General features: G+C 53.5%; 2 protein-coding genes across 5 annotated transcripts in view; both read left to right on the top strand.

Moving 5' to 3' along the window:
• The first annotated feature begins 1340 nt into the window (after positions 1 to 1340).
• Positions 1341 to 30564, top strand: VPS45 (vacuolar protein sorting 45 homolog). 2 transcript variants are annotated; one of them, XM_075445311.1, is made up of 15 exons: positions 1341 to 1475; positions 1625 to 1729; positions 1883 to 1943; positions 3783 to 3862; positions 4346 to 4414; positions 4729 to 4866; positions 5275 to 5385; positions 6687 to 6821; positions 7176 to 7289; positions 7991 to 8158; positions 11749 to 11907; positions 12688 to 12795; positions 13106 to 13227; positions 20446 to 20577; positions 29775 to 30564. In XM_075445311.1, exons 1-15 carry the CDS (start codon positions 1383 to 1385, stop codon positions 29860 to 29862), a joined length of 1683 nt encoding a protein of 560 aa, XP_075301426.1. In that variant the 5' UTR covers positions 1341 to 1382; the 3' UTR covers positions 29863 to 30564. The 2 variants fall into 2 exon arrangements, with proteins under 2 accessions (XP_075301426.1, XP_075301425.1); XM_075445310.1 differs by having other exon boundaries at positions 1595 to 1729; positions 29775 to 30563.
• A 9989-nt stretch (positions 30565 to 40553) lies between these two features.
• PLEKHO1 (pleckstrin homology domain containing O1) overlaps positions 40554 to 68918 on the top strand; it is a 29339-nt gene continuing 974 nt past the window's right edge. Inside the window, exons 1-7 of one of the 3 annotated variants that reach the window (XR_012766367.1) lie at positions 40554 to 40898; positions 41734 to 41880; positions 54914 to 55054; positions 56604 to 56708; positions 58930 to 59031; positions 59556 to 62087; positions 66115 to 68918. The exon at positions 66115 to 68918 is cut by the window's right edge and continues 974 nt beyond it. Coding sequence is in view for 1 of the 3 variants with exons in the window: in XM_075445313.1 (XP_075301428.1) it covers positions 40869 to 40898; positions 41734 to 41880; positions 54914 to 55054; positions 56604 to 56708; positions 58930 to 59031; positions 59556 to 60323 (1293 nt within the window). In the remaining 2 variants the exon portion in view is untranslated. The remainder of the gene's footprint in view (positions 40899 to 41733; positions 41881 to 54913; positions 55055 to 56603; positions 56709 to 58929; positions 59032 to 59555; positions 62088 to 66114) is intronic. The other 2 variants (XR_012766368.1, XM_075445313.1) reach the window with 2 other exon arrangements.

The raw sequence follows: 68918 nt of genomic DNA on the forward strand, positions 1-68918 counted from the left end.
TCTTCTATAAAACACAGAGAATTTAAGCTGTATCCCCATTTCCGTAATGTCTTTCGATGTATATTAAATGTAAATCAAGCAGAACACAAGATGAACTGCGAGCGCGGCAGAGTTCCTTTGTGTCAGCTTTTATGAAAGGCTCCTTACAAGATTTGCAAATAGCTTTCATTTTTCACCAGCACCTGCTCACCGGCCGCCGGATAAAACATGCCCGTTCGATTATTACATTTTTATGAACATAACAGCCCTTTTCCACAATTGTCACACTTGGGAATAATAACAGCAGCAGAACGAACAGCTCGCAGGCCCGCTCCTTGAAGGGTTAGCAAAACAGATACCGGCTCCAGTCACACCAGTTATCCCATGAAGGGGCACGGCTGCGCTCCCAGCCCGGCGACGAGAGATGCAGGGGGGGAGCGGCCTCCCCTCCCCGAAATCCTGGCACCGCCGCGGTTCTTTTTGCCATGGATTATCACAAATGTTATTTGTTTTTGGGAGCCTGGCCGGCATAGGGACTTCAAAAACCTGCCTAGATGAACGAACGCGCAGTGAAATACAGGGGTTTGTCCCCAGCTTCGCCTCGCCCAGCCCAGCCCTCCCCAGAGCTGGTTCCCAGCTTGCTCACTGGGTGCTACTGGTGAGAAATTCCCGGTTAGAAAGAGTTGCCCTGATTGCTTTGTTGTGCACAAGACTGAAATGCTATTTTAATGCGTCTTTTGTACATCCCGATTGCTGGAAAAGACGACTGGCAGCGAGGGTGCCGACGGGAGGGAGCCGCGGCCTGCCTCCAGCACCCACACTGCGGGAGGGTGCCCTGGAACTGGGGATGGAGGGGGGTTTGGTGCCTGGTACTGGGGACGGAAGGGGGTTTGGTGCCCGATAGCAGGGACGGAGGGGGGTGTGGTGCCCGATAGCGGGGACGGAGAGAGGTTTTGTGCCTGGTGATGGGAACAGAGGTGGGTTTGGTGCCCAGTGGTGGGGACGGAAGGGGGTTTGGTGCGCGGTGGTGCGGATGGAGAGGGGCTTGGTGCCCGGTGGCGGGGACAGAGGCGGGTTCAGTCTCAAACGGCTTTCCCCTCCCAGGCCATTTCCACCCCGTTCCCCAGGTCGGGTCCCCTCAGGCCCCTGGGGAGGGCTGGGCGCAGGGCCAGGCCCCGGGGGTCTGCAGGACGGGGTGGGTGGGGGGGGCCGTGCCCGGCTGCGGACAGAGCTCGGGGACAGCTCCACCGCTCCCCAGCGCAGGGCGGGGCCTGGCCGCGGGGCACGCTGGGAGTTGTAGTCCCCCGGCGGCGGGGTGGGGCGGGCGGGGCGCGGCGCGGGACTACAACTCCCAGGCGGGCGGCGGGGCCGGGCGAGCGGAGCCGAGCCGAGCCGGAGCCGAGATGAACGCGGTGCTGGCCGTCAAGCAGTACGTGTCCAAGATGATCGAGGACAGCGGGCCGGGCATGAAGGTCCTCCTCATGGACAGGGAGACGGTGAGCGGCGGGGCCGGGCCCCGCGCTGGGGCGGGGTTCGGGGCCGCGGCGGGCCGGAGCGCGGGGCGAGGCGCAGGCCCGAGGCCCGGCGCGGCGGTGACGGGCGCTGCCGCCCGCAGACCGGCGTGGTGAGCATGGTGTACACGCAGTCCGAGATCCTGCAGAAGGAGGTCTACCTCTTCGAGCGGCTCGACTCGGCCAACCGGGAGGCCATGAAGCACCTGAAGGCCATCTGCTTCCTGCGGCCCACCAAGGTAAGGCACTACTCCCCCCGCCGTCCCTGCCGTCGGGCACCAAACCCACCCGTGTCCCCGTTACTGGGCACCTCAGCGGGGCACGGCTCGCTCCCGGCCCTGCTCACGCGGCTTCTTTTCACGTTTGCTCTCCCCGGTGCCGTTCTGGTCCAGGAGAACGTGGAGTTGCTGATCCAGGAGCTGCGGAGGCCGAAGTACAGCATCTACTTCATCTGTGAGTACGTCCCGTCATGGCCGGTCGGTCAGGGCTGCCCGCCGGGGACCGGGCTGCTGCGCGGTGGGGAGCGCAGGTGGGAGGTGTGTTCGCAGCTCTGCGGAGAGGGACTGGGAGTGCTGGGGGATGACAGGGTGACCGTGAGCTGGCAGCATGGCCTGGGTGCCAAGAAGGCCAATGGGATCCTGGGGTGCGTTGAGTGTGGGCAGCAGGGCGAGGGGGGTTCTTCTCCCCTCTGCTCTGCCCTGGTGAGGCCCCATCTGCAGTGCTGGGTCCAGTGCTGGGCTCCCCAGTTCAAGAAAGACGAGGAGCTACTGGAGAGAGTCCAGCGGAGGGCTATGAGGATGAGGAGGGGACTGGAGCATCTCTGCGACGAGAAGAGGCTGAGGGAGCTGGGCTTGTTCAGCCTGGAGAAGAGAAGGCTGCGAGGAGACCTTAGAAATGCCGATCAATATCTGCAGGGGGGGGTCAGGAGGATGGGGCCAGGCTCTTTCCAGTGGTGCCCAGCGACAGGACAAGGGGCAACGGGCACAAACTGGAGCAGAGGAAGCTCCAGCTGAACCCGAGGAAGAACTTCTTCCCTCTGAGGGTGCCGGAGCCCTGGCCCAGGCTGCCCAGGGAGGCTGTGGAGTCTCCTTCTCTGGAGATATTCCAGCCCCCCTGGCCGCGGTGCTGTGCAGCCTGCTCTGGGTGACCCTGCTTGGGCAGGGGGTTGGGCTGAGGGATCTCCAGAGGTCCCTTCCAGCCCCCGCCATGCTGGGATTCTGTGTGATTCTGTGTATCGCACACCAGTAAACGATCCCACTTTTGGGACAGTGCTGCGACCGCTCCTGCTGACATGCCTTTACTAAAATGCTGAGTACGTGTGAATTCTAGTTTTTGTGCTATTTAGGTCACCAAATTCTGTCAGCAAAGGGCACGTACACATGAGATAAAGCAGTTAAACCAAAGCAACTCCTAAGAGATCTTCACAAAGCGAGACCGTAAATCTGCCTTCCTCCGATGTGGCTTATCCCTGAAGATGTCTGGGATTTTAAAGCTTCGTGTCGCTTCACAAACGTGAAAGAAGGCTGATGGTGGGGGTAAAGTGTCTTCAGTGTAAGGAAAGCTGAGATGCGCTGGATGAGTGAGGGGCTGGCCCAGATCCTGAAGGTAAATAATTCAGAGACAGGGTGAGGACAGGCTTCAGGTCCCAGCGCAGGACCGAACCAGCGACACGGCATCTTCGGGTGCCTGGCGCCTCGGGCTGGTGTTTCTCACGTGTCCTGCTCATCCCACCGAATCTGCTGTAGTTCTGGAAATTGGGTGGAACGACTGCAGCTGGTTCTGTGTTGGAGTGGTGGAACCGTTGGCGAGGTTCTGGAGCTGGAGTGGCCTCTAGATGTCATTGCCGCTCCGCAGCAACGCCGCGCCGAGGAGCTGGGCTGGGCAGAGATGCGCCCGGCGCTGTGCTCAGCCGTGTCGTGTTCCTTGGGTTTTGCACACACAAATCCCTGGACTGCAGCCGGCGTCCGCGGTGTCGCTTAACTGGGCGGCTGTCGGGCAGGGAGAGGACAGGAGGGAGCCAGCGCTGCTCCGATCCGTCGTTACCTGCTGATCCAGTGCTGCACTCACGCACTGGATATTGGCACCAGAGGCAGAAAGGTGGACAGGGAATCGGCTCCGGGTATCCCTGTGAGGTACCCTCTGGATTATAATGTCTGCTAATTATTGCAGGTGTAAGGCCACGGGATCTCTTGCAATCCGCTCCTGCTCTGGAGGGAAACCCGCTCAGACTGTGCCGTGTGTTCCCTGTCACTCGCAGAGCCCGACTGTTCTTTCCCTGTTGTTTTCTTCCAGATTTCAGTAACGTGATCAGCAAGAGTGACGTCAAGTCGTTGGCTGAGGCTGACGAGCAGGAAGTTGTGGCTGAAGTTCAGGTGAATTCGAATGTTTTAAGCAGATCTCCTAATCCAAAAGCATCAGCAAAGCAAATGTACGAGCCAAGCTCAGGCGTGGCAGTGAGAGGGCTGTAGCTCCTGAGCAGTCCGCAGCAGCACTGGGCAGCAGTCTCGGATGGAAAGTGAACGTACGTGTGGGATTAAAAAGTCAAAGAAAGAAAAACTACTGTCCCCCCTGTTTCTCCCTGCCCGCCAGTTGTCAGAGCCACTGCTGGTTCTGCTGTCATCTGTGTTTCACAAGGCTGCTGCGTGTTTGTGGTGTTGATGAAGAGCTACGTCCTCGAAAAGTGCACAAGTGTAGGGGTTGGAGAGGTTGGGCATGGAGGAAGGAGAAATAACCAGAGTCAGTGCGTTGCTGAGGATTTTTGTGGATTAATGTGGCTGGTGCTGGAACGCGTACTCTGGTAGGCTGGGTACGGGGTGGCAAGACACCTAACTCTGTTTGCTGTCACTTGTTGGCAGGAGTTCTACGGCGATTACATTGCAGTGAATCCACACGTTTTCTCTCTCAACCTCTTGGGCTGCTGCCAGGTAAGGAAAAGCTGATGTTCCTGTGGGGCCTTGGTTTATGGTTAAGAGAGGGAGCAGTAGCCACAGCGAGCTGGGTGCGGTGGTGGGCTGCCCAGCAGGCAGGGTGCTGCGGAGGGCCCGTCAGCGGGGAGCTGGTCCTGACGAGGAGTTGGCAAGGAGAGGAGCTCTGGGGAATCCGGACCGTGGCCTCTGGTGTACCTGCTCCTCCAGTCAAACTATAGTAACTACAAGACGTTAGGACTTGGAAAGAAGACTTTAGGTGAGAGGGAGCTTGGGGACGGTGCAGCCATCCTAGATGCAGCCTTTCCTTCCAGGGTCGCAGCTGGGATCCGGCTCAGTTGTCCAGGACGACTCAAGGGCTGACCGCTCTGCTGTTGTCGCTGAAGAAATGCCCCATGATTCGGTACCAGCTCTCCTCCGAGTCAGCAAAGAGGCTTGCTGAATGTGTGAAGGTATGGTGAGAACCTGCAGCGAAGTGAAAGAAGTCTGGCAGTGTACTCAGTTTTTGTTGCATTTTTTTCCATGTTGATCCATTTGAGAGAAATACCCTTTTGCAGTCGATCTGTGTCAATTCTGTCATTTGCTTCGTTGCGCGGCCTTGGGCAGGTCACATCCCTCCCCTCCGCCTGCTCCTGGCCAAAGAGCCGGTCGCGTTTCCTGCGAGTGTCACCAACCACCGTAGGTTACCTGCTGCCTTGCGAGGGCAGGAGTTATCTCTTCAGCAGCAGCGTGGACGAAGATAGCGGCACAAGTCATTTTTCCCCAGCTCTTCACTCTTTGTTCAGCTGTATCCAGACTAAGAGGAAGTGTTTTCCAGGTGTGCGTAGGACCAAGTGGCTTTTTTTCCCTTTTCTCGACAGCAAGTAATCACTAAAGAGTACGAGCTGTTTGACTTTCGGCGCACCGAGGTTCCTCCTTTACTCCTGATTCTGGACCGGTCTGACGATGCCATCACGCCGCTGCTGAACCAGGTGAATCATCTCGTGGTTGCCCCAGGGGCTGAGATAGGACTGGAGTTCTGGAAGTGCGCAGAGCCCCGTGGCGGTCGCAGCGAGTCCGAGCTCACACCCTGGCCGGGCATGGTTTATATTTGAAAGGTAAAAAGTATTGCCTCCCAGATTTTTCTGAAATCCCTCTTTTATCTCGTGGCCTGATTTTTCAGACAGTTGAGCAGGGGTTGTGTGTGCTGGCTTTGGTGGCAGATGTAGCCAGCACTGGGGCAAACCCGGCCGCTGGCGCTGCTGTGAGACAGGCCTTACATCTGGAGTCCTCGTGCCTTGGCAGTGTCCTCTCCGAGGGCAGCACGCATCTGTGAGCTGCTGAGCAACCTTGCGCCGGTGTTTCTCTCGCTCTGTGTTACCGATGGGTGGTAGCGTTTGCTAGGTAGCTGTTGGGATTTTCTTGTTCTTCGCTGTGCTGCAGAGCCTGGCGTCAAGCAGTGTTTGTCCCCTCCGTTTCCGTGGGGTTCGCTTCCACACGGCTCCGGCTGGAGCTGCCGCCGGGCTCCCTCCGCAGCAGCCAGCGCGTCTCTGACGCGGGTGGTGCAGGAGCTAGGGGCGACGCTTGTGTTGCTGGAGTGACCTGACAGCCAGAATCCCAGCTCGCGTGTGGTCTGTAGCGATCAGGACGGTGCTCGGCACAGGGCACCAAAGGCTCGTGGGGACTTTGGTATCCAGAAGAGAGATGCAAATGAATGGTAATGGCTGTCGGGCATGTCGGTGCTCTGATCAGCTTTCAGTTTTCTCTCTGGATTAATATTAGTCAGGATAAATATAGTAACTCCGTGATGTGCAGAAACACAGACTGCTACTGCTGCGTGAGAGACAAAGGAGCATGTAGGAGACTGTACAGCTTGTAGCTGTGGAACCTCTGCAGCCAAAGCTACGTGTCCCTTCCCAGCAGAGGCGGGGGATCGCGGTGCCCGACAGAACTGTCTGAAGAGGAACGTCAGTCCCCACTGCTCTCCTTTTAGAGTCGCGTCTTTTGGACGTGCCTGCAGTAAGTGCCCTGGAACGGGGCGCTTTTCCTTTGTGTTTGCGCCAGTGCCTCTCACCGTGGGATGCTCGTCTGAGTAGAACAGAAGTAATGTTGATTTCTTATCGTAAGATTGTGCCAAAAGTTTGAGAAGCGCACACTTTGGATCCACTGTGTGTTACTGGAGGGATATAAACTGGCTCTGTCTGAGCTCAGCCTGAAGTCCATTTATTCTCCAGTGCTGTTTGTTACCTTCCTAAGGTCATCATTTGCCTTTCTCTTTCCCCACCCTTGTTAGTGGACGTACCAGGCTATGGTTCACGAGTTGCTGGGGATTAACAACAACCGCATCGACCTCTCTCGGGTACCGGGGATAAGCAAGGATCTCCGAGAGGTCGTCCTGTCTGCCGAGAACGACGAGTTCTACGCCAACGTAGGTATCTCGGTGGGGATCTTCATGAGTACCTGAATTTGGGGATCGGGTTCCGCTCTTGGTTTTGTCGTGTGAAAGGAACTTTTCCAATGACTTTGAGCATCGGGGTGGTGGGGTACTGTGTAGCTTCTGCAAGTGGTGAAAATCAGCGTGTAACACAAGCAGCATCTGACAGGAAATAACGCATCCATTTTATAGTTTTATTTCAAACCCCGGCTGCCTGCAGAGCTGCTTGCTCAGGCTTGGGTCTCGGGGAGACGGTGTGCAATGACATTTCAGTGTTCTGGGCACAGAGTCGCATCAAGACTCCCGTTAGAACAGCTTTCTCTCAGATCCCTGTCCTGTTCCGTGCAGAACATGTACCTGAACTTTGCGGAGATTGGCAGCAACATCAAGAATCTTATGGAGGATTTCCAGAGGAGGAAACCAAAGGAGCAGCAGAAGCTGGAATCCATAGCGGATATGAAGGTACACTCTACACGTAACCGGACGTTTACAACCCCACCGGTTGCAGGACAGTGCAGATCACTGCTGTCTGTACACTGACAGTCCACGCTGCCAGTACCAACAGGTCAGACCTCTGTGCAGTGCTAGTTTTGGGGAGCGGGAACCTCCTTTTTGCACTGTGTTCCTTACAATGGTTCTTCGCTGACGGCTAGATGCTTCCATAGGCCATTCTGCACCACCGCAGCGTGGTCTGCAAGCCTGCTTGTGCTGACTGCTCCCCAAGCTGCTGCTTAGAGCTTGCTGGAATCCCAAAGCCCCGCAACTGAATCGGTAAGCTCTGGTTTAAGTACTTAGCTTACCCCGATACGGCTGCGTGGACTTTGTATCTGAGCTGGGTTGCTTGGCCACAGCTCAGAGCGCAGGCTGTTAATTCAGTCGCTGCTCAGATTTGAAGAATCCTGGTGACACTTTTGGAGATACTTTCCATATCCTTTTAAGAGTAAATAAAAAGTACGTCCCTTCCAAAATCCTGCTTGTAATTGGAGAAATCCCATGGGCTCCTGGGACTGAGGTGCCCGATCATCCATACACCCACCCTGGTCTTGTTTATATTGATGCAAAAGAGCTCAAGCAGTTTATCGCTGGGCTGCATGCACCCACTGTCTCTTGCTGTCTCCTGGTTTCCTTTCAAAGAACCGGTTGCTTTGGTTTCCCCACTGTAGGCATTTGTGGAGAATTACCCGCAGTTCAAGAAGATGTCGGGCACGGTATCGAAGCACGTGACAGTAGTGGGAGAGCTCTCTCGACTGGTTGGTGAGCGGAACCTGCTGGAGGTGTCTGAAGTGGAGCAGGAGCTGGCCTGCCAGAATGACCATTCCAGTGCTCTCCAGGTACCTCGGGCTCAAAACCAAACCTCGAGCCTTTGTCTGAATCCAGACGGTTTGATCCCGGAACTCCCCTGTTGATGGGCGTTTGATACTGAAAGTCGGTGGGAGTTCTGCCTGCAGATATCCTGCAGGGCTGGGACGTTAGATGTTAGAATTACTCTTCTCCTCCCCGTTCAGTTTAGATGGGGATGAATCATAGTTAATAACTGGCTTGAGAAGCATCTTTGCAAATTCTGTCTTTACATTTCACAATACAACATTCCTTCATTATATACAGTCAGTTGGCTTCTGGCAGGCTGCCTGTGCAGGCACCAGTGGAAAAAAAAGCCTCGGACCCCCAGGCAGGAGCTTGTTGTATTTGCTGGGGAGGAGGAGAAATGGAATCCATGGAATCATCTAAACCAGACTATTCATCGAGGTGCTGGCTTCTACCTTTTTTTTTTTTTTTAATGAAAAACAGTGGAAAGCCTCTTCGATAAAAGATTTCTTTGGCAAAGAGGACTGAAAAAGCCTAACAGAGACTTCTGTTATAGCTGAGGATAGACTGAAGTTTTGACCCTGCGCTGGCTTGCTGGGTTCTGTGACCTGACCTGGTGTCTGACAGTATGTCAATAGTGATGAATTGTGGCTGCTGCCTATTCAGAGAAAATAGCAGTATTGTTGAGCGTGACTGTATTACAGCAGAGTTCAACCAGCGATTCAGTATTAAAAACCGATTCCTTAATTTTTTATAGCTAAGGTAGAAGTTGCACCATGTGGTGGACTCCTTTACAGAACAGCGCAGAAGCAGTTTGACTAGAAAATAAAGACAAGCATCTTCAGCAGATCTGAAATACATGTCTTCTTTGCCTCTTACTCTGTGCTCCGAGTGGGGGGCTAGGGGATAATATTAGACTCTTGAAGTGCTGTAATCTCTTACCAGATCCTGAGCTGATGTGAATCAGGGTAGGCCTGTTGAAGCCATGGCAGCTCTATAGCTTGGCGAGCGTATGGATACGATTGGATAGCTTATAGCTGGTGGAGTTGAGATGACTAAGTATTGAGGTGGGAATGTCGCCATAAAATGCATTGGCTGAAAACAGCCTCTGAGGTTCTCTTCCTATATCATTGTTTCTAGATCAAGCTTTTGCAATTTAGAAGTCAAATATTTGAGTTCTAATCCGACAGCCCATCGTGTCTGTGCTGTGGTCTGTTATTTCTGGTATTAACACAGCACAGAGCATTAGTGTTGAACCTTGGGTGCTTGGCAGTGGAGACCGTTTTGGAAAATGCTGGTCTACTTTTTATTAAGTTATCTCAGATCTGTTGAAGAAAGGGATGACGTGAATTGCTGGTGACGATGCGGTTGCGTTATCAGCTCTACGGTAAAGAGAGTATGTGGCGGTGCTGGAAACTGGAGAGAGAGGCAGGCGGGTCAGCCCCTGCTGAGAGCCGTGCTGCCATGGCAGGGTGGTTACTGGAGTTCACCTTGCTGCTAATTCAGGTCTTAGTCTGCACGAACTGGGTATTTCTGCAGTTTTTAAAGCAGAAAAGCTGCCTGCAGTTTGCTTACAGCTGCATGGCTAAAGGGCTCCGCTGTATTTCTGACAACTGAGACCGACTGGAACACATATAGCAGCTAGGAAATAAATGCAGAACTATGGAACTGGTGTCTTTCTCCATGAGAGATCAGGATCTCTGTAGCTGCCCTGCCCCAGGCTGTCCCCTGTTGCAGTCTCCTGGTGGCAGTGAAGGGCCCAGGCCACCAAGACAATGAAGAATAAGCCAGTGCACGAAATAAAGGCAGTATTGTTCTCCCGCTGATGTAACTTCAGCAATTGTTAATTTCTCTGGCGGCCTAGGGCCCCTGAGTACAGTACATTTTGGTTGTTCTTCCCCTGGTCTCTTATTAATCCTGACATAGTACATGAGCCTTGAGAGATGAATGGGAGGTTTTGAATCCCATCTCCTTGGATGGACAATAGCTTTTCTGTTTTACCCGCTTCCCGCTCACGCAGGCATTGCCACTGCGCTGCCAGCACAGGATCAAAAAATCTTGCAAGCAAACTTCTCCGTGGGACTCTGTCCCTACCCTCACAGGTGAATTCCTGACCTTTCCGAGGTTAGCGGTAGACTCCTGTTGATCGTCCCCAAAGCCAGGATTTGATCTATATTTTTGTAGCTAGTCAGCATCAGTCACCCAAATTACAGCAAATGTAGCTGAATCAGGGTGGTAAGTAACAACAGTTTCCCCACATTGTTTCACGGCTGCTCACTGGGTGTTTCCATGTTGCCTACCTGTACTGGGAGGGTGGGGGAATCTTGCAAAGATCTGCTGGGATTTTTGGAGTGTTTGAAGGTCACGTACGCTCACAGAGCGGAAAAATCCTGACTGCTTCTCCCCCTTTCTTGGTACTGCCATTTCTGCAACGGTAGAACTGGCGGCTCCTCTGCTCCCAGGCATTTCAGCTCCTACAGGCTGATTGTTTGGCTTTGATGTTCAGCACGGGGAGAATGTCAGACTTTGCTGTCTCCTAAAGCATCTGTCCAGCCCTAACCAGATGTCTGCAAACGCATCTGGTCGTTGACGCCTGTTCTTCGAGATCCACCTCCAAGCTCGGCGTTCAGAAGCTGATTACTCCCACTGCTCCCCTAAGCTACCAGCTTGGCTCTGGTGTTTGTTCCGCTCACTCCGTCAGCTCGGCTCTCTGACGACACAACGACTCGGGGGTTGCAGAGAGGAAATAAGCGCTTTTTGTTGTAGTGAGAAGGAGTAGCGCTCAGATGGCCAGTTGTCAACTTACACAAGCAATTATGTCCTGCCTGCAATCCCTGGAGGGTAAATGGCGTGCGCTGGGGTTCTGAAACTTTTCTGGAAAGGGTCTGTGCTGTAACAGGCAGCCTCTTTGCAGCACCCACCCTCTGTATTTATTAAAATATTATTAAATACCCACCGTATTTATGATAGTAACATCACAAAAAATAACAATCTCCATATTAGAAGGAATAACTGTAGATTCTGTATTTACCTCCAGTGCCGTAATCTTTATTTTCCTTTCCATGCTTTAATTCCTTTCCTCCTTTGCTTCCGAGTGCTTGGCGTGCTCCTCCGCTTCTCGCATCCGAAGGTTATCTGAGTCTTCGATGCGTCTGCCCTGCACCTTCTAAAAGAAAACAGAGTCTGTGTAATTGTCTGAGCTCTTTCTTGACAGTCGATATTAGGAGGGAACCTGGGGGCCAGTTCCCAAGCTGGGAAGGGAGGGGCAGAGGTTAAAGGTTTCTGGAGGTGCCTGCTGATGCCTCGCTTCAGGGGAGGCATACGGTGACCTGAGCTCACCCTGCAGCGTGTGTGGAGAGCTAAGAACGGACACCAGAACTGGGTTACGAATCCCCAGCTTCATGAAAAGGCCCGAAAGCAACTTCCACTCTATTGTACCCCAGTAAACGTAACCACAGTGCACGTAAGAAGCTGGGCTCTGTTGCTCATGACACAATTAAATTCTCTTGCGTGCCTCCTGCTTGCAGTTGTGTTGCTAGGCAGTGGGCTTGATCTTGGTCTGATTTAACGTCCTTTGAAGGCCTCTCCACTAATACTGCTCTCTGTCTTGCTGCAGAACGTGCGTCGCCTCCTGCAGAACCCCAAGGTGACCGAGTTTGACGCTGCCCGGCTGGTGATGCTTTATGCCCTGCACTACGAGCGGCACAGCAGCAATAGCCTGCCGGGGCTGATGACGGACCTCAGGAACAGGGGTGTGCCGGAGAAGTACCGAAAGGTGATTGCAGCATTGCTCCTTCGGCTGGATGAACGAGTGGGGCAGGAGGGCACAGAGGTGGAAAATCATTGTTAATTGGTGTAAAGCTTGCCTGCTTTAGTTTAGCCCGATGCTTTTTTGTTGAATTGCACCTTGCGCAAAGAGCCCTGAGCTTGGCTGTGTTACTTGACTGTGTTACTTGCAGGTGTTACTTTAGAAGGCATAACTAATTACTTAATTTCCATTTCCAAAATGATATTATGAAGGATTGACTAAAGCAGGCATGCCAGGAGTCTGCTAGGGTGGGTGTGTGGCACGTAAATGGGGCCTGGAACTTGCTGCCTTTCTCCTTCGCCTCTCCCTCCCCACCCCTTTTCCCCAGCTCCTGCTGAACAGGGAAGAGTTGCAGCAGAGGGCTTCTGGGGACTGCAAAGGGAGCCTGGCTGGGCGGGAGAGGGGTGGCAGCGCTTGGCAAATGCGCTGAGCAGCTGGAGAGGAGGTGGAGAAGCAGGATGATGTCACATTGTATGGAGGATCTGCTGTCGCTGCAGCGGAGTGTGGAAATGAAAGCCTCTCTCCTTATGCAGGCGGTGTCACGGCAGCCTGGCTTGCTTGGTGGATATGGGGAGTACTTCGTCTCTTCCCCCTTGCCGCTCTTTATGCTGCATTATCTGCTTGGGATCAATCTCCCTGACTGCTTGGTCATCATTCCCATACCTCCACTGAGCCTACCTAGCAAAAACGGCCTGGAAGCTGGTTTCCCAGGTTAACAGGATTCTGGTTTTGCCTTTCTCTGTACAGCTCGTGTCTGCCGTTGTGGAGTACGGAGGGAAACGGGTGCGGGGCAGCGACCTGTTCAGTCCCAAGGATGCTGTAGCCATCACCAAACAGTTCCTCAAAGGACTGAAGGTATGGATCTGCCGCAGATGAAATAATGACAATTTTAGTCAAAATCGCAGTCATGGCGCAGGACTTGCATGTAGCACGATGCCATGTGTCGTGGCTTTCAGAGGTTTAATAATAAGCCCACTGGGCTTTTATGCCCTGATTCTCATTGAAGACAATGGGAGTGAGTTGCTGAAAAGCCCCTCTAAACCTGCACTTCAATGGTTAACGCTTGCTGTGTCCGTCAGGTGATGAAGCTCCTTTTCTGTCATCTTGCTCTCAGCTTGCTGCCTTGCTGTATTAATCCTTAACAAGAGCTTCTCTTGCACTGCAGGGTGTTGAGAATGTGTACACGCAACACCAGCCTCTCCTTCAAGAAACACTGGATCAGCTCATCAAAGGGAAACTCAAGGACAGCCAGTACCCTTACTTGGGTCCCAACACGCTCCGTGACAGGTACGTGGGGCCTTTTGGGCCAGGGCTGGGAACTGAAATATGTCTGCTCCTCCCAGTGCTGCCATTTGCTTTGTTGTTTGCCTGCAGCCCAACAAAACTTAGGCTTGGCAGAGAAACGTCCTGATTGTGTAGGTCTTCCGTGTGCTCTCACGGAAGTGCCCTGGAGAGGGCTGTTGAGACTGAAGTGTGGTTGTGTCTTCTTGCTGGCCAAGATGCGACGCCCCCATTTAAGAGCCCAGGTAAAGGATAAAGCCATTGCACCAAGTTGCCAGGATGTTCACGTGATGGATTTCATCATGCTCCCTAACTTCACTCCATGCCATCTGGCGTTTATTTGTAGAGCACCAAAAATAGTCCAACTGCAAGCTCTCCCTTCTGAGCCAGTTACTATTCCTGATGAGAATGGGATCTTGCTGAATATGGCTAATAACTGTCATTGAAAAGAACTCCGGCTGGCTGGTTCTCGCTGACTGTGCTGGAGCTAAGCTAATCTGTTGTCAAAGAAGTCATCGAAGGTAAATGTGGGCCTCAGAGTAGGGCACTGAGTCAGTGGAGAGAAGATGACAAGTCCTCCTCTAACGGCATTCTGCACAAATCACTCCTTTCTTTGGTGCCGCAGTTTCCTTTCGGTAAATTAAGCTTCTGCAGCGTGCTGGTCGGGTATTTCTTACTCCTGGTGGTTGTCTCCTTTGAGGAGAAGAGCCTGCTGGTGCTTTGCTTCCTTTGGGTGATCGGGGATGAGGTCATCACAGCAATTCTCGGAATCTCTTCCAGCGTCTGTTAAATGCCCCGGGGTTCTGTGGAAGATGTTCTGCTTGCAGCGTTAGAACAATCGTCATTCCCTTCACACGCTGCGTATCATTGGCTTTTTATCAGCAACCGCCACATTTTTAGTGAAGCAGAAAGTAAATTCAAGGTAGTATTTCTCAACAGACGAGGCGGCTGTTGCAGGGCAGTTTGGGTTAAAGGAAAATCGCTGGCTCATTTGGAGCGGGAGAGAAGCAGATTGGGGACCCAGGCTGAGCAGTGTCAAGCGGGTGGGAGGGGCGGGAGCGTGTCAAAGAGCGAGCATTCCTGTCTGGCTCTCTTCGAGATGCACACGCAGTGCTCTTCCTCCTTAGCCCTGCCTTGGGGCGTTTCGATCCCTTGGATGAAAGCAAAAATGTATTTTGTAGCAGGGAGGCATCCACATTCCATGCCAGACGACAGCAGGGGATATTAATAAGTTTATTTATGAATAAGAAAGAATTATAGTCATACAAGAAACAGTACGTCCGCAGTAGACCAAACAATACCTGCCTCACTCCAGTTTTTGCCTTTAAAATAAAATGGTGAATTTTGGATAGAGTGGATGGGTGGTTTTAGTAGGTGTGAAATATCCAGGCCCCTGGCAACAGGAGCGCTGTCCTCTCTGTCCTTGAAACCAGCTCTCGACTGGGATGGATTTCAGCCCAACAAAAAGAGGTTGAGGGATACAGTTTGTGGCAGACCTGAAATGAGACCTGCAGAACAGCGGTAACTGCATCCAGGCATCCCCGACCTGGGTTTGTTCTGAGCTAACTAGAAACAAGTGGTCCTCTGACCTTTATCTTCTCTTCTTCAGTTCCCACTGACATTTTCCTGAGCTGTGTTTCACTTAGATTCCTCTTTAAATGTTTCCTGAAAAGGGTAAAGCAGCCTGCCCCTGAGAATCCTGCTACAAACAACATGCAAAGCATTGATTTGGGGGAGTGTAAGAAGGGTTTAGTTCCTACCTTGAACTGCAGGAAGACAGAAGTTGGATGAAGGGCAATGGAGCTTGCAGCTCCCTGCCTTCTCCACAGCAGCTACAGCCTCGTCTCTTCACTAAAAGACATGAACCCTGTAGTTTTGTTAAAGTAAATCTCAAAATACAAAGGCAGAGCTTCCAAACTGTTCTTTCTCTTAAATTTCTCCTGGTCTTCCTTTGGTCTGGGCTTGTCCTTGGGACAGTGGCTGGGTCCAACAGTGCTGCTGCTGGCTCAGATGTCTGCAAAATGACCAAAAGCATAAGGGCACATGGTCATTAGCCTTGTTTCCTGAACAGAATGGTAGATCTTGTGGAGTTTCAGACACGGGAGCTGTAGGAATGAGGGTTTGTCACTGACAAAAAACAGGCACCTCAGTAGTTTTGTGTCTGGTCGTTACCTGCTACATAAAGTGGGGGCCACAGCACGGTGTTACCTCTAAAGTATGAATGTTCGATATCATGAAAATCGGGGCTCATCTAAAACCAGGTTTTAGTTACCAGATTTGGAAGAAAAAGGCCCACTTGATGGTTTTGCCCTAGTGCCAAGCCAACTGAGCGAGGAATTTACATTTAATAATTTCACAAAACTTCGTATACTAAATCACAGCCCAAGGCAAGCTGGGCTACGCTGTCTTCTTGCTCTCTGCTTTCAGAGGATGGTGTTACAGTGATTGGCAGGAGTTCAGCAGAGGGTCAGGGCGAAAGGCTTTGTATTTTGCTATCAAAGGGACGCAGTTGCTTGAACAGCAAAGAATTCAAAAGGATTCTTTTTAACTATTTCTTTCTGTATTAAACATTGTGCTGTTGCAAGGGAGGAAGAGCTCCTGGTCCAAATTCAGCTGTGGAAATTGGCAGCAGTGGAGGAAAGGGAATCTTTGCAAAGCACTGAGCAGGGTTCCTAGGAGAGAGCAATAAGCAATTCTGCTTTCTTTTGCTTCTCCTTTATTTCCTGCTGTGTTAAATATCGTCCTTTTCTCGTATGCCATCAGCCTGCAGACCCTTCCACCTTCCTGCTGGAAAGTACTAGCTAGAGGAGTTCCTAAAACCTGTCTCTGTCGCCACGGTCTGCGGGAGCCCCAGCCGTGTTTCGCGCCGTACGAAACGCCTCCAAGGCTTGCGACCTGTCGGCGTGCTCTGCTCGCCGGGCTCTGCCAAAGCCTCTCCTTTGGGTGCTGCTTCACCTTTGGTTGTGCCCTGACCTGGGCTGTCTCTAGCAGGGCGTTGGTCCCGACCAGCCCAGCTGGGCCTGCCGGGGCTTACCCAGGATGGCTAGAGCCCGCTTCGTACAAAATCCAGCTTGTAGTCAGACCGCGAGGCAGCTCTGTCACTGCTACGCTTCTTAAAAGCGAACACGGGTCGCCAGCATTTCGCATGAACCAGGCAACAGCCTCTGAACGAGCGGGAGGAAAAGGCACGCTGCTCCCTGGGCATCTGGGTGGGACTCGGCTCCTTCCCTGCCTCTCTCAGGTTATCACAGTTACTTCCCGGCTTCTTGAAAAATCTTGAAAAGTTCCCTTGTCTGAAAGCCTGTCAAAGTTCAGATTTAAACGTAGCACGTGAGAACTCACCGACGCCGTCTAGGTTACAGTATTCTGTGGCTGGACATGGTCTTCTCCCATGGGTTTTGTTGAAGGGACAGTTCTTGTAGACTGCTTGAGGAGAGGAAGAGTTTGGAACCATTTCGAAACGTCTATAGCTGACACACATCTAAAGGGAGGGGTGAGGTATCTCCTTAGGCGGCGAGTACAGAATCTCCTTTTTTGGAAGCCTCAGCTCGCAGCGTGTGATGTGGAACCGTTTGGCTCTATGCTTTTTCATCTGAGCTCACGCACGCTGCCCTACGGACTGGGGAAACGAGCGCTATTCCTAAATCATATATATTCTCTTGTGTTTAGTGTGGTTTACGTTCTGTGGATTTTTTTTCAGGCAGAACTCTGGTGGTGTCCTTGTTTGCTCAAGGAAGTTGCTTCTTCCTCCTGTCTGAGGTGTCTGAGCGTTTAGCTGTTAACTGGTAGTTAACCCGAGGTAGTTAACACAGCCGCATCCGCAAATTGGGTCTGAGGAGCGCAACAGCTGGGGCGAGCGGTGCTGCAGATTGCTTTCCCGCTAATCCTGTAACAGTCTTGGAGCTTCTTCCTATTCCAAAATTGCTTATTATTTGCCCTTGGTATAAGCAGTAATTCCCTGGGCGCTTCCTGAGAGCACCAAGATGCCTTTGTTCTTCGGTGGCAGCCTGCCTCTGCGTGACCGCTCACTTCTGGTCCGGGAGCAACCCGCAGGGTGAATGCCGGGGGCTTTGAGCACGGCGCCTGACGTGGGAGAGGCTGTAGTTCTGCCCCACTCCCCCACGCCAGGCTTAATCCTGTAAGAGAGGCAGCAGCAGTTTACAACCACAAATAAGCATGTTCCGTGCCATGCTCTTGATACCCAGCGATCACAGCGGCACGGAAGCAGAGGCAGAGCAGGACATGATGGCCAAGCAGGCGGTTTTCTTACCTGCGACCCAGCATCTCAGAGGCATTTCCAGTTTCGTTTGCAGCCCAACGTAGATATCAGCTCTCCCATGCTGGGTCTGTCTGGATTATTCTTCTTTCTGGATTTCTCTACCTGTTTGACATGTTTTTAGTTTGTTTTTTCTGAGTATCAGTTGATCTCTTCCTAGAGATTCTCCACCACAGCAACTCCTGTTAATGCACAGCGACAAAGCCGTGCACCAGATGCAGCCCGGAGTTTCTGGCTGAGGATGGCAGAGAGACGTTACTGCGGTTTGTGATGGGATCACCGGGCTGCTCAGTCTCCTGAGCTGGGTAGTGCCAGCTGCTTCGTGAACAGTACAGGAATGACTTAAAGGGCAAAGGAGCCCTGATTCTTGTTTTGTGCAGCACCTAGCACAGGGGATTTCCGTGCCATGAGAGGGCACCTGTTTAGAGGCTGAGGCATCGAAGTTCCTTAGGTCTCTGACAGTGCCAACCAAAAATGCACAAACGATGGTACCAGGAGACATCCTGTGGACTTCAGCCTGCACAAGACCTCGTGGTGAGACACTGCCTGGTTTGTTTCTTTGCTGCTCCAGTGACGCAGTCAGTAACAGTACCTGAACCCTGCAGGTCCCGACTGACTGACTGCACTCCGCGGAGGTGCGGCTTTCGGCCTTCTCCCTAAGACGCGAAGCATGGCATGGCCTGCTTGGCACATCTGTTACGTGCATCGCGACAGAAGTGGGCTCGTGGAGATTTTAGGTGTGCTTTTTCTGACAACCGACAGTGGCTTATCAGATGACTTCATTGCTGTGCGTTCCCTTTCCTTTGATTTCCCTCCCCAGAAGACTTGGGCACATTTGCATCCAGTTTCCAAAGCAGCGTGCCTGACTGTAGCTGAAAAGACGGAGGTGCCGCGCTCTTCTGTCCTCGGTGGCTTGTGTTGTCACCAGGGTGCAGAAACCTCCGCCGGCCTCGGTGAGCTGTTTGGACCTGCCCGGCCTGCGCGCGCGGTGCTGTATATAACCTGCTTATCTGAAGGCTGCGGCGCAGAAGATCTGACAGGCTGTTCCCGTGCCGGGGACGCAGCGTAGCTCTGCGGGGAGAGGCAAGCACAGCGAGTCCGGGGGCTCTGGGAGGGAAGCGAAGACGGCACAGACTGCGTTGCTGCGGGCAGCGCTGCCTGCCCCACTGCTCCTGGCTGGAAGGGGTGAATCACGCCCCGGGTAAAACTTGTCGCTCTTTCCAGAGGGCACAAGCATAAAGCATCTAATATAGCATGCTCCACTGTTGCTGACTTCTCTGCAAAGGATTCTGCTTTGAGCCTTGTCCTTTCCAAGGAAGCTGTGCAGAAAACTGCAGCTGGCGGTCCTGGCCATTATTAGAATTATTGTAGTCCCCAAGGACGACAGACGGTGTAGTACCTGCAGAAGAACTGCATCGAAGGCAGCAGCTTTGTTGTAGCTGAATTAGCAACGCTGTGTGTCCCCAGCGGGTGTGCCTGAAGCGGGGGGCTTCCCGCGCTGGAGGCCTCGAGGCTGCGGTGTTCCCTCTCCGCCCGCGAAGGCAGACTGCCGGCACCTTCTGCAGCATCGCCGAATCTCCTTTTGTCTGTCCACATCAGCTTGTGCAGCCCTGACCCAAACTTGCTGAAAAGACTTACGATTCAGAAGGTTATTGGTAACAAAGATCGCTTGGGGAAGGGGTGTGCGCTAATCTTTTCCCTTAATTTTTGGTACCTTTCTGCACCCTCTCCAGGGGTGGGGAGGCGGCTGCGTGGCTCTGGTGGCGACCACGCTCGTTCTGAGCCAGGGTCCCATTCTGACGGCAGGAGCAGTTTTGCTCTTGGTAGCGCTGTCTGTTCAGCGATGCCAAGAGAGAAGTCGCTGACGGTCGTCCTTCCGATGAACTCCTCGGGACAGGAGCAGGTGTCGAGGGCTTTGCAGGTTGGCTTCTCAGCGGGGAGTAACCAGAGACACGGAGCCCAGGTGCATTCCGGGGTCACCCCCGTCTCATGCTCCATTTGCTTTGTCACTGATCCAGAGCTTGCGCAGACGGAGCAGGCGAATGCCTGCTGCTTCCTCCGCTGCAGCACGCAGCTGCGTTCTCGCAGAAGTACCTGCCTGGAAAGCAGAGCTGAGTTTGAGACGGCAACAGGAAGTTAATTGTGTCGTGACTGGACTGCTCGGACTCAAGCGGATGACTGACAGGATGAGATCCACGCCTTTTCGCTGCACGTTCTGCAGAAATCGTTCTCTCCACTTGTGGATGGCAGCCGAGCTGATCTATGGGCTGCAAGCATGTTCTGCTGTCCTGGAGAGTGGAAAACTGAAGTGGTTGGGGAGGGTGGTGCAAGGGAGGTGCAGCCTTCCTGGGAAAGCAGAAAGTGCAGGGCACATGGCTGGGTTTGTGTTTTGTCAGGTGAAGGCGCTCCCCTCCTCCCCCTTTCCCCTCCCGCCACTTCTCCGTAACATCCCGTCTTTCTCGGCTGGCCAGGGAACGTCACCCCCGAGGTGACCGTGCGCCTGAATCCCAGCAGTTCTGTAATCAGCCAGCAAAATCGCCGCTGATCTGTGCCCTTCAAACCAAGCCCGAGAGGTCTGAAGCACCACGGTTGTCCTCGTTTGACTCCAGAATTGATCTTAATTTAACAGCCGCAGCGGCGTCTCGATCATGCATTAAACATTGGCGTGCGTGTCGTGGTGGAGCTCCGCAGGGAGACAGCGTGTGGGTGTTGCTGAGGAGGCTTTCAAGGACCGTTAGCACGTTGTGTAAATGTTTAGGAGAGGCAATGTTCTAAAAGCCATTTAATGGGCTACAGTTGTTGTCAGTCTCGAGCCCAGCGCATCACAGAAATGAGATGTGGTCTGGGGAGAGAAGTAACAGCATCGTTGCCTCAGCACCCGTCAGTGGTGCAGGATTTATCCTCGGGTTTTGTCTGATCCCGCCTCAACATTTGCATCTTTATTGCAGGCCCCAAGATATTATCGTGTTCATCATTGGGGGGGCAACTTACGAAGAGGCCCTGACTGTCTACAACCTCAACCGCACCAACCCGGGGGTCCGGATCGTCCTGGGTGGGACCACAATCCACAACACAAAAAGGTAATAACCGTATTTTTTAACTGTGGATTCTGTGTGTCTAAAACTGCTGACATGAGCATGAATGTGCGACGCCCAAGGGAGCTTCATCGCGCAGTAAAACACAGAAACGTGTGCAAACGGTCCGAGGCCAGCGCTGCTCGTTATGGCTGAGGGACACATTACTGAGCTGAAGGTTTAATGTGCGTTTTGCTGAATTCAGGTGCAGGGAAGTGGATGTGTACAGTTTTTCCTGCTTATAATTCACCACAGACTCTGATACGAATGAGAAGTTCCAAAACTGACTGTGGTCTTATTGCTCCTGTTGAAACCTGGAGCAACTGCACTGGACAGCAGTGAAGTGAACGTCCCTGTGATTAGAACTGAGTTCTGTGATGACACTGCTAGCAGGCGCTGCTGCCCACAAGCCTGCAGAGTATTGGCTGTGTCTTTTACATCTCTCCCTGGAGAACAGAGCTTTCCTCACTGGTTTGCTGCATGCTCCGAGTTGCCTTTCCTGGGAGGCCAGACGTTTGTAAGGGCTTAATCCCCCCAGGAACGGCGTGATGCCGGGCAGCACCGACCACGCTGAGCTTCATTGATTTCCCAGGCCGCTGTCTCTGGGGTGTTCCAGCAGCTGACTGTGGGAGCTGGGAGGGCTCGAGTCGGGCAGTGCTGATGGTGTTTCACGTCCCCTGCGCTGAGCCGAGTGAGCCGTTGCGAAGGGTCCCACTTGGGATCTGCAGTGTCAGACAGCTTGTACCGAAACCTGCAACTGCTTCGCTCTAGCTGGCCAAAAATTCTCGTCACTATGGAATGCCTGGTTTATTTCCTATGAAAAGTCTGGCTTATGAATACAAATAGTGTTTCCTGAACCCAAATTATTCATCTGAGTATCTGAGCACAGGTGAAAATTTAGAGCACATTGGGGCTTGTTTCCTGTCAGCATGACTTGTTGCTAGCCAAGCAAAGGAGCGTGAATCCTTCCCTGCGTGCCGTGTTCCTTTCCACCACGCCGTTCTGTCCCCATCCGTCGTGACGCTGTGGTGGCCGGGCGCCGATCGGTTATCGGAAGGAGGGTAGAGGCAGGAATGTGACAGGTGACCCACATCGCTCCCATGTGTTGCAGCAGGAAGCGGGGTGAAACCTAAGTCCTGGGAGATTCCCTGGCGTTGTCCGGCAGCTGCTCTGAGCTGAGGGGGAGCACCCTGCTCTGAGCTGGGACGGGAGGAGAGCTTCAACGTCACCACGCAGAAACGCAGACAAAACGCAGTCCTGCAACGGGAAGGAAAAGATACGCCTCTCAGCTTCAGGGATGAAGTTTTCAGAGCTGACCAACAGCTTTGGGTGCCTGAGCAGCCTCCTGGAGTTCAGGAACCACGCGCCGTTAACACCACGGGCGTTGTGTGTCAGAAGGACAGCTGTCAAGCACTTCATTGATCGCAGTTACTGACAGGTGGACTCATGTGTAGCGAGCAGGCTAAAAAATGGCTTGGTTTTCAGGCCATGTACGTGCCTTGCTGCTGCATCAGAGTCCAGTGCGATATTTATAAAGTCCCTGCACTTTTGCCCTTCCTTTTCATGCCTGTGAGGGATCTGCAGGCCCCGAAGCTGCCTGCACCGAAGCAGTAACAATTCTCTCACAAGGAAATCCAGTGGCTCCATCATCGCTTGCTCAGGAAAAATGCCCAAACCCTCCAAATTCAGAGTGCCTGCTCTGAAATTTGGCCCCTACTTTAGCTTGATGTCAGAGACTGGAAAGCTCCTGAACTGATGCTAGCCCAGAAGTAAATTGCTTTTATGAACTGGGTTACAAAGGCAAGTCTGTATTAGCCCACATATCGACCAGTTCCTGCCCAAATTACCCAGCTTGCTCAACCTTCTGCTTTACAAAGTAGCCTTTGAACTAAATCCTGTTCTAGCCAAGCCTAGAAACAGTAAGAAAAAGAGACCAACGGACATACTAGCCGCTCTTTGACCGATAAAAAGAAAGAAGTTAAGTAAATAGTCACCTGGCAAGGACACAAAAAAACCTGGTTCGTATTCAGCCGGGCGTCCACTGTAACCTCTCAGTCTGCCAGGGCATTCTGAGGCTGATTTTGACATCTGCCGACACGCCTGCATCAAACTTTTACCAGCATCTGTGCTGAGAACCTGGATGGTAGCGTCGTCGCGCCACACTAGCACAAGAACCAGAGTAAGCGATACGGAGATCTCTGGAATGGTATCATTTTTCACACCATATTGGAGGCTGAGACCTGCCCCGAAAGCGTATCGGTGTAGCAGGTTCAGCAAAAGCTGTCACTTAGGGAGGGGAGCAGAGAAAACTCACCCGCAGTGTTTTGAGCAGAAGGAGAGCAGCAGTGTGGCGAGCAGGAGGGGCGTGAGAAGATGGTTGGAGCTTTAGGTCGCGGTCCCGGCTCTGCTGTTGACCTGTTGGGTGATGCTGGGCAACCTTCTCCTTCGTCTGTGTGCACCAGAAGGTCTCTGAGCGGGGAACGTCTCTCACTCCCGCTTTATCAAGTTCAAGATTTGCAGCTACATCGTTGGGCGCCACTTCTTAGATTTGTGCTGTAACGAGTAACATTAGCTCGTTAGGGCTTCTACCGCGGCTACGTTTTGGCGCAGCCTCTGAATTATTTACAGAAAATCTAGGATACTGTATCAAAATTTGCATGTCAAAGAATGAAGTGAAAAAAAAATGTAAAATAAAAAAAAAAGGCTGTTGCTTTTTAAGGGCTGACTACTACAAGGTCCTGTCTGGGAACCCCGGCATGAGCCCTGCCCCAGATGGTTTGCTTCTCCCTGGTGGCTTGTCTAAGATTGCCTTAATGATGCGAGGCCACATTAACAGTAATAAAAAATTAGCACTTTTGTGTCAGTAGTCTCGAGCCCTTTCCAAGGGAAGACTGGCCTGCTCTGGCTCTTGCCTGCGGAGGAGGAGCAGCCGGTGCGGTGGAGCGAGCTGCCTCGCCCAGGACACCTGAGAAACGGAGAAGTTTCCTGCCCACCGAGCGCTAACCGCAATCCTAGCAAAGTGCACGAGGATCACAGATACTTCAGCAAATACACCGAGGTGTCTAATGGGAGGAAACCTAGATTTTATTGTGGCCTAACTCCTCCAGTAATCCACCAGCCTTCCTTTAATGAACTGTTCCTTATTTCTGCTGGATTAGGGTTGATATGTCACAATAAACAAGGAGATTTTTATATTAATGCGCTGAGCAGCCCATGTAAGCACACTAATCCTGTGCTTTCATTGTTCTTACCGGCCCAACTTAAATTGTGGTCAACATCTGTGTTTCTAGGGTGGGGGGTGGCTTAAGGGATATCCATTCTGCTTTTGGACAAAGCAGGAGACAAAGAAGCCTTTGGAGCTGGTTATGTTGTTAGAGCTGTGTATTTGCTGGAAGCTTATCTGTTTAAGACACCATCTGCGTTGCCCAGTGGATACACCGTAAGTAGAGGCTTTAAAGAGTGGGGGTGAAAAATGCTCGGTGTAGGGATGAGAAATACAACGTTCTGTGTGTGCGCAGAGGGTCCCAAAGCGGGCCTAGGAGCTCCCTGTTTAAAGCTTCTTGATGCTGCGCAGTCGCGTCAAGGAGAATCCGTCCCTGTTGATCTTTGTGGATTTATATCCGTACAGATGCCAGACAGGGGCAGGTATCTGATAACAACGCTCGTATCCTGAAACGAGGCGTGCAGTCCGAGGGCTTCCGTAGAAATCAGTCAGGCTGCAGAAGCAGGCAGGCTCTGCTGTTGGAGTTTATTCCCCTGTTTGAAAAGCTCCCAGTGGCTTTCCAAGGTGTGAGAAAATGGTTGTTTCTTGTCTTCCCTCCTCTGCCTCTAACAGATAAATCCATGTGGCGCCTGTTCCTGCCGCTGCCCATGGGCAGGTCGGCCGGTGGCAGGGCTGGGAATGCGGCTTGGGTCTGCTGGTCCTGGCTGCAACCAAGAGCTGCGAGACAAAAATGCATTAAAGCAGCGGGCTGCTGAAAACTCAGGTGATGACAGCCAGAGAACTGCAGAAATCCAAAGATCAGAAAACCTCTTTGATTGTGCACGCTTGCTGTTGCTGTAGATGAGGCCTTAAATCTGTTGCATCTCGGTTTACTGAGTCCTTCGGGTTTTTTCCTCCGTTCCCGGTAACGGGCAGCCCTCGCGCTGGGAAGTCTAGGAGGGCGTACAGCTACGCATTCATAAGGCTTGGAGATCCTTTGAGAAACGCCAGCAGGGTGGAAAAAAATCTGTCGTTGTCAAGGAATTTTCAGTGTTTTTCTAATCAAAGCAGCTTGGCGGCCTCTGTGACTTTTGAAATTTTGGCAGCCCTGCTAAAAATACTTCTATTATGACTTGATTGTCAGAAAGGTAAAGAAGCCTTCCCGGACGTGTTTTCCTGCGTGGCCAGCCTAGGCAGCGGCTCGCTGCAGAGCTGTGCCTGGCGTATGAGAACTGAAACGCCACCTCTGCCCACTTCATGCCGGTCTTCTGCAGCGGGCTCGGGCCGGGGCCTCGGTCTGCAGCTACGCCCTTGCATCTGGCCAGGGGTCGAACCTCTTGATAAATGGAGACCTCAGGGTAGAGCTCCTGTCTGTTTCTTCCCTGCAACATAACGAGCAGTCATGGAAGGCCTGAAATGCTGGGGATTATTAGTCAAAGGTTGTTTAAAAAATACATACGGAATATGTATTTCAGTCATATTTATGGTGAAAGTGGGAGTTCTTTCTTGACTTGGTGCCATTCCTTAACTGACCATAGCAACATCTGTAATTACCTGCTGGAACCAGATAAATTGGGGCAAAGCTGGAGTTAAATCTGTGGGTTTTCAGTTGCTCTCCGAAACACTCTTTACGTTAACATTTGTGGAGGGTCATGTGCTCATGCCAAAACGCAGGATGCAAGGAGATCTTAGGCATCAGGGCAGGGAGAGAAAAGCCAAGAATGGAATTCCTGGACTCTGAATTGAAGAGGTCAGCGAGGCTAAGGTGGCTGGCAGTGCCTCCCAGCTGCCCCCCATCTCTGGGCTGAAGGCTGGAAAGCAGTGGCCCTGGCTTCACCCGCCTCCTAAGGAACATTCAGAGAGAGGGAGCTGGCTCCTTGCTGTTGGCCAACAGTCTTAGCGCCAGTCCCACGGGCAGCAGCTCTGTTCTTTTCCTGCATGGGCAAATGGATTTCAAAGAAATTCTGCTGGGTTTGGAGGAGAAAGCATTAAAAAATGATCAATAATCGGCTAAAAGCGGGAGCCCAAGACCAGGAGGAACATCTGGCGCGTGGGGCTGACTCACCCAGAGCGCAGGTTAAGCACAAACCTGCTGTGACTGATCCGAGGGGATATCCAGCCTGACCCACTTACCCAGTTACAGCAGGAGCCTGGCTGTGCCCACGCGGCTGCGGTGTGCTTGGCCTGGGCGCCGGGTACCCGTGCCGGTGGGAGGAGTGCTTGGACCAGCCGCGGCTCCTGCTTCCCACGGGGAGAGGGAGGGCTGGGAGCAGGGCGCAGAGATCGGTTCAGGTTCTCGTGGTTTGGTATTCGCGCTCTGACCAGAGGCTTTCCCAGCCAGAGCCGGAGTAGCTGCGACCGGCGCGCGAGATGCTCGCTCTGTTTGTGGCAGCATCCTCAGGGTCCTGGGGAATAACAACAGACGCGGCACGGTGCGTTTTTACTGTGCCCCAGCACACCTCGCCGCTGCGGGTGGGAGTTTGGCTCCTCCAGCAGCTGCGCTCCGGACGGGGAGGCTTTCTGTGCGGGGGATGCTCAGGGGCGGTCGTGCTGCCTGCTTTTGAGAGCTCCCAGAAGTCTAAAGCGACAGTGTCTCCCTGCATCTCCCTCTCCACACACACAAACTTTCTCCCTAGATCACAAGTAAACAGGAGTCCCCTTTAAAAATAAAAGCAAGTCATTCTCTGTTAAGAACTCAGTCTGCCTGACTCTAATGCCTAAAAATAAAGCTGGAGGAGGGACAGCTCGCGAGCTGCAATCACCGAGCTGAATGACCACAGCGCAGGCAATGTTCCTGTACACCGCTGATAAATCAGGCTGCTGCCCTCCCAGAATGCCTCTTTCCACATGGTGCGGTGTTGAGATCTGGAAATTGGTGCAGGCATCTGCATGAGAGTTTATTTTTTAATTGTTTGGTTTTTTTTTTAAACCCTCATGATTCCGATCCTGGGCAGGTAGACCTATTTCAGACGTGGTTTCGGGGAATCACATTTTTGCAGGATTCGTGGTATATCCTGGTCTTTATTTCTGTCTCTTTTTTTTTTTTTTTTAAAAAGCATTAACGTTCAGATAACTTGATCAGCATACTGAAGGAATGAGTCAACCTAGAAACTGGTAGCACTGTACTGCATTGCCAGAGTAACCATCTTCCTGGTAACGTATCCTCATTAGATCTTCTGTGGGAGCGTTGCTGTGGTTTTGCAGAGCATTCAGCCGCTTCCCAGGCTGCACAGACCGGCCGGTGCGAGTGCCGGCGGCGAAGGAACGCCAGCGGGCCAGCGCCGCAGTCTGTGGGCAGGCGTCACAGCTCCTTTGGCTTCGCAGCCCTCTGGTACGGATGCACGGGGATGCCGTGGGAAGGGTCGCTCGCAGGTGTCGGCGCGGCTGCCCGGGAGCCGCAGCAGCACACCAGAGAAGACGGTCTGGTCGGCTGTGTGCTCCAGACAAGGCCAGTTGCCTGCATGATGGAGGTGGGGAGCAGCAGTGGAGGGCAGGAGGGAGCTGTCACTTGCTGGTGAAACTGGGACTGGCTCCAAGCTTTGGTCCTCGGCTAGCGCTCACCTCTGCAGGCCGTGCTCCCGTTCGGCTTTCACGGGCAGGAGTGCCGTGCGAAGGCATATAAAAGCCTATAATCAAACAAAAACAACGCAAGGACCTTTAAAGTGTTATTCTTTCAAAGGATTTTTTTCTCCTCTTGAGAGGATTGAATTAGTCTCAAACCTTAACCCACTTTTAGACCTATTTAAACAACCATCTTTCCCAGGTTTAGCCTTCCTTGCTCTGGCGTGCTTTGCTGGCTGAAGCTCTGCCGTGCTTTGTGAAGCCGGGCTGAGGCTGCCGGGGTGCAGGTGTGATGCAGCGGACCTCGGTGCAGCTCCAACAAATCCCACTCTGTACGTCTGCCTACTTCCCAGCTCGCTGCGCAGATCCGCCCGGATGAGAAACAAATCTGTGCTCATGACGGGTGTGAGCCGGGAGACTGAAACATCGCGGCATGTTTCAGGGGTAAACTTGGCCTTTGAAGGCTGCCTGGTGACAGAATGGGTGAAATTCATCCTGCAGACTCACCGAGGTAGAAATCATCTCTCTTGCCACCTCGCCCAGCACCATGCAGCCCCAGGCCTGCGTGCAGCAGACATTATTTGCTGAGAAATAAGAGTTGCCTCCGCAGTGATCACAGCTTCAGCCGTGTCCGTACGAGGCTTTGAAGACACACCACAAGCTCTCCAGTACAGGACCTTCTGAACTGTCAAATGCTTCGCCTAACTCTGCTCCTAACGACGTAACAGGGCGTCAGTGGAAACAGGTTTGGGCTAGGACTGAACGGTCTTGCAGATTCCCATTTCAGGATCTCAGAATCCAAACCAGAGCAAGTCACAGAGCCCAGCCCTCCTGACTCCCAGACGTCTTCGTTAACCTGCTGCAGGCTTGCTCCCTGCTTCAACCTGTTTTCCCTTTTTTCCCCGCCGCAGTTGGCCAACGCCAGCCCCCAGCAGCTGATCTCCACCTGACTTTTTTCTTTTTCACCTATTCAAATGTGTCTCGGAACGCGTTGTCTTTTGGGGTTTGTGCGGAGCCGTTGCATTGAGCCATTCACGTGACTTTATAGGACTTCATAGGGCAAACTTGTGCATAAGTCACAAACTGACAAGTTCCTGGGGGTCTAGCCCCCAAACTCCCTTCAGATTCCATGGAAAATCTTACAGAGGAGGGACTGGGATGAAGCTGAGTGTGTGCTTAAGTATTTTACGGGGTTAAAACTTCCCTGAGAGCTGACTGAATGAATGGTTAGTGCCCAGAGGTCTCCCTGTGGCTCATTATTTAGATTTGAGTGTGGTCTGAGCAGGCTGGAAATTGGAGGGGGGGTCTTGCTGCGGCTGTGAGCCCTGGGCAGAGGCTGGGAGCTGGGGCGGGAGGCACAAGCAGTGACCCAGGCTGCGCGCGGGGCTGCTTTCCAGAAGGCCCTGGCTGTGAAATGTCAAGGATGCCTCAGCAGGAGGTTTCCACCCTGCCTCTTCCTGCCTTATCGTCCGCACAGGAAGACTGAGAGCGAGCAGAAAAACAAGCCTGAAGGCCGGCCTTCCTGGCTTTGTCACCGAAAGGCGAGTGGGGCTGAGCTGAGCCCGCGCGGAGCGGCTGCCCTCCGTTTGGAAGCTTTGCCGTTCGTGGCGTGGGGAGAGGCGAGACCTCCCAGATGGGGTGGAGCATTGAAGGACAAATGGCCACGTTCAGAGAAGATGCTGGCCTGGTGATCCATGCTGGGAGCCACAGATTTCGGTGCTCCAGATGTTGGTGCCCAGGGCAGGTCAATGCAGTCCCACAGCTTTGCACTTTGTTCTCCCTCAGTGAATTCGTCCTGGCTGGGGGGAGGATTTGTCGCTGGGAGAGGGGAGCATTCTCCAAGGCTGCCGTTCACTTGTTTCCTCTTGGATTAGCGTCTCCTGACTGTTGCAGTCCCAGTCTGAGGTAGTGCCCCCCATTTTCCCTTGCAGGCAGCTGGAGGTGTAGCTCAGAGGGTGATCGTCCACCCCACCGCTGTCCCTCGGCTGCAGAGGGTGGCCCTGATGCCAGCTCTCAGGGTGCTGCGTGGACATCGGAGGAGACGAGTGTCTCTGTCACGTGCTCCTTCAGGGACCCGCAGTCCCTGACACTCCCTCGCTGCTGCCTCCTTGGGCAGGGAGCTGGTGGGTTTGACGTGAGGAGGGGAGGGAGCATCAGCGCAGGGACCGGGATCCTGCTCCTGGGTGGGTTTTGTTGCTGGATCGCAGGCTGTTGTGGCCAGGTCCTCTCCTCTTTGCCATCATCACCACATGTGAGGGAGCGACTCTGTCCCCCCATCCCGGTGACACCAGGGGAGAAAACAGATGTTTTCCTAGCTCTGAGGGTGTAGAGCACTTGTTGGGTTTGTTCAAAGGCTTGAGGCCAGGCCACGTGGGTACTTTCTGTCTGCGTCAGTGAAAAGCTGGCCCTTGCCTCTGCTAACCTTAACTTTGCTTGGCAGCTTCCTTGAGGAAGTCACAGCTTCGGGGTTCCGCGGCCGAAGTACCGAGAGCTCTCATGTTGCGCCAAGGTCAAGCAGCAGACGGTGAATCTTGGAGAAACCCTGTCTCGCCCATCCGGAGCTTCCACGACTGACCGTACAGCTTCGGAGCAGAACTGGACGATCCCGCGCTGCGCTGCTGCCGTAGCTTCCCCCATCCACGCCAGGACCCTTCACGGGCACGAGAAGCATCGGGGCAGCGACTGCTGGAGTTGGCGTCTGCCCCGATGAACCAGGACGTGCCCCGAACCGCAGCACCCTCGTTGTCTTCTCGCAAACACAGCTCTGAGCGGGACACGGCTGCGTAACTGGGATGGGGACCTGCAGGAGAGCCTGGGAGAGACGTCGCTGCAGGAGCACCGAGTCTCTGCAGCTCTGCCGGCCTGTGGGGAGGCTGTGCTCTGAGCTGAGCTGTCAGAACACGCGCTATGAGTCCCCTGATCAGCAGCTGACGGTCCTGGCCCCGACTTCTGTGTGCATCTCTGCAGGCTGGAGCTGACGGGCACTGGAAGCCCTTTGCTCTGCTCCATTGTCTGTATATTTTGAGTCCTATTAAATAACCCATTTTGACTGAACCTCTTGTCTGTTAAATGATTGCTAATATTCCTTTCGTAGTGCCACTGAGGTATAATTACATTCTTAATCTTCTTTATTAACTTCTGTTTACCCTAAGAAACAAACACAGCTCCATGCCCCTGGTTTTGCTCCCATGTGGTGAACTGGAAAAGTGTTGTGATTTCTTCTTAACAATAAAAATACTTCTGGCAGTGATAAAACATGTTGGTTTTGAAAAGAAACAAGGGAACTGTACTTGTGGAGCAGACCTGGGAGCAGAGGATCCTCCTAGGCATGGCAACTAGACCAGAAAGTGCTCGCTCTGCTTCCCGCACCCTGGCTTTGGGGAAGGTGGAGCCAGGCAGGGTGGGAGCCGTAACCCCAGCCCCCGCCTGCTGCGAGGGTGCAGGCATCCCGGAGAGAAATGCAGGCTCTCTGCCCCTTCAGGGGGGATTTTTTTCGAGTTCCTTTTTATTTTAGGTACAGGGACTGTGAAAAGCAGCACAGGTTGAGTCAAAACAGAGATCAGCAGACTGGATGCCTGACTTCTGTGAATGTCTGTTGCCAATGAAGGAGTCTTTCCCTTATCTCTTCCCATAATTAAATGAGACTGAACCTCTAGCTCCCCAGGAGCTCTGCAGAGCTGCTCTGGATGGAAAGTACTTGAATTCACACTCATTTCTCTGGCTTAATTCCCTGAAGCAAGGTCACTCCGAGCCTGGGTGCCTGTCCATCCAAAGGTCTCCCCACAGGGCTGAAGGATTGATGGCACATGCGCCGTGGAGCTGCTGCCGGGCTCTCGCGTGGGAACAGTGGGGTCAGGCCGTGGGGCAGAGCTCCCACGCCACATCGTTAGGGAGCGCTTCCTTCCTGACCGGGGAGCCTCAGGCATTGTTTTGGAAGGGATGGGTGCTGGCAGAGTTTCCAGTCCGTCGCCTTCATCCTCACCTCTAGGAAGCTGACACGTTTTACTCCTCGCCTCCCCGTAGGATTAACGCCCTGCAGTGCTGCTGTCGCATCAGGCACTGGAGCTCCACGGTGGGGCTGATGCTGCTGCTGGAGGCGGGAGGCAGAGGTGCCTCACGAAGCAAGGCGTCTGGTTTATTCAGCCAGCAGGCTCTCCCCTCATCGGGCAGCTCAGCTGCCTAACAGCGCATTGTGAATGTTGTGCTCCTGGTACTGGATTGAGTGGTGGACGAAGAGACTCCCACAACGGGAGGCTGCATCGACCTTTCCGAAGTGAAGCCCGTCTCCTGTGGGTTGCCTTTTGCAGCCTCCTTGGTACACGTTTTTGCTTCCTGGCAAATGCAAGCCCTGGAGGTCTGGACCAAGCCTGACAGACAGTCCTCAGGCACCATCCCTGCCCCTGCGTAGCCATTATCTCCCTTGCTTCCCTCGCACTTCCCACGCTTCACATCACGAAGGCTTGGAGGATCACACCTCCGAGCCACCCTTTGCAAAGGCGCAGACAGAGCTGCCTCCCTTCTGATCAGCCCTGTGGTAAAGAGCCAGAGCTTTGTACACCAGAGCAGACAACAAATTGGAGAGAAGAGGCACAATGTGGTGGTTTGGGGTCGCAGCTGGACCTTGTGTCGTGTGATGTCTCACCTCGGCCTCCTCCTCCTCCTTGGAATCACATTGCTTTCCTGCAGGCAAAGTGAATCCTTCCTCAGAAATGAGACAAAACTGGGCTCTCCAGGCGAAATCCCTGGCTTGCGGTTTCTGCCGGGCCGTCAGCAAAGAGGCCTCCAGGGCAGTGCTCTCAGCGCGGCGGGGAGTGAATCCCGGGCAGAGCAGGAGCATCAGCCCCACAGCTCTGAGCCACGCTCTGCCGGCACTCGCAGGAGCCCTCTGCTCTCCCCGGCGAGCTCGGTTGCGACCGGGGGTGCTGGGGAGGCACTGAGAGGGGTGAAGGAAAGAGGCTGGCCCCAGAGCATCCTTTCTCGGCCGAGCAGGCGCCGCTGAGGGGCTGCCTGGCGATGGGCATCCCTGCTGTTAGTGAGGGATTGTCCAGAACGATCCCCGGGCCGGCGTCTGAGTCCTGCTGGGGAGCCCGGCATCCCACGCACCCCACGCTCAGACACCCCGTCTGTTCTCTGCGCTGCAGAGCTTCGGCTCCCGGGTGCAACGCGGGCTCGCCGCTGCTGAGCCTGCAGCAATCCGCCTCCTGTTTCCAACACCTGTAAGGATTCTGCTTACAAACTGCCCCACTGGTGTAAAACGAGTGCGCTTTAGCAATGGGCAGGGAATTGGGGCGTTTGGTTCATGCAAAGCTCGAAACCCACCCTGGGCCGCATCAGACAAGCCAGAGAACTTTACTCAGTAGTTTCTACGTCTCATTTATAACTCTGCGTAAGCTAAAGTACATGGTAAAAATGGACCCAATCTTTGTTTAAAAACACATTATCCCCAGACTGCCTATCCTCGCTGGATTTCTTTTTCTTTCTTCTTAAGTACACACTGTAGCTAAAATTGGACTTCTTCAATTTTCAGCCGCTGGATTTTGGTCTCTTTCCTTTCAGAGCTTTCTGCCATGCCGGTGGGTGCACAGACCATACTCGAGGTAATTTTAGCCCATAGGATATGTGGGGTTATTCCTCTGCCTTCGGGGGGCCAGGTAACTTACTGGATGGGGCGCGGGAGAGAAGCAGCTCCCAGGGGCCTTCCTCTGACGTCTTAGGAAGATTCTGTTTTCCCGTCTGGAAGGAAAGGCGTATGATGGCTCTGGTTTTGGGCTGCGTGAACAGAAGTCCCCCCCCACACTGAAGAATCAGTTTCCCAGGGCATTTTCTCATGGAAAAATCACCGAGCTGAAAAGGAAACAGCAGGGCCCTTGGTAGGAGGTGGGAAGCCTCTCTGCGAGGCTGGGTCCTTTATCACTCTGCTGAGCCACGGCTTTTTGTGGCTCGGCTTGTATTGTTCCTGCGCTCGCAGAGGCAAAATGGGAGAGTCTCAGTCATTCAAACCCTTGCTTCTTTCCTTGGCACGAGTGACTAATACTTCTGCAGATGGAGATTTATTGGGCAATTGCTAGGCTCCTGGCAAAATGGGAAGAGCCTTGTAATTTCTTCTTTTGGCCACAGCTTCAATCTGTTGAAGGAGCAGGAATAACAGGAGAATACAGACGGAATAATGTCCCTTGCTGTTTTCCGTACCCCAGTGCTGGAATACGAAGTGCAAGTTGCTGCTGTGTGGAGGATGTGATGCTAACAGTTTACAGAGAGAGGGAGGTGACACCTCTGCATGGTGCTGAAACTGGATGAGGCTGGAGCGAAGTGAAGTTTTTGCACCAAAGCTGCTTTTTCAGAGAAAAATGCAAGTGTGGTAGCATTGAAACACTTTGCAAACGTGTTTTGCTAAATTCTTGGGGGAGGGTGTTGTTTTTTCAGTATCAAAACTCCAGAGAAACTTTTCATTTAGAAAATATCAAAACATTTTGAGAGGTGTGAAATAAAAAATCCTTTTTGTTTCCAGCTTTTCCTTTCTTTGTAACTGAAGGGGTTTAAGACAGCTCAGAAATGAAGGATTTTTGTTCTTGCTTTCTCTGCTACGTGCTGACCAAAGTGGGGGCTCTGCTGGTTGGTGGCCCTGGCTCTCACAAGTGTTACTGCTACTAAACGAGGGGCGACAGTCCCCTAAGCTCTCCCCTGTGCATTTGTCCCCGGGCAGCCCTGTGAGGGACAGCAGGGTGTTTGTGAGCATTGCAGGACCTGAGGACCCCCAACTGCCCCTGCCACTTGCCTCCTCGCCTGCTCTCTGCCACACGGCTGACGGCAGCTTTCTGCCCTCGGCGTAACCGTGTCGAGTGGCAGCAGCCACCGATCCCGGGACCCTGCAGACCCTGCAGTCCCCACGGGTACGCGAAGGGTCCTGCTGAGAAACCTGCAAGTGAGTTTCCAGCTCTCTGACACGTGGCCTTTAATCAGCGATTGACTTGGGAATTAACAAGCCAGATCAAATGAAATGAGCTCCTAAATCCCCGGGAATTATCTTAGCATCACAAATAAGTCCCGTTGATGTGGAGCAAAGCGGGAGAGAGCAAAGCCCTGTGGCGGCGAGGGGGCCAGCCCAGCCTGGCTAGCAGTCTCCCTCGGGACCCTGCCGCAGGTGTCCCGACAGCTCTTCTTTGGGCTGGTAAAAGCACGCAGGCATCGGCAGGCAAGGAGCAGACCCCTCCAGCCAGATCCGAGGGGTGTGGCGAGGATCCGCAGAGACGCGAATGCCCGTGCTGCGGACCTGTGTCCCGCTGGGAGTTGGGGTGAGGGCACCAAGGAGAGAACCCGGCTCGTGTCCTGCATCAGCATCGGTGTGGCCCGGGGGCTTCTTCACTCTGCCACAGAGGTGGGGCTGCTGGAGCAGTCCCAGAGGGGTAAATCAGGGCATGAAAACCCCGTCGAGGTGCATGTTTGTCAGGCCGTGTGCCGGCTGACTGGGCCAGGCAGATGCTGCTGGGCTGGTTTCTCTCCTCCCCGCTCTGCTCATGTTCCAGCTCCAGCGGACGCTGCTGCCTCGCCTGTCCCTGCACTGCGGCAAGAGCTGGCCCTGCACAAGCTGTGAAGCTCCCGGTGAACTCCAACCTTACCAGGCCTGTGTTGACAATCTTAGCACTGCCCACAGACCCTGCCTGCCCCGGGATCATCAGCCTGCAATTTCCCAGGCCAAGGCCCACCTTATGTCCCACTCTGGTTCCTGACCTCCCCCCCATGTCTTTTCAGTCTTGAGCTATGTTTGCAGAGCTGCCCAGTCTGTGAGCTCTCTGCAAATTCCATTGGCAAGCCAGTTTCCTCCCCCTTCCACATCATTCAATTAGAGATGTTAAATAAAACTGGACCTGTGGGAGGAAAGGTAAGGCAGAAAGAGAAAACACACTGCAGTAGGAACACACAGATGAGGCATTTCATTTAAAGAAGGAAAAAAAAAAAGAAAACTTCCAAACCTGTCTATAACTAAAATGAACTGCAAGGGAAATAAAGGCCTATTTCTCTGTTTCATGGAGGCTTCTTTACATCAGATCAGCAGCGCTGCAGGGGTAAGGGAGAGGAGTTGCTACATTTGCAACAGCTTTAAAGCACCAGTGAGAGGAGAGTCACTGGGAACGGCCATCAGGCAGGAATGCAGCAGGTCCAGTGGTTTAGCAGGAGGCTTATACTGGTTAGACCTATACTGGGGTAGTCTAGAATGCACTGTGAAGTTGGTCGGTATCAAAGTGCCTCGTCTCACGAGGGTTTACCTTCACGTGGGAAATGATAGGCCAGGCATGGGCAGAGCCCTGGGCTGCATCTCTGGAGATCCTGGGTCTGCTCCTGGCCCTCCCACTAACCGCCTGCCTGAGCTCTTCCTGCTGTCAGCTTACCTCCGCTTCAAACTTGCCCTTGGCCCCAAGTGCCCAATGGCCCAAATTTGCTTGCCTCCACCCGAGCTCACGCCTAGCCTAAGCCAACCTGATGTCCAGCTGAGCTCGGCTCCAACTCTGTGGCGGTCTGAGATCTCCTCCTGCAGGCCATGGGCCAGGAACAGGTTCCAGCTCCGGCTCCGATGCTGGTTCTGCGCTGCTGGAAGCCTCTGTAGGATTTAAGGTACTTCATCAGGACACAGATGCAGCCTGACCTGCTCAGGTTCACACCCCTGTCAAGCGCTTCTCTGGGCAGGAGCCTCCCTCTCTCCTGTCTTTCCCACCCTCTCCCTGCCCCACACAGTAAATTTGAAGTTGTTGGGAATGGGGCAGAGCCCTGAGTGAGTCACTCTACAGCAGCAGACTCTGGGTCGTGCTGCCAGCCGGAGCCACCAGACCCTGACAGAGCCTTGCAGAGACGAGAGGAGAGCTGAGTCACGGCCCTTAAAGGGAGCTTAGGTAGTCCCCTGGGCTGGTCCTTTCCAGAGGGGTCCATTCGCCCAGCAAGCAGACCCCTTTCCCAGACAACAGTGCTGTAAATTATCTTCAGAGACAAGAAAAAACACATGTCCTAATTAAACTCAATTCATCTGCTAAGCAGCAGTTTCAGACTTGATATCCAGAGGCAAAATTATGCGGGGGGGTGTTAAATACATAAATAAACTGAGAGTGTTTGTTGTTCTGCTTTTGCAGCACCAAGATATTTTGGTAACTGTTTATTATGAATCAACACATCACAGGGGAGCAAAACTGCAACATCAGGGCTGAACAAATGGGATGTTTGAGGACAGTAAGCAGGAGGACATAAACAGAACTTTAGTGAGAGGCTCTCTTTTCATTTTGCCTACATTTTCAAGGTCTTTCCCTCCTTCTTACACTCTCCCCCCACTTTTAAAAACAGCGATGAAATTTTTGTGCTCCATGTAACAAAATTCAAAGCCGTGATATTAGCAATTCCCCGCGAGTCCATTGTTCCCTGCTCCCTGAGAGAAAAGACAGTCAGCTGCGAGCCAGACGTGGCATGGGAACTCGGCCCCCGGGTCGCGTGGCCCCTGCGAAGGACGGGGCAGAGCCCCAGGGCTCCTGCTCCTCCGCAGCCCCCCTGCTCACAGCCCGTTACGCCTGCAGGTGCATCGAGCATCCCTGCACCCACCACAGAGCTCCACACTTCCATGGAGACCCTCCCGCGTTCCCCTGCCGCTGCAAGAGTCTCCTCGTGCCCAGAACCAAAGCCCTTTGCGCGGCCGAGTAGCACAGAGAGCCTTCGTGGAAGCAATTTTTCAGCCTTAGAAAGCAGATGGTGGAGCCTTTGGGCCAGTCTGCGTAGCACGGAGGGGTCCTGGAGCACGGCGGGGGGCTGCACCTCCAACGCACAGCCGCAGGACCGTGGTCGCCTGGCGATGCTCACCGCAGGAGAATCGCATCCCGACACGGACTCTTCAGAGCTACCGCAAGAAGGTACTGAAGAAGCGCTCGCCAGAGTTTGATAACGTTATAATCTAAACATTTCTGGTTCTGCGTTTCCTGCTCACGGCCAGGTGGTTGCTCCCAGCCCTGGGTCACAAGCTGCTTTTTCCTGCAGTGTTATTTATTAGATACTTCTGATATATCTTGCAACCACAATAAAAAATACATCGCTACTGAAAATGCAAACTGGGAAAACAAATCATCCCAGAATACAGTCTACACAAAGGTTGTTAAACTATGGACTGAGTTAATTAGCAGCTAATAAAAGACTAAATTCTTCCATTAGCTATTCCGGTATGCGAGATCCACTGATTTCATCGGGGCCGTTTGCGTCTGCGGGCACACGGCCATATTTACTGCGGTAACCACGAGTGCAAATCACAGGACAACCAGGGCTCGCCGCAGCTGGGATGGGGACAGGGACGGGGACGGCATGTGGGACCCGCAGAGCTGTGCAGACAACCTCACGTGCCACACCGGTGCCAGCGTGGCTCTCGGTGAGGCCACAACCCTCCCAGCCTCTTCCCCAGCCCAGTAAATCCAGTGTGAGCGGTGTCCGGGGATCAGTTCCACTGCTGGGAGTGTGACCGCCTGTTTCAAGCACGGAAATTGGAGCTGGACTCCCTCCTATCTCCCTTCCTTCCATAGAAATTGTTGATGTTTCCAGATCTGAATCACTGGTCACATCCTTTACGAACGTGAGTCACTGTCGCACTACTGCCGGCAGCTTGTTCAACCAGCTACGCCCCTGGTGTTTCCCGAAACAGCCCGAGCTGAGTTCCTCCTCCTCGGGACGCGTCTGCAGGTGCTTTAGCTGGGGTGCTTGCACAGCACCTTCCCCGGCACTGGGATGTTCGTTTGCACGGCATGGGTGAGTGGTGCCAAGGGCCATCAGCGCCCGGGAAGTCCAGGCCGTCGCCTGTCGGGCTCCCGGGAGGCTGAAGACCCTCCTTGGCTGCCCCAGGGCTGCTCGGCCGTTGCATTTCCTCATCTTCGTGGTTCATGTGAGGAAGTGATGGCCCCTTCCAGCACAGAGCCCTGCACGCTCCCCCCAGGATAAGAACGGAAGCACCACAGAGATTTATGATGTCAAACGCTTGTTATATATTTTGCAAAGCCCGTTTTACAGTGCCTGGATAAATTGATGACCTGCTGATGGGGGAGTGGGAAGGGCTGGTTACTGGGAACCACCAAACAAGAGTTGGCTAGATCAGAAGAAACCAGTAGGAGTGACCCACAGCCCCTTCCTTTGATCTCTGCGCGATGTGCCCGGAGAAGGCACGCCAGAGCCGGAACAATACTGCAAAGCGGCGCGGCAGCACCGTTCCTCCGACGGCAGCGTCTCCGCTGCCGGCACCCCGAGCACGCTCCACCACCCAGGGCTCCCGGCCGGCCCCGTGGCACAGCGCCTGAAGATGTCCCTGGCTGAAAACGAGTTTTATGTCGCCAGACCACACTGTCGCGACGATGGCAGGTGGCTGCTTTGGTAACGGCAACTGAGGTGACAGCCAAAACCCCGTCTGTGGCAAACCCTCGGGTGCTGCCTATTGGTTTAAAAATTTGTAGGTGACAACGGGGAATCTTGCACCAGTGACTTGGCATACGGCTGCGGGAAGTGCATAGCTAAGAGATGGTACAGACTCTGAAAAGGGATTTCCGTGGGTGTGAGGCATCTTCTCCATCCACTTTTAAAAGTCCCATGGCACCTAACAATATGTCTTTTGGCACATAAATCCCTTGATAAAACCCCAGACACAATCCCAAGACAAACTGTACTCAGAGCATCAGAGATCCGAGCTAGACCGGTGAAACCAGCACGTAACGGTGGGTGCCGGGCCGTCCTGGCAGCCCTGCGAGGAGGCCGTTTGGGAAGGGAGGGGGCCCTGAGTCCAAGGGCCTGACCACGCTCTCCTGCGGCTGCCAGCATCGGGCCATCTGGCCCTGGCCTGCAGCCACCCCTGGGGTGCTCCGTAGGACCTGGCCACTGAAAACAGGACGTGAAGAATAACAAGTCCGGTTGGGAGGCAAAATGTTATTAACGAAATTGGCACGCTCCATCGCGCAGCAAGAGAGCCTGCAACCTGCACCGGGGGCTTCAGACACCCACCTTCTGCTGCAGCGAGCGCGACCCATCTCGGCCCCTCTGCCACCGCACCGCACCCGCCTCGCCAGCTTTGCCCCCACGCCATAACCCGGCTCTCCGGGGTTGGTGTAAGAGGGGAAACAGCGGCACAAAGGCAGCAACTCCCAGTTCTGGGCCCCACGGAGTACGGGGCTGCGCAGGCACAGAAGGAAAAGGCAGTCCCTGCTCGGAGCATCTTAGAGGATGGATTTGGTTTAGACGGGAACTTGCTGCACTGTCCCGGGCATTCAGAGCATCCCACAGCTCACGACACAAACTCGAGAGCACTTCAGAAATGCCAGCACTCGAAAAAGAGACAAACCCGCCAGCCCCTCACTCACCAAAGCTCTGAACACGCTCCCTAACCCAAGCGCTCAGCCACTGCTTGCGCTTCCAGCGTGTGACGTCTGAAGAGATGGCAGCAGCACCAGGACATCACCCGTATTCTCGACGCATTAAATCCAAAGTCCTTGGGCTGAAACACAACTGGTAGTGTGGGGCTGTGCCGGACTACGGATCGGATGGAAGGTTTTCGCTGGAGCGCAAGCAACTGATCAGTTGATCAATGATTTATCAATCTCTATCGATATCGTTCTGAACAGAACTACTTCCTCCTCTCCCCGTTTTTCTCTCTTTTCTATGCATCTCTCCTATCGACCCAGTCTACGACCTCAGCCCCGTGCCCAGACAGCTCTGGACTTGCAGGACTCACAGGAAGGAGACCAAATATGCAGAAATAGGGTATTTTTGAAGCTAAGCATCTCCTCCCTTTTGGGAAGCCGTGCCCTGACTCTCACTTTCTTTTTGCAGTGTTAAGTCCCTGCTTGCAGACCCTCAGCGCTGGGAAGCGATCCCTTCTCCCCTGGCCCCCTCCCCAGGGAATCTGCCCCCGGCTCCTCTCTGCAGAGCGCTTTTGTTCAGATTTCTAACCGCTCAGCCACTTTCTTGGCAGAAAACCCTCCCAGTGCCACCTGCCCGCTTTTCCATCTCCCAGGAAGTTTCGCCGTGACCTGTGACAGCCAGGAATGTGGCTCGGGCACGGGGGGAACACGGGACAATGTGCTGCCTGCTCCGGTCCCCCCCGCTGACCCCTGCACCCGGCCACACACACCCATCCAGCCGCTCACATCAGCAGTGAGTCAGAAACAAAGAAGAAAAACCCTCGTGGGCTGCGATTCGCCCTTTATTGTGAACTCCAGACGTCATACGCGCACGGCTATAGATGGAGCTCGGGAGCCCAGGCCAGCCCAGTGCAAGCCCACGAGAGCTCAGTGATGGTGGTGGTGGTGCCGGCTGGCGGGGGGGGATGCTGTGTCTGTATGGCTAAGGATGTATTACAGAGGCGGGCTGCTCTTCATGTAACTAGAGAGCTTCTGTAATCTGCAAAGGGCGAAGACGGAGAGGGAGTCGGAGGAGGCAGCCTGTGTATTTCCCAGCCACGCTCTCCCCAAGAGGAGGCCGCCGGGAGCCCCTCTCTGCTCCCCCCCCCCCATCTCCCTTCAGTGCAGCACACCAAGGAATGATGAAAAAAAATAATTCTGCGAAAAGGGTGAGTCGAATCGGTTCTTCTTTGGGGCACGGTGGGGTGGGGGAGGCTCCCGGATGTTTTGGGGAGGGGGGCTTGTCCCTTGATTTCCAGTTGTTCGCTTTACCTCTGCTCCCCCCGCCTTTGCCTTGCGAAAAAAAACCCCAACCAGATCAAAACAAAACCAAACCCAGCACCCGTCTCTCCTTCCCTCCTGCTGCCCAGCGCCTCTCCTTCCTCCTGAATTCGCCAGGAGATACTATTCGCCGCTTAGCGCGGAGCGATGTAGGCAGGCAGTTTTCATTTCTGATCACAAGGAAACGACAAACCGTGGAGACACCATCTACCCGCCGCTCTGCCTGCGCTGTGCCGTGTGCGTGTGCCGGCTGTGCCCAGAGATCTCAGCGCTGCGACGAAGAAATCTTAAATACAAACCCACACATAGGTTTCGCCTCTAGGATTAATTGCTCATAAAAGGCTCAAAAATGCAATTTTCACTGCAGTAATCACCTAGTTTAAATTCTCCCCAACACCCTCCTGCTCCTCTTTCCACGACCAAATGCACGTTGTATGAGGCGAATATAATCTCGCAGCCTTTCTTGTATAATGCACAGAGCGAAACCCTGCCTGCGATTTCTGCATCGTCCCCTCGGTATTATTGTTGTTGCCCCATGTCTGCAGCAGAAAAATCTATGTAGAGTGAACCAAGCAAAGTAGCTCGGTCCCAGCTTCGGTGGAGAGAGGGGCCGGAGGGAGGGGGAGGCGAAAGTTGGGCAAAGAGGGAGGGGAGGAGGAGAGGAGTGCAAACCGGAGAATAATACCATTTTCCCCCATTTTCTTCCCTCTCTCTTTGTGTTAGGGGCACCAGGATGGAAACCAGCAATCTCTGCAGCCAGAGAAGGTCGGCTGGGTGCGGAAATTTTGCGGGAAAGGCATTTTTAGGGAAATCTGGAAAAACCGTTATGTGGTTTTGAAGGGAGATCAGCTTTACATCTCGGAGAAGGAGGTAGGATCGGTTTCATTTTCCTCTCCCATCCCCCCTTTCCTCCCCTTTGCATATGAAAAGCTCACACCGAGCAGCCCCAGCCCTTCCCCAGCCCCCTGCCCAGCCATCGCCCCTCCGTCGCCAGCCTGGGTTGAGGAGGTTGCTCGGAGGGCTTCTCTCCTCCCCGGGTCGGCACCGGAGAACCCTGCCCTGGGCTGGTGGGTCGGCTCCAACCCCGACTCTCGCAGGCGGCTCTGGCTGGGAGACATTTTCCCAGCACTGGACACATGAAAGGATTCACTTAGCGAGAGTTAAAACCCTCATCCTTCTTTCCGCCACCGTGAAATGGCAACGCCAGCTTCCTTCTGTGCCTGTCCTCTGCCATTAAGTTCGACAGTGGTCTTGTTCCCAGCTGCTGTTTGGAAATAACTGTGGTCTCCCAGCTGGAATGGAGCCACGTACGGGTCCCTTATCTCTTGTAGTTTTTGTCCCCCTGATCCACACCACACGAAGACAACGGGGAAATTTTAACCACAGGCTCAACACCTTGTTGAAAAACGTGCTCTCTCTCCTCCCCCTCACCCCCACTCAACGCCGGCTGGGGTTTGGGGTTTCATGTAGTGTTTACGTTAGACTTAATTGGATGTGACTATCAGGCTGAGCGTCGCGGGCTCTGGCAGGCTGGCATCCGGCTGACCTTGCACAGCCTCCCCCCCTTAGTTTTTGTCTTGATAAATTCATCAGGAAGAAATCCCCAGGCAACAGCACTCCTCCCTTTGGTCACCCTTTAAAAACTCATCGCTAGCACTAGCGAGGGTTGTGCCCCCAAGCAGAGGCGCGGGGGCTGTTCGGAGCCAGGCTGGCGTTAGGACGGGGCGTTTGGGGTAGAAATGCGGATCTGGCTCTCGGTGGGTTTCCTCCCGTGAGCGGAGGTTGCTCTCTGACGGGCACTGCAGGGCGGTCTGTCGTTCAGACACATGGCTGCCTGGCCCAGCTTTATCAGTTTAGGATCTGGAGAGATAATCAGGTCCAGAGCGCCAAGTATAATTTGATTTAGACGCTAATTGAATCACGGGGCATGGCAAAGTGCAGACGGATCAGGGGTTGTTAGAACACAAAAATAGCCCAAAAGCGAACTGCAAGCCCCGGTCGCGCTTAGCTATGTGTTGGCATTTCACAGCTCGCTCCCGTTGATCTCTTGGCTGCTCCAGAACTGGAGAGAGACGCGGGCTTGGGGAATAAATGCTGTCTGCAGGCGGGGGGTTCGCTGCCCTAGAAATGCCCGGGTAAAGAGACATAGTAAGAGAAAGATTAGAGACTGGAGACAACACGAATGGTAATGAGACACTCAACCTCTGATGAATCTCTAGACAGATTTCTGGATGGGGAGAGTCAGGTGGGAAGACGGATGCGAGTGGTACAGATCTCCTTCAGTCTGTGGCCCTTCCAAACTTTCCAGCAGTAACGCAGACCGTACAGCGTGCGTTTCTCAACAGCAGGCCTGCTTGTCCTGCGTGACCCTTACAAGCAGCTCACCCGCCTCTGGGGCCACCGGTCACAGTTTAGAAACTGCTAGACAGACAGATTACGTGGCTGGAAGGATTTCACCTGCTGCCTTGCGTTCTACCAGTCTGGCTCCACAGCTCTTCTGTACTGGGGCCCCGACTCAAGGCGGCACTGAAGAGCGTGCTCGAGCACAGGCCTATGCTTAAGCCCAGTTAACGGAGATGGAACTGGAGCTTGTACTTTTTGAGCCAGGACCTGGAAGAGAAGTAACCATCACCAAGTCCAAATGACAGGGGAGCTGCCTGCTCGGATCAGACTGCACTGGCCGTGCTGACACAGCTGGAACTGCTGGGAAGGGACTGGGAATAGGCTGGGCTAGGCGGCTCTGTAATGGTCAGTTCACTGCAGGCGGGGCAGATGCTCAACATTGCTAGCAGGACGCTGTGCGGTCCTTCAGGCGGGCGTGAAGGCGCAGCACCAGCGGTGGGGCTGAATAACACTGTAATTCACAGCTGCCTTCGCAGGGAGGTTGTGTGCGTGGTTTTGGGGACTCGGAGACAGACACGGCAACTTTCCTGGGTCTCTCTCACTACCGTGCAGCGGGGAAGGAGTCCTGAGGGTGGGCAGCGGGAGAACCTTGGCCCCGCTGAAGCAAAAGCAGGACGAGGCGGTGGGACTGCCACCGCAGCGTGTCTGCAGGCGGGGCGGGAGGCCCCACGGCCACCCAGGCTGTACCGCCTGCGCCCAGGAGATGCATTCTGCCCAGGCTTGGGACCTCCTCAGAGCACCCTCGCTAGGGAGCAGGAAAGGGCACTTCCAGAGAGCTACTCACTGCCCACAAACCCTGAGCAGCCTCCAAGTAGCTGCTCCAGATCCACCATGGTGCCTGTGCTGCGACGAGGCATGCTGACAGGGGAGGCCAGCCGAGCGGCAGGGCTCCAGGCTAGCAGCCTCCCGCACGGATCCTCCCAGAGCCTGTGTCCGCAGCCCGGACCTGCCCGGGACAGCAAAGCCGCGCTGTGTGTGCACTCCCTTCAGCAGTGCGCGAATCCGCCCTTTGATGGGAAGTACTCTGGATCTTGCCTGGGAAAACGAGAGTGTTTTCCAAAATCCTGGCCACCCTGAAGTCAGCAGCCGGACTGCTGCTGGCTGCAGTACCACTGGGATGTCCCGGACATCCCGCGCGGCCGGGCGGGTGGTTTTGTCTCTCTCTGGTACCCCGAGTGTTTGAACCCTGGAGAATAAGTAGACAGCAAAGGCTCTGCTTGGCTAAGGAGCAGGAAAGCCTGCACAATGTGTTCATGCAGGAATCGACACCAGTGAAGATGTGCAGGAAAAAGATGGCTGTCTGTCCATCCCTCCCTCACCAACACACCCAGCTAGCTACCGCCCAAATCTCCGTGTGCTCGGAGCCCAGCAGAGGACGGGGCTGTCTGAGGGGCCATGCGGGTGCTAGTGCTGAACAAGGAGGGCTTGTGTTTGTCTCGGGGAGCGTGCGCGGATTGCTTTACGGGGAAAAAACCAGTGCATGTGCAACTGAGGCAGCACCGTGGCTCTCCGTGTACGAGTGTGTGTGTGAAAGACCATAAATAACACGCAGCCGTGACTGCCTATGTCTTTATATGGAAGAATCTGTGGTTGTGCAGAGATGTGGTTACAGAGGTAACATCTGGCTGCGTGCACGTGCGCTGAAGTGACTCTGTGTGCCTGCAGGAACGAGGAACGCGCCTGTGTCCCCGGGCCGGCGTCTCCGGGGGTCTCGGTACAGGCGGGCACCGCTCTGCCTGGCGGGAGCACGCTGGCGTGTGCCGGTGGGGACGCAGGGCACGCGCTTGGTGTGGCTGCCTGTCGCCCGTGCGTTGCCAAGGCTTTCTGCTCAAAGACCAACGGGTCCTTTGACACACGGCGCAGGTTTTTGGTACCGTCTGGACCTTTACTCCTTAGCAAAGCCAGGCCTTCTCACACCAACCAGAGCTGAGATCCGCCCTGGGGGGGCCCGTAGCCAGGACTCCCTGCTGTCCACAGGTCTGAACGCGTGTTCCAGAGCTCTGCTCCAGGAGCACGAGGCTCCCTTTGCACGCTTGCCTTCCTGGCAGCAGGTGCCTGCAGCTCCTGCAAATAGCTTAATAAATTGGGATTTGTCAAGCAGAACAGGACGGAGCCTCTTCTGTTTTATCACACACCAGACTATGCCCAGTGGAGAAAACGGAGCCGCTGCTGGGCTGCGCTGATGAGTTGTGCGAGAGGCTCTGCACTGCTCCGGAGAAAGGCCTCTCCACTTCTGAACCCTGCCACTGCCGGGGCGGCTGCCGGGGCGGCACTGGATGCAGCCGAAGAGAGAATTAAACAGTGGAGACCCTGAGGAGACGTGAATAGAAAACTATAGCAGAAACGGTCACTAGGCAGGCTGAATCTCAGCCCGATTTCTGCGCTGATGGGAGAGGAGACTGAATTGTCTGTTTCTGCATAAGATCAAAGTCCTCCTCTGCTATAAATTATTTTTGCTCCATCAAAGCTACCGGAGCAACGTGGATCTGGTGCATGGAGCTTATGAGTTAACTCTCAGATTAACCTTGGTGTTTCTTGTCAGCTCCTCTTAAGCTCTGTGGCTGCTCTAGAACAGGAGGCAGGTTGTTAGCAGGCAAAGCAGCCTCTCCCTGCCAGCTCAGAGCACCGCAGAAGCAGGGGTTAAATACAAGGACTCCGGGATGCTATCCTCTGTTCTGCCACGCACTCACTAATTGAATTCAAACCAGACATTTATTTACTTTTGCCGGAATTTCTCCATCTGGAAAGCTGGGCTAATAATACTGATCTCCCTAAGGCACAAGGTGCCTAGGCAGGGGGAACTGCGTGTCGCACGCTGTGGGATCCCTTGGGAAAGGTCTCAGCTCAGGGCAGGTAATGATGTTGCACAAAGACAACGCGGAGCAGTAAAACTGCTGGGAGCTGAGCACCGGTCGGGTATCGGGAAGGGCTGAACGGACAGGGTTCCAAAAGCCTAACTCCCGCAGGCAGAGTCAGACTGCCCAGACCCCAGCGGCATCCACGCGGATACGTGCTGGGAATCTGCGTGCTTTTTCAGTTGCCTACCTAGGACTGGGCTTGCAGGTTAGAGACTAGCCCTGATTTATTTATTTTAGTCAGGAGAAGATGTGAGCGCCTGACAGAAGCCTGGGCTTTCTCCCTGGCATAAAGCAAGTCTCTAAGGAGAGGAAATATATTTTATCAGACCAGCTGATATGCCTTGAATATGTGAACAGGGCTTTTGAGTTATGTTCTTTTATTAGGGCATCGACCTTCGGAAGCTGTGAAACCTGCTCCAACACCTAGAACCTTTTGCTCTTCCAACTGAAAATGGCACCGAAATGGTAGCCGAGGCTTACAGACCGTGTTCAGCCGGGGGCTCTGAGCCTGCACAGAGATCTGTGCCCCTGCTGCAAGCCGAACTCTGTGAACTTATGCAAAAAACCCCTTCATTATTTAGCATTTGGTCATCAGCCAAAAAAAGCATTCAGGGCAGAAACATGCAAGACAAGATGTGCTAAGTGAGCTGAGCTCTGCTGAGCAAAAGAACACCTTCCTAGTATCATTGGAGCGTTCTTTCCCCTTGCTCTCCTCCACACCGGTTCCCTCCCCCCCTGCAAATTTCTGGTAATTGTTCTCTTGCTTCGAGCCCAGCTTTGTTGTTGCTCCGCGCTTGGGAATAGCGGTCAGACGCGCGCAGACACAGCTGGGCTCCTACCACTTCCTGTCAGGAAGCCCAGGGCTGTCCAGACAGCAGGAACGGACTCTGCGATGGCGGGATGGTAATGAGGAAACGCTTCTCGGGCCTTCCTTAAGCCTCTGCTTGTTTGCTGCCACAAGCATCGACTCAATTAGCACAAGAGCACTTGAAAAGCAGTCTGTTCTCGCTCCTCATTTGTTACGGCACCATCGAACGGCGCGCAGCTCGCTCTCTGCCTGGACAGGGCATGTGTGTGTGTGCACACTCCAAGTAGTGTCCAGGAATCACATACATGGCTCACGTGTGTGACGGAGCTGCAGAGTACTTGTGGTGTTTCTGTGCATGTGCTCTTCACGCAGTTGGCACGGTGACGTTTGCACTGGGTGAGTGCCTCCGGGTACGGGGTGGCCACGTGTGCGGTTGGTAGGTGCGGTAAGTATGTTGGTGTCCTTCGCGTCCAACGTGCACGAGGTGTTAATCAGTCAGAGCCGTGCGCTCAGAATCACAGAATCACAGAATAGTAGGGGTTGGCAGGGACCTCTGTGGGTCATCTAGTCCAACCCTCCTGCCGAAGCAGGGTCACCCACAGCAGGCTGCACAGCACCGTGTCCAGGCGGGTCTTGAATATCTCCAGAGAAGGAGACTCCACAACCTCCCTGGGCAGCCTGGGCCAGGGCTCCGTCACCCTCAGAGGGAAGAAGTTCTTCCTCATGTTCAGACGGAACTTCCTGTGCTTCAGTTTGTGCCCATTGCCCCTTGTCCTGTCACTGGGCACCACTGAAAAGAGCTTGGCCCCATCCTCCTGACACCCACCCTTCAGATATTTGTAAGCATTTCTAAGGTCCCCTCGCAGCCTTCTCTTCTTCAGGCTGAACAAGCCCAGCTCCCTCAGCCTCTCCTCGCAGGAGAGATGCTCCAGTCCCCTCACCATCCTTGTAGCCCTCCGCTGGACTCTCTCCAGTAGCTCCTCATCTTTCTTGAACTGGCGAGCCCAGCACTGGACAGAGTACTCCAGATGAGGCCTCACTAGGGCAGTGTAGAGGGGAAGGAGAACCTCCCTCGTCCTGCTGGCCACACTCTTCTTGATGCACCCCAGGATCCCATTGGCTTTCTTGGCAGCCAGGGCACACTGCTGGCTCATGGTTAACCTGTCGTCCACCAGGACACCCAGGTCCCTCTCCGCAGAGCTGCTCTCCAGCAGGTCCACCCCAAGCCTGTACTGGTGCATGAGGTTGTTCCTCCCCAGGTGCAGGACCCTGCATTTGGCTTTGTTGAACCTCATCAGGTTCCTCTCTGCCCAGCTTTCCAGCCTATCCAGCTCACACGCGTGCTCGTGGACAGCGGTAGTGCTAGGTGCCAGTCTGGTGCGCGAAGCCTTGGCTTGCACAAGAATAGTCTGTGACTGCATGGCTGGGACCGGCTGCTCCTCCCGTCCCTCTCCTGCTCTCGCTCTGGAAAGCCGTCCCTTCCCCTTCCACCTCCCTTCTCCTGCTCTGCCAAGCTCTGTCCTACACTTTGCCGAGCAAGGTGAAAAGTGTCAGCGCAGTGTCTTTTCTGTCTCAGCGGCACCGTCCAAAGAGAGGGGCAGAGAACACTTAGGCAGAAGTGACACGCAGCCCGACTCCCCTTCCCTGCGACGGAGGCAGCTTGGGAGATGAGGCAGCGCGGCTTTGGGACTCGACTGCAGCACTGGGACGCAGAAGAGCTGGTTCCAGTACAACGTGTCTTCAGGGGCCAGTCAGTTCTTGGGGACCTGTACTTCTGGTACCCTTGGCTGACGACTCTTTGGGGCAAGGGACTGGTGCAGATAGCAGCTTTCTGCCGCCGTCCCCTCACTAGCTCAGGGCAGCAATCTGGCAGTGAGAAGGCCTGGAAGGTTGTGCTCACGCCCTTGAGCTGCCGAGCCGATGGTGCGACTCCCGCTCGGGATGCAGGTGTGCAGATAGGAGCACCGCCATTTCCATTCCACCCAGGTCCGGAGGCTCTGGCTGAAGCCAGGGCCCTGCTGCGCCGGTGACTGCACAGACACACTATCTATATCCCTGTCTTCCCTCCACACGTGCACCTGAACTGATACTAAAGAAGGAAAAAGCAGACCACCGGCAGCGTCCCACTGCGCACGGGCCATTTCACCCTGTGTCCACAGCATTTTGCAGGTCTCTGTCACTGTAATACCTGAAACTCTCCCAACGCTCCGCGTATTTCTTCTCTCAGTTCCCCTGCAGACCAGAACCGCGCAGCTGCAGGCCTTGTGCAGTCAGGGGACTGAGAGGAACGCGGAGCCAGGGACAGGACAGGACATTAAACTCGGGTCTCCCTGTCACCTCCCAGTGCCCCTCTTCCCGGCCCCGCCAGAGCCGGTGCTGCACACAGGCATGGATTCCTGCCTTTAGTGACAGCCCGATTTCAACTCAGCTCTGCAGAAATTTCTGTCCCTTGCTAAACGGTAGAACTACTCAGCTTGAGGAAGCGAAACTTTCATCTCGACTTGAGAGGGGAACACGCCAGCTGATGCTGCCCCAAGACTGCCCATGTTTGGATATTCAGCTTTAATGAGAATCTGTAGGTTTCTCGTTACACCCTGAGCCACATTATGAGCTCTTCAGTGTCTTGTGGATACGTTACACTTGGTGTCTTGTGATTTTCTGTACCTTCCGCATTTGCTTTGAGCATGTCACATCTCAACAGGGAACTGCTCAGGCAAATCTCCAGCAAAAAAATCTGAGGAAAACCGCAAAGCTTTGCCTGGTGACTGAGCGACTGCTCTTCTGCTCCGCTCCTGATTTGGCCCCAGAACACGGCCCTGATCTGAAGCAAGAAGGTTTGGAGCTGTTGCAGGTGATGATGAGGGAGGAAATTATAACTCCCTGTCAGCAGGACACCCACGGGGCAGTTAATTTAAACCACGTTCGGGATCCTCCCGTGCCAGAACACTGCAAAGGACCTCTCGCACAGGAGAAGAGAGGCCTTGGGAAGCACGACTAGCCGCAAGCCTAGAAATAAGCCCTCCAGGCCTCTGTGAGAAGGGACTCTGGGCACCACGGCTGATGGTCTGAGCCCCTGCGTGTCCACGGGCTGGCCAGGTCGCACAGGCCTGGGGAATGCTGCCGGGGCCGGCGTCCCTCCGGGCTGACCCAGCCGGGGCTGCAGCTGCGGGGGCGAGGCGTGTGAGGAATGCAGCTCCCCTCCTTGCACTTCAGCAATGCCAGCCTCAGCACATCTCGCCGCTGACTGCAGACCCAGATTAGCCGGTGGCTGCGTGGCTGTCTGTAGCGTGGCTACACCCTGAGCAGTGGCAGCTGCCACTGGGAGTGCGGGGACTGCGTGCTCTGATGGCTCCAGGGTCTAACGTACCCCGCTTTCGGGACCTGGCTTTGGCTTGGGTGATGGGGGCACCTCGGGTTCCTTCTCTGTGCCTCGGTTTCTTTTCCCTCGCCTGGCCTACGTGGAATGTGGAAGCATTTCTGGGAGCATGGGGAGAAGCCAGGCTGAACCCCAGGACAAGAAATTGTTTTGTCTGCCTAGCGGAGGTACAACATGGATAGTAAAGCCAGCAGACAGCCACGGCAGCAGTTGCTAGGATTTATTTACCTTAATCCTTTCAATCCAGACCTTCCCTGCAGGGCAAGGAGTGCAGGACCTACCTGCCTGTGAGGCTCTGAGATCCGCCAGCTTGCTGCATGCCAGGCACTCAGCAGCTGGGAGGAAGGAAAGACCTGCTGGCCACCTCCCAGCTAGGAACGATTTTGCCAAAATCAACCATCCAGGCCTCTCCCTTCCTAGCACATTAAGCCAAGCGGTCCCTGATTCCTCTCGGCCTCAAACTACAGTGTGGGAGTCCTTAACAAAGGCTGGCAAAAGCGGCAGGATCCAAAAAATGCTTCACAGGCAGGTGTGCAAACCTGGGCAGTGGGCAGGAGACCACACGTCGCCCCAGACAGGGAAGATTTTTCTTGAGTCCCTAAACAGAGTTGTAGAAAAGAGGGGCTGGCGGGCCCTGGAGAGCTTCTTTAAGCAGTTGTCCCTGCAAGGGAGAGAGCAAGAGAGGAACTGGCTGGGGATGGGGAACCAGACTGAAGACTGTGTTCAGAATTGATGCTCAGCCCTTCCCAGAAGTCAGACCTTTTCTTAAAGTGTTTCAAGTTTGGCATCTGAGACTAAAAATCACCCCTTGCTTTCAAAAATTTGTGTTCTGTCCGTATGCAGTGAAGAAGAAACCAACCAAGCCAACGCAATGGCCATAGTAGATGTCCACCGCTGGGGGTAACTCCTCACTCCGAGCACCCTGGGTGCATGACGAGCTGTAGTAGGTCGCCCTGACACAATGAAGATCTGCGCTGCCCCTGCCATTCCCTTACAAGCCCCACGGGGTGACAGAGACATCACGCTTCGTTCCCTCTGCTGAGAACCTGCACAGGAGGCTACTGCCTCCCAAAGGTCTCCGAAACATGACCCAAAGACCTGTACGTTGTGTGCTGGGAACACATCGAGCCAAATCCTCTGCTGGTGAAGTCTGATGGGGTTTATTTGCATGGCTCCAATCTCACCAGAAATGTGGAGAAGAGTAGACACCCTGCATGTTTGTCACCCACCTCCTATCAACGTCGGTGACTGGGATTCAGGTTTCGCTGACCATGAGGTTCCAGCATTTTTGTGAGTCTTTAGGGGTGCTTTTTTCTTTTATTTACAGAGGGTGGGCTGTATGGCTGCCCTCAGCCTCTGAGCACTCCCCTCCTGCCTCTGAGGTTGCTCTGTTCTGTAATTCATGACCACCACCTCCCTCTTTTTGGCCTCAGTAGCCTCCCACAAAGGACAGAAGAGCTGGCTGGTACTTGTGAAGTTTGCCTTTCACCTTCCTTCTCTCTAGCTTCACTGTTTACACGCTGCATGCTCTGTTATTTTGCTCTGCTGCTTACCTCCCTGCTGCATGTCTCAGCGCGCGAGAGAGGGGGGACATCAGCTGGCAATGCCCCTTGTGAGACAAGGCTGCTGTCCTTCCCAGGCCCCAAGAAACCACCATAATGGACCCCATTTCAGGTCTCTGCTGAGACCTCTTCCCACCAGGAAGGCAGAACAAAGCCATGTTCAAATGACTAAGTTACAGCCCCATTCGCTTTACGGCCTCATTATACTACGAAGGCTGTAGGCCTTCCCCAGAGGGAATTGATTCGAAGTGAGCACAAACCTGCCTTTCCTCCGCGGGCCGCAGCTCTGGCTGAAGGGCAGACCTACCCTTAGGCACCCAGCTCGCTCTGCCCCACATCCTTAATGGTGGCCACGTGTGCATCCACCCCCACCAAACACCTGGGGGGGGCTGAACCTGCCCACTTTGTCTGAAACGTAGAAACGGGACCCCAACATCATCCTTTTAATGCAAATAGATGTTGCTTAGTCTCAGCTCTTAGGCATTTTATTGGCACTTTGGTGAAAGTGATACCGTCTGTGCGGCAGGGTCTCCTGCGTGTGTCGTGGGGAGACAAGCGCGTGTTGGAACCCTGGCACTTGCCCCTCCAAGTCTTTTACAGGGTTGGCTGCACCCGAAGGATGTTTATCTGAGCCAACTACACCCGTCCTTTCTGCAGCCTCCTGTAGATATTCCTAGAGGCAAGCTATCCGAGTCCCGGCTCGACGAGTTCACAGTGTCTCTGCGTGTCTGAGAAGGCAGGGGAGGGCTGGGGAAGTCCCAGTGACCTACATGAGCAAACATCTGGAGTAAGGACTTGTGCCTCAGCCGCTGTGTCACAGCTGGGGGCTCAGAGGGGCTCGGCTTTTCCTGCTGCAGATGAATAGGGCTGGATTCAGCCAAGATTCTTGGAAAGAGGTGGATTGTAGGATGGTACTGGGAAGAGATAAAAGCCGATTAGAAATGCACGGGGAGGGTATACAGACAGACATTACCTGCGAGAGGCATTTCCATATCTGTTCACAATAGCCCAGACACTGTGGCTGCTGTTATGAGCAGAAATAAGCAATAGCTTCTGCAGCTTCAAGAATAGCTGTGTGGCGTCTGCCTCCTCGTTCGTGAAGACAAACTCGGGGGATAGAAGGAAAAAGGACAGAGGGAGGAACTGCCGTCATTGTGCAAGGCCAGATGGTCAGCTTCTCTGTGTCTCTGGTTAGAAAGCTGGTTACAGCGCTTTAGTCAGCCTCTTTGTTTAAATTCTATTGCAAAAATCATGGGGAATTCCTTCAGTGCTTCCCAAAACTAGGGAGGAAACATATTAAATGGGGTGCAGTCCTTTCAAGAAACGAGGAGCTAAGACCTCATCACCGTCTGCCCTTCCGGCACCTGAGTTACTCAACCTGTAATGACCCCGGCGGCAGTCGGACTAAGCAGATTGACGGGGATTTGAGCCCGCCACTGGCCTGTCCTTAGTGGACATGCAAAACCGAGTTCTCTCCCATCCCAGTTACCTGCATGCCTCGTGTTCACTGTGGAAAGAGTAGGGCTGCCCTGCTGTAGGAGTGGGAGGTGAGGACAGTGCACTGACGATAGCATTGAAAAGAAAGGCCTTACAAAACTAAAGGGGGGCAGGCAGAAGACAGGCTGGGCATTCTCCAAGTGTCCCCCGAGCAATGGCACCTTCAGGTCAGGGGTCTGACCGTCACAGGACAGTATCACAAACCCTGGCTTCCTCCCCGGCTCAGCCACAGCCTTCACAGCCCTGCGCAAGTCACATCTTTAATTTAAGCCTCTGCGATATTTATCTATAGCTGTGTGCCTGTCACACCATGGCTAATACAGAAAGCATGCGGGAATAGACCTGGAAAAAGTGAGATTTTGCAAAAGCTGCAAAGTGGGCACTTGAGGACTCTCTAAAGGACAACGAAGAAGTGCTTCTGCCAGTGAAGGCCAAGCCCTAGCGCACTCTTCCTTCTCGAAACCTTCCACGAATCCCCTGGCTGCTGAAGGTCTCTGGCCAGCCACCCAGCAGTGAAAGCCTGGCAAGCAACTGCCAGACCAAAAGCCAGGACCTGGGCAGTCCCGGGTGCCTGGGTGAATTCTGCCCGCAGCCCCTTCACGAGGGATGAGGCTCAGCAGCGGGGGAGAGCAGCACACGCATCTTGTCAGTAATCTGGGACTGGATGTGCTTCATCCACCCCCCAAATCAGCTGTCAGCGCAGGCTTCAGTAATACCACCAGGGTAAAAATAGGAAGTGCTAATCTTTATCCCTCAAACTTTTGTTATGCTGTCTCCAGAAAAGCAACAAGCGCTAATATGATTGCCCCTTTTAATCAGCAGATGAAAGTCCACCTCCTCCCAGCAACTCCTGCCTCCGCATGAGCCTCCTCCTAGCAGACAGGGTCCTCTTCTTGCTGCTGGAGTAAATCCTATTCATTTTGAGGGTCCACAGGAATAAACACAGTGTCCGATCACACCTGCCTGTCAGTTGATCCAGCCCCAGTAACTCTGGGGCGGGAGAGGCAATGGAGTCCCGGAGGAATCCATTGCAAAGCAGGAATTCACCTAGGAGACTGTGATTTTCAAGTTGTCCTTCTAAATATGCCCCCCTCACGCCAGAAGAGACTTGAGTCAAAACTATCACATTGAAAACCTCTGCTTCGTCCCCCTAAACCCAAGTGTAGCCCTCCCCAGCTAACAGTGCTATCACTGCATTTGTGCCTGGAGGTGGAGGACTCTTGCTCGATGTGCCGGTGACCACACAACACGCCGGAGGGTCCAGCACACGTTCTGTACATTGAAACCCCCAGTGCAGGCAGCGGTACCAGACAGGCACCCCGCTGCCTCGGAGCTGCAGCCCTGTCACTGCCTCTCTGTCTGACATCTGCAAGGCTGGCATTTTATTTTTGTTTTGCAGGTAAAAGATGAAAAAAACATACAGGAAATGTTTGACCTGAGCGATTATGAGAAATGTGAAGAGCTCAGGAAGTCCAAAAGCAGAAGCAAAAAGAACCACAGCAAATTCACCCTCGCCCACTCCAGACAGCCGGGGAACACGGTACGCTTTGCTCGCAAGGACGCGGTCAAGCCCCAGCAAGCCGTTAGCTCATGGTGCAGGACCAGCTCCAGGCCTGAGGGCTGGACACAGTAACTGGGGGGTGAAACTGGACAGGAGTGTAGGAGTCCAGATCATGTCTTGTGGTTTAAAATACACAAACGTCCATTTACCACGTCAGGACCAACAGCAACCCGCCTGGACAAGGTCCTGTGCAGCCTGCTGTAGGTGACCCTGCTTCAGCAGGAGGGTTGGACTAGATGACCCACAGAGGTCCCTTCCAACCCCTACTATTCTGTGATTCTGTGATTCTGTTTCTGCTGGGAGCAGACTCGGGCCTCTGGTGTGCTAAGTAAATATGAGCAAGCACTTAGCTCTGGATCTGATCACCTGAGAGTATTCTGACTTTGGGAAAGGAAGGTATTAGAACATTTGCCAGGAGCAGTGACAAAGCCGTTTCACTGCCGCCGCTCCTGGCAGCTGTGGTTGAGCTGCCTGCGTTTGTTTATTCACAGGGGGAGGCAGGGAAGGGAGGGATGCTGGCAGTCCTATGGTTTGCTGCCCAGATTTGGGCAGCACCAAAAGAGCTGCACGGGAATCTGTCCCAGGAGTACTTTCTGCCCAGAGGAGAGCTGAAACGGGCCGGAACAGGGGCACCGCTACCTAGGAGCAGGAATTTCCGTGAGGTCTCCGTTGCCACCGCAGAAAGCGAGCCAGTCTCTGAACTGCAAGCTGTCTCTGGCACAGATGCACCCACCCACAGCCACGCACATGAGCTGGATTTACACTCTTCATTCTGACTTGTTTCAGCAGACCAAGCTTGCCCGCCCCACACTTTGATAAGGATTGTATAACGCCATGAAACGTGAAAAGTGAAGAGCAGGGGGAAATGGAAAGCGGCTGCACTGTCCCCAAGCACCCTGAGCAATGAGAGTTGAACAAAATGCTGTGGAGGCTAAAACTCATTTCTACTGAGTATCTAACTTAAAAAACCCCCTAAGGATCCTGGATCCCCTACGCAGGCCATATTGTCAGAACGGCTCTGCCTTCATTGTGCATCTGAGATATCAAAGTGCAGAAAATCTGGCTCCTTCTGCGGGTACCTGCTGTAGCTGCTTGTCTGACAGACTCTGTCAAAGCCTGAGGTGGCAACAGATAAATCGCATGTGAGCCGCAGATGCACATAAAGGCTGCATCATCGTTTGATGAGGGCAAAATCTAGGATGGTGTGTGGGAAGGCAAAGAGGGGGAAGGAGAAACTGCAGCCACGAGGGAAGTAAATATGGTACACAGCTTTTAGGTTGAAAAGCTGGGTACTGTGAGGAATCCTGGTCTGCTCTGCAAAGGGCTGCCAGGCAGCAGAGAGGCCAGGTGCAGTGTGTGGCAGACCAGTGCCGTTTTGCAGGACTGGAGGATCAGGTCTGCTTTGCATTTTCCCACTAAGGCAAGCCAGCTGTAAAGGCTGTGTAGCTTTTCTGTGGGCAGGGACAGTGTGAAAGCATCTCTGTATGAGTTTAGTCACTGGCACTGACCTGAATTCCCTCTTTTGTAGGCACCAAATCTGATCTTCCTGGCTGTGAGTCCAGAAGAGAAAGAGTCCTGGATTAATGCCCTCAACTCTGCAATCACACGGGCTAAAAACCGCATCTTAGATGAGGTGAGCAGGACTCTGAGGGCTGGACCCAGGCTCCGTTGTCTCAACTTGAATCTTGGGTGAAGTTTCGACTGCTGGGGACAGCAGCAGCCCCTTCTGCCCTCTCCACTTCCTATTTAAAAGGAGTGCAAAGCCACTGGGTTTTTGTGGACTGCACTCAAACACAGCCACCCACAACTACAGAGTGGGCTCTTCTGAAGGTCTGGGACGGTTTGATCCTCCCAGCCTCGGGACTGATACGCAGCGCTAATTGCAAGGCAACGGCAAAGGGCAGCTGCCAGGCTCTGTCCCCTCCCCGGCACACCCGGCCCCAGCGAGACACCTTCACTTTGGAGCCCAGCCTTGCCTCGCACAGGGGTGCTGGGACTGTGTTTGGAATGGTTTCCCAGGGCTTTGGGGAGTTTCTCCTCGCTGCTCCAGGGTAAACATGCAGTGTGTTCACCTTTGCAAAGGAGCTTTAAGTAGTGGAACTGAATCAAGGAATTAACTGAAAACCAGTACAGTCCCGTGCTATCTTCAGAGCACCCTAACAGCGCGGCACCATCTGCCAGCCCACCTCTGTCCATCATCCCCCCTCCCCTCCCAGTCGCCGTCTCTGACTGCCCATTTCCACTGGTTTGGCTGAGGGAAGGGGACTTACTGGGCATGTAAACTTTGCAGATCCCTTCCTACTGTTCAAGAGTCAAACCAGGCATGTTTCATCCTGCCTTCTCGGCACTGTGTGGCATATGTATTTCTCTCAAGGTAAGCCAGGCTCTCCATTTAGTGAAAACAGAAGGGACAACCAGAGTGATGAGGCACCGCTGCTCTGTGGGACAGCAATGGGAGGGCCCTGGAGCAGCGTAGCCTTGCCTACTTGAGAACACGTCCACACAAAGCGTAACCAGCATTGCTCCTAGCGCTTCCAAAGCGGCAGCATTACTGCTGCATGAAACTCGCAAAGTAACTACCACAACTACACAAAGCAGCTTCTATGGGAAAAAAGAACAAAGCAACATCAGTTCAACTTCCTCCTGGTGAGAAAACAGGTTAAAACCCCAGCTGAGCTGACAGGGCCCAGGTTTGGATCAGCAGGAGCATCCCCACATAGTTTATTCCAGCGTGAATGATAACTGCCTTGAGAAGGTTGTGTCCCTCGCCACCAGGGCTGCAGTTTGAAAGAGCATTTCAATGCTGCCTCACCGTGATGCTTCATGACAACTATTCTTCGGTTTAGATCTGTCTCAGATCTATCTCATCCACATTCAACTTACCGCAACGCAGACGGCCCACTGCTGTGGTGCTGTTTGTTCTCTTGGATGGCAACAGAAAACCCTGCAGTGAAGGAAAGCGAAGGTCAGACCACAGGAGAAGCTTTAGAGCAGAAAGCAGCATAGCAAACAATGGTATAGATTGCTTCAAGGAGCGTCTGTCACTGAAATCTTTACAAACAGATTCAACAGATAATTGGCAGGAACGACTTAAGTAGATCTGATCCCATCAAGGCACAGAGGGGAGAAACCAGGGAAATACACGAAGACTCTTCTAAGGCTGGATTCCCACACCCCATTCCCTGCTGGCTCTGCCCGCAAATCTCCTTCCTGGAGGAGGTCACCCTCTGTGCATCTTTGTACGCACACACATCCGCGAGTCCCACCTACAGGTCTTGGGCCAGGGATGGCCCTTGGGACCCAGAGGCTGCTGACACTGTGCAGGCAGGTTCTATGAACCCGCCAGTCTGCGCGTGTGCGGGCACACTCACGGGGCAGGCTGCTAGGGACCGTAGCCATGCAGTAACACCAGGCGGTCAGGCTGCGCTCCCGGGCACAGTCCTGGCACAGCTCGGCACTCAGAGGAGTCCTGCAAGTCAGCACGTTGGGAATGCATTGCGTTCCTCATTCCAGCTCAGCACTAGCTTTGGTTCAGGTGGCAATCACTGTTCTCCTCCTGTTCAGCAAACACTCGCACTACAGAATCGCAAACTCTGTATCTGAGGTCAGGGTTCACTGTTTGCAACCCAGCCCTCTGCCTGCTGAGGACGCCTGCCTGCCAGCCTTTAGCGAAGGATCCTGGCCCAGAGGCATGGGGGAGAAGTTCACCCCCAGCACGTGGCCAGGTCACAAGAGAAAGGGAATCCTGGAGGAATAAATGATCTGCCTCAGTGCAGCCAGCTGATCACAGAAACTAGGGACGGCTCGTACTTCCAGTGCTCCCAGACGTTCACTAGCCTTTGTCACCCCTTTAGGTTACTGTTGAAGAGGACAGCTACCTCGCCCACCCAACACGTGACAGAGCAAAAATACAGCACTCCCGACGCCCTCCAACACGGGGACACTTGATGGCTGTGGTGAGTATAACAAATTCCAGACACCTGCTTAGGTAAAATTCCCTTGTAACTATTTCATTTATAAGTAAATGCAAGAAGATCTGATGTTTGAGCTCTGGCCTCAATTGAAAATCATCAGAAGACACAGGGCTGTCGGGGGTCATCAGATCTAGTCCTCCGTTCTTGTAGACCGTTGCATTGTGCAAACCCTTTTGCAAAGCGGTGGCTTGCCATCACTGACACCGGTTTTCCTGATGCAGAAAACAAAATGCTCCGTCAGGTTCCTGATGGAGAATAGCCATGCAGCCAGGGAACTCGGGCAGGGGTTAGCACAGATGGCTTGTCCAAGCCCGGTCGGCTGATCTGCACCTCAGCTAGCACCCAGCATATCTGGGGCTCTGTCACTAGGTCACACTTGCTGGTATTCCTGGTCCCTCTTTGCATCCCGGCGCAGGTGTTGCGTATCTTCGGCACAGGAGATACTCAGAGGTGTTGTGCAGCCATCCCTGCTCCTGCAACCACACAGCTCTTCTTTGTTTCTCCAGGCATCTACCTCAACCTCTGATGGCATGCTGACACTCGACCTGATCCAGGAGGAAGACGCCTCTCCAGAGGATCACAGTACCTGCGAAGCGAGTTTCCGGGTGGATCTGGATAAGTCAGTGGCACATCTTACTGCTGGCCGGCGCCGGTCGGATTCGGAGAACGTCAAGTCATCAGAGAAAGGCCGGACAGGGAGCCTCCCGAGACGGGAGGTGACCTCATGGGACAGATCTGGGCAGCGCAATGAGTCCTTTGACAAAGGGACCATGTACACACCACAGGTCCCCAAAAAGCTATCGCACTCAGAAAAGAATAAATGTGCCTCCATGGAAGAAATTCTGTCTCGACGGGACTCTTCCACGCACCGGGCGGTGCTGAGGAGGGGACTGGAGGCTCAGTTTGCCTCAGCAGAACCAGAGCAGCTGTCGCGGATACAAGAACTGGTTGCACTGAAACTGGAAAAAACTCAGGAACTGCTGACGGAGGTGAAGGGCTACGGGGAAGGCAAGAGAAAGACCAAGGATTCCAACACCAGCACCACCACCACCACCACCTCTTCTTCCTCATCAACTTCCAAGTCAGACTCTGAAAGGATCCTGCAGGAATCTGAGAGGTTGCTGGGGGAGGCTTCCTCCACCTGGAGCCAGGCCAAGAGGGTGTTGCAGGAGATCAAAGAGTTGAGGGACCTGTACAAACAGTTTGAACTGCAGCAGTCGGACTCAAAGCCCAGACAGAGCTCACAGTCTCAGTACAGGAAGAGCATGATGTGAAGGCAAGCCTTGGGATTGGGAGGGAGGGACAGGGGAGGGCGGCCATTTGGTCTTTTTTTTTTAATTGTTATTATTTACAGTGTTTGAAAGAGTGAAAAGGTGCCTGTTCTCACCCAAATTTGCTTCTCAGAGGTTGAACCCTTCCTTTCCTCCATCACACCCCCTGATGAAACAGCCCTGTGTTCCAATAAATTCAGTTACAGTTTATACCTCCTTTTTTAAAGAGCACCCTTTGCACCGCAGGCCCCCAACTTCTGTTGTGCTTGGAGGACGGAAGAAAGCTCCAGTTTCTAGACAATGCCCCTGCATGCCTGGAGCAGCACGCGCATAACGATGGGGACAGATGCTCTTGCGCTGTACAAGCCCTGGCTTTGCTGCTCTAACGTCTGAGCTGTATCCTGCATTACAGCTCCTTGACCAAGAGTCTCGTCTTGTTCCCTCACTGTCCTCTCGGAAATAAATGACAAAAAAAGGTGTCCGTCCCAGCCAATGCTTGCAAGTCCCCATTACCCAGGAACTGTCTTGAAGCTGCTCGGAAGTCCAGGCTGACCTCAAGCTTTACGCGAGTCACCAGAGGCACTCGCTGGACTGCAGCGAGCGGGGCTCTGTCCTGGCACAGGTCCCTGTGGTGAACTCCGGGGGTCGGCAGCCGTTATTCTTGTGGTACATATAGAGCCCTCCAGCAGGAGGGCAACAGGTATGCAATCTGTGTTCAAACTAACCCTGTCTGTCCGTTGATGCTTTACAGAACCCCCTTGGCCCTGTGCAATGGGAGTTAGCAGCTCTATGTCTTCCTTTCTGTGCAAATAGAGGATCAAAGCCTTGAATCTAACAGACAGCCCGTAGGGGCTGTTTGGGGGGGGGGATGTTTTCTGGCTTTTTCCATTTTCATTTCATTTTTTTTTTCCTTCTCTTTGAGCTGAGGGGAAATGGAAAAATCAGGGCTGTGTACAGGCATCAGCCGGAAACCAAGAGCCAAAAGCAGTTTTGGTAGGTTTGATTCTGTTCTCTCATGCATGCACAGGCTCAGTTTCTGCCAGTCGGCTGCAACAGACAGTCCTTGTTGCTCCGCTAAGATCAGAATCAGACCTGCTGAAATGAAAGCTGAGCCTGTAAGAGAGCTCAAATACCCCCAACCTGGTGATGCCAAGTGCTTTGCTAAATAGGTGGCTCAGTTTTCACGCCTTTAAGCAGAGACAAGAAAGGAGGATGTTAAGATGTCTCGCAGGGCTTGAAGTACACCAATGTGGTAACATCCAACTGTTAATTTTTTTTAAAAAGGAAACCTAATTCCCTTACCTACATTGCAAATAATCCATGAAAATATTAAAACCAACAGAGTTATTTCCTGGTCGCGGTTGGTGTTGTCTATTTTCTTTTAACGGTTGACCTCCCTTGGAGAGGAGATTGGTTACTTCCACTCGTGTCTGGTCAGCTTTACTGTTCAGGCTCACGTTGCTGATGTATAGCTGCCAGCGCTGCGAAGAAAGCATTGCTCTTTTGTTTTAATTAGTCCTTCTCCCACTTCCCTGTTAGAATTACTGTAGAATTATTACTGCTGGCACTACATTCCTGAAGATCTTATTATTTACAAGCTTCAGACCTGGCCCTTGCAACAACGTTTTACTCGCTCCTGACTGTAGCAGAGCTCTTTGTCCGCTCCCAAAGGACAGTCTGGAAAAGGCACCGCTCCTTCACCTCAGCTCTTCTCACAGAGCTGCGTGCTGCCGCTGTCCAGGGGTATACATCTCACCCTTCCAGCAGGTTGGTTCTTTTCCATTTTTTTCTTACCTTTTCAATCACTTGAAGGATCTGTTCGGATGCATCAGAGGAAAAAACATAATCCCTAAAAGAGATTAAAAAAGAATGCACGTGAGACACTCCGATAAAACCCTTCCCACTCAGCTCTTTGATTGAGAGAACAAGAAAAATATGCAAATATTTTCCAGATGTGACACTCAGCATTAAAATTAGCCTTGTTTTCAAAATAAGAAAGCTAGTCTAAAAACCTGGAGGTTCGAATTGCACTAGATTGGGATGGATGTGTGTTGTGACTGGCCTACTGGACTGCTGTCAAAATGTAACCGTGAAAATACACCGGATCCTGACTGTGCAGGGGTCATTAAACGCTCTCAAATCTTCCTCAAGCAGCAAGGTAACAGAAAAATTGGCTGATTAACAGGGTCAGAACAGTGCTAGAGGCAGGGATGAAACATTGAGCGGTCACCAAAACAGGTGACTTTTTTTGTTAGACAGATAACCAAGGGCATCTTTATTTCACTGCTGCCTCCACAAGCTCATGGAACGGAATCACGCCTGGTGAGACCGAGAGGTCTGGACACAGCGTTGCCGTCCAGGTCTCTGCTGCCCCAAGCAAAGGGACGCGTTGCACACTTGTCAGAGCTGGGCAGAAACACAGGACCGCTTCTGCTCTCCAGACCCACCTGTGCAAGCCTTTCTGTTTTGTACCTACAACAAGATTTGGAGGAAAAGGTGGAGCTGCCTTAGGAAGTTTGGAAGAAACTGCCTCCAGCCTGGGAAGAGCTGCAGTTCTCAGGAGGCGATTGCCTACTTCTAGTCTGCAAACCGAAAGGGCCGAGGTGGGCGCAGCTCCAGGCGCAGCATTTCCATTTGGACAGCCGAGTGCTGCCTGGGTCCCCAGCCGCGGCGCAGCCGTCGAAGGGCAGCTTCTCTGCTCCCACTGCTAAGTTCTCGCCCTAGAAGACGTCCGGCTCTCCCACTGCTCGCGACTTAGCCCAGGCTCTCCTCCTCCTCTCTGCAGGGAATACAGTGCGTCTGGCTCACACAGGTACGACAGGATTTGGGACAATTTTTCAAACTGTGCAACACAAGATCGCAGATCAGATCCACACAAAAGCTTCTCGTTCCCTTCTCTCCACCTCAGCTCATCACTGCGGAGTAGGATCTTGTGAAGATTTACTACTTCCAAAATCAATCGGAAACTTTCTTTCAGAATACGTTCCCTGTTAGAAAGAACCATTTCTGACAGGGCCCAGGGAAAGAGAATAACTTAGGAAGAAAAAACCCACTAGTTTTCAGAGTAGAAAACATATATTTTTCTCTTTGGAATATATTTGTATCATATAAAATGTGAATTTTTCCTTAAAAATCTCTCCAAGTCAAAATAAAACATTTTGTTTTACCAGCTGCCCCCCTTCAATAAGCCTGATGCTTTCTTCCACAGGCAATTTTGACACTGTTTTCATTCAAAACAAAATATAAACTTGAATTGTGGAATTCTTCACAAGGCAGAAATGCCAGGCTCCAAGCGGGTCTGACTACTGAGCTGTGAAAACTTCAACCCGGGGCTCAGCCTCCGCGCTCCCAGGCACTGTATATTACTCGGCCGTGGCTAAGAGACCCAGTCATGCACCAGAGCCCAAGCAGAGGGTTCCGTGTATTATTAGATACTTTACAAGAATATTTATAAACTCTTTCCTACATTAGGAGCCTCTGGCTCTAGACATTGCACAAAAAGAAAGGCTTGAAAGTTCTCTCTCCCCTTCTCCCACATGGGCTATCATTCTGCCCTTTTTTTATTCTTTTTTTATTTATTTTAAATTTTGCAAAGTCCTCCCCTCTGTCAATCCGCCTTCTGGGATTAGACACAAAAAGCCAATTACGAGCGAGAATGGCATGCGTGTAGCAAACATGCCAGTCACGTTAGTGCTGCTGTTTCTTCCCTTCTTGAGCAGCATTTCCCGAGCGGAGAACCGATGGGGGAGCTGGGGCTGGGGCTGCCGGAGGGGAACCTTCCTGCGGGCAGGAAAGTGGGCTGAGCCCGTTTCCTCCCACCCAGCGGGTGCAGTTCTCTGACAGATCACAGTTAGCGACAGTTTATTCTCCATTTAGCCATATAAATGGCTAAGGAAGGCACTGAACGCGCAGCGATTCTCACCCTTATTTTCTCTAACTGAACCCCATTCGAAAGGACTAAGTTGAAATTCTGCTTTCTTCAAAGAAATCCTACAAAGTGCAATAATAAAAATGATTCAGCTGCAATTGCAGTGATTCTCTCTAGTCTCTTCTCAGCACGCCTACGCCAAGGAAGCCATTCACACCAGGGAGGGTGGGCTGCAGTGGGAACCTCCCCCCAGCCCAGGTCCCTACTGCCCGGGGGGCCCTTGCACCAGGGGATGGGCAGGAATTCACGATGCTGTGATAAAAAGGGATCTCCCTTGTGAACAGATTTGCAGTCCATGTACTGCAACACCCCTAAGTCATCGAAGGCAGGGAATTGTCCTTGAAGTGCCACTGGAACCTTTGAAAAGGATTCCAGCAGATTTTTTGGAGAGTTGTGAGGGTTCAGGAGCCTGCCTGAGTTTTATTATGCAGGTCACTCAAACTGAAAACACGCCTGAACACTAAAGGGCTTCTCGACAGCTAAGAACGAGGGTCTGCTGTTCTCTAAGGCCCAGCCTGTGGCTGCCTCCTCCCCAGTGCCTCAGACACCATTCAGACGGTCCCAAGGCAGCAATTCACCCTCACTCCCACCATGGCCTGGAAAATCAAGCACAGAAAATTCGAGCTTCAGTCCAGCAGGCCTACGGGAAGACTGCGCTCTGCAACCCAGGACAACCTCCCAGTCATCTCCAAGAGTCAAACTCGAGAGCTGCAGCAGTAGTCCCAGCTTCCCTGGGAGCATGGCTGTTCTTGTCCAAAAGCCCCTCAGAATTGCTCTGGCCATTGGGCAGCAAATTTTCAGGAAGATCAGATGTTAACACGTGAATAAAACCAAGCTGAAAACAACGAGTTGCTTTATATCTGGTCTCTACACAACAGGATGAAGGGCAGAGTCCACCTGGAAGCTGAGAGGTTTGGCATTTTGCTTTCACGCCTGCCTGGTGCTTAAACCTTTCCCTCCTTCTCCTCTCCTCCGCTGCACCTGCCCCCGGCTCTCTGCAAGAGGATCTGTCCCCACGGACGGACGGCTGCGTCTGCCTGTGCCCACGGGCACCCTTGGCTGTACCGCGGCCCTCAGCGGGGGGCTATGCCAGGAATAAATCAGCTGGCATGGGGGCTCAGCAGGCACACCCCCTGTGAGCGTGCGCCTGGGACGCTTCACAGCACAGCAAGGAAAAAATTTGCAAGGGGAACAAGTAGTGTCAAACATGAGCAAATCATTTTTATAAGAGCAGCTGAAGAATCTGAAGAGCCAGATCCCTTTCTGCTTCACGCACCGCGTGCCTGAGCCCGGAGGGAATCTCAGCGCTGAGGCAAGCCCGTCCTCCAAGGAGTGCACTTGCCACGACCCCGCCAAGGGCAGGCAGATGGCCCGGCCATGCTGAGCGCAGCACTGCAGCAGCCACGGGAGCTGTCAGGCTGCTCGCAAGGGAACAAGCATCTGCGACGGGGAGGGGGGCCAGGGCTTACCGACCGAGCCTATTTGCAGCTCCCGTGTTTGGTATCACTGAGAGGACGAGAATGAAAAGCCTCAGTTCCCTGTGTACTGAAGAGTTGACACATAAACCAGAGTGAGCTGAAGGCCTGAAGTAGCTCGTGCAAGAACAGCTATAAATGTAAAACAGCAATATCATAGAAGTGCTGACTGCGGTTTGACTTCTGTGTGTGCCTGGGGGAGGCGGGGGCTGCGCTGTCTGTCTAAAACAGAAGTCAGGGATTAAGGTGTTGAGCTCTGTAGAGAATCGAAACTCCCTTTCACCAAGGAAATTTCCAAGCTGCTTTTATTCCAGAAATTCATTCCCAGCTTCTCCTTCAGGGACGTTTCTAAAAGCCTTTCATTCTGATTCCTGACTTTCTTCCCTTCCAGCTGTCATCTACAGTATTATGCAAACGTTTACAATGACAAACACTAACAATGACACGGCGAATCCACTCGGAGCACTGAGCACCTCAGCGCTCGCAGAACTGCTCCCTGCCTCCTCCTCAGCCTTCCCCTGCGAAACCCACAGCCCAGCAGCACATCGGGTCTCGGAGGAACCCTGGATTCTCGTGGACTTGGTCCCCTGAGCCACCTCCCAGGGGCTTCAGTGAAAAGGAATTGGACTGCCTGTTTGCTGCTCTCCTTGCCACTCTCCATCATTTCCATCTCAGCTTGCGCTTGCAGTTCAGCAGCTCTGGTTTCCAAAGCTCCTCCAGTCTCGTTCTCTGCTCAGAAGGGTGATGGGGGAGCAGGAACTGTGTGATTAACCAGGGGGGTCTCACTTCCCCTGACTGCAAGATGCTTGGCGAGGTCAGGTTTGCCTGAGCGCCTCTTAGGACCCCTGCACACACACACACACGCGTGATCTCCCCCTGGTCTCATCACCCAGAGATCCCTCTGCCATCAGACAGAGCAAGGTTACGCTGCGCAGAGATACTGCGTGGTCCCGAAGGCAGGGTCATCGCACCCACCCCTCCGCAGCCCGAGGCAGTGCTGGGTTAGGCGGCTCCCGCTCCCAGGGCAATTTAGAGACAGGCAGGGCTCGTTCAGAGACCCAGCTGGAACACCAGACACGCTGGCTGGGACAGAGCCACAGGACCTTCACCACCTGCCAGCTCAGAGCACACCACGGTGACAAAAGCCAGACATCCCCAGCACCCATGCTGTCCTTGCATCCAGTGGTCAGGTGCTCAGGGTCTAGAGAAAGAGGGGGGGATTCCGTAGCTGAGGAACGGCTTCACTTTGGCTCTGCGGCTGCGGGTTTTGCTCAGCACAGAGCACAGCACAGAGCGAAAGCTGTTTCCTGAAGCACCCTTGCCACATACTTGTTTCTCAGGTGTTAAAACTTTGAGCATTATTTTAGACTTTTGCCAAATGCCCCTCCCCAAATCCTTCTTTCTGCGCAGCTATAAGGCACTAAGGAACCTGCCCTTGATCTGCCTCTGGAATATTTTAAAATTTAAAAGCTTGTACTGGAATATTTTAAAATTTAAAAGCTTGTACCTGCTTACCTGTTTTTTCAATAGGAAACAGCTTTCCTTGATTCCATTGTGGGGAAACAGTTCATAGCTCCCCTGACCCTCCAAAAAATGACAGAAAGCCCCCTCAAAGAAAACTTCCTCCCAGTTTATGAGTGGCAGAGATTCACCGAAGGACGGGGGACCACAGCCCCAGATCTGAGACTCTCAGCAGAGCTCTGCTCCCTGTGATTCGCACCAGCAGCTCCCCCCTGCCTGCTCGCCCACTGGCCAGCCCTGCGGGCAGGAGCGTGCCAGCACCCGGCAGGAGGTAAGCAAGGCTCCAGCCTTTCTCCCCCTCTGCCTCAGGGCCCTGTCTGATTGCTTCAGGCCCAGACTCCTAGGAAACCTGAAAGCTACCTATTTCTGGGAATTCCACCTCCCCTCCACATCTGGGCCCTGAGAGCAGAAGTCAGCAACCACACAACCCACCTGCCCCTCCCTGCCCACCAAACTGGCACTGAATTTCAGTTGGCAAAGCAGGGAAGAAACCTAGGGCCCCCTGTCCTCCCCTCAGAATAAATAACAAAGAGTTTCCAGAGGACTGGGAGCTATTTGTATTTGAGCTGCAAGATCCCTTAGTGAACAAACGGCCCTGGGAAGAACCAAACAGTGACTACGATGTAAATGGAGCAAAGCTGGGGATGATGGAGTGGGAAAAGAGAGTGTTTAGGGACAATTATATAAGTTTTTAAAAAACAAGCAGGCAACACGCCGGAAAAGCGTGCTCTAGGAGACTGTGCTGAGCTTGTCCAAGGAGTGCATGTACTAGCTGAAGGAAGGATGGGAGAGGGAAGGGAGGAATGCTGTTGCTGCCGTCATTACATCTCTTTTCTGTTAAGAAACCGAGCGGAGTGCTGGGGGAGAAGAAAAGCCAGCTGCGGGCTGAGAGCCCGCTCCAAGCATCCTGGGGCCTGTGCATGGATGGGTTAAGTTCAGGGCGCTCCCGCTCCACGAAGCTTCCAAGCTCTTCCCTGCTTCACCGACACAACAGATCTGAGCACGTGCTGAAGCATTTGACTGAACCTGGCTCCTCTAGCAGCCTGAAGGTCTGTTCTCCATGCTGCAACAGGGTGGGTGTGATGCTGAAGTACCAGGGCTCTGGGTCGCAGCCCAGCCCACCCAATAACCCAGGCTAACTCTTGGCCTTCCAGCAAAACCAAAGGATCTCAGGGACTCAAGAGTTTTAGTTCTTTGCTGGAAGGTTTGTTTGGTCCTGAAGTACAGCAGTGCAGGCAGATTAGGGACACGTTGATCCGCCAAGCCAGTCCTCATCAGAACACCAAAAGCTCCAGTCTGTAAGAAGCAGCTGGCCTGCTAGGCCAGATAATTAAGAGCCACGAACAGCCCTCAGTTGCACTGGCTTCCACAGAGCTGCATTAACGTCTATTAACCATGACACTTGCAGGCACATGTGCAGAGGCCCTGATCCAGGCATCGGGCATGGACTGACGCTGGGAGCAGGCGGCTGTATGCAGGAGATGCTGAGGGATGCTGAGCACTTGCCATCCACGCTGAGCACCTTGCTAGGCTGCAGCAGCCCTGCCCACCTGCTTGGAAATCTCTGCTGTGCGCGGCGTTCGAGCTCTCTGACCCCGGTGTTCTGCCTCCCGTTTCACCTGGAAATCCAAAGATCCTCTACTTTTAGCTTTGATTCCTCACCCAGCAAAGACC

This window comes from Opisthocomus hoazin, chromosome 30 (assembly GCF_030867145.1).
Source record: "Opisthocomus hoazin isolate bOpiHoa1 chromosome 30, bOpiHoa1.hap1, whole genome shotgun sequence".
NCBI lineage: Eukaryota > Metazoa > Chordata > Aves > Opisthocomiformes > Opisthocomidae > Opisthocomus > Opisthocomus hoazin.

What these genes read in the sequence shown, in the direction of transcription:
- VPS45 (XM_075445310.1), top strand. Translation starts at nt 1,383, where the DNA reads ATGAACGCGGTGCTGGCCGTCAAGCAGTACGTGTCCAAGATGATCGAG. An exon ending in AAGTTGTGGCTGAAGTTCAG is followed by an intron (nt 3,863 to 4,345) that starts GTGAATTCGAAT and finishes ACTTGTTGGCAG; the next exon opens with GAGTTCTACGGCGATTACAT. An exon ending in ACCTCTTGGGCTGCTGCCAG is followed by an intron (nt 4,415 to 4,728) that starts GTAAGGAAAAGC and finishes CTTTCCTTCCAG; the next exon opens with GGTCGCAGCTGGGATCCGGC.